Genomic DNA, 72,089 nt, shown 5'->3' with positions numbered 1-72,089 from the left:
AAGAAGTACAGAGAACATTAAACAAAACCTAAAAGAAAGGAAGAAAGAAAAGAAGGAAGGAAGGAAAGAAGGAAGGCAGGGGGAGGAAAACAGACAAACAAGAACATACAACCCTGGACACGTTATATTCAAACTAATGAAAACCAAAATAAAGAGAAAATATTGAAATCTTGAAGGCAGTCAAAGGAAAAAAATAAGGCACATCACATTCAGAGGAATAAAGATAAGAATTACAGCAGACTTCTTATCAGAAACTATGCAGAGCAGATATCTTTAAAGTGCTGAAGAAACTTTCATCTTTTAAGTTTGGAGTGGAGTGACATCTTTAAAGAGCTGAAAGAAAAACAAAAACAAAAACTTGTGAACCCAACACTCTATGCCCAGGAAAAACATCTTTCAAAAGTGAGAAAGAGGGCTTCCCTGGTGGCACAGTGGTTAAGAATCTGCCTGCCAGTGCAAGAGACACACGTTCAAGCCCTGGCCCGGGAAGATCCTACATGCCATGGAGCAACTAAGCCCGTGCGCCACAACTACTGAGCCTGAGCCCTAGAGCCCGCAAGCCACAACAACTGAGCCCACGTGCCACAACTACTGAAGCTTGTGCACCTAGAGGCTGTGCTCCGCAACAACAGAAGCCACGACAATGAGAAGCCCGCACACTGCAACGAAGAGTAACCCCCACTCACCACAACTAGAAAAAGCCCGCATGCAGCGACAAAGACCCAATACAGCCAAAAATAAATAAATAAATACTTTTTTTAAAAAAGTGAGAAAGAAATATAAGCCCTCTTCAGTCAAACAAAATCAGAGAATTAATTACCAACAGCCCTGCACTATAAGATGTATTAAAGGAAGTTCTTCAGGCAGGAGTTTGATACCAGAAAGAAGCTTGTATCTACACAAAGAAAGGAGAAGTGCTAGAAATGGCATAAATGAAGGCAAATATAAAATGTATTGTTTCAGAATCTTAATTATTCTAAAATATATTTGACCATCTAAAGCAAAACAATAAAAATATATTATGCATTTGTAGTATTTGTAAAAATAAAGTGCGTAACAAGAGTAACACAAAGGGGCTTCCCTGGTGGCGCAGTGGTTGAGAGTCCACCTGCCGAAGCAGGGGACAAGGGTTCGTGCCCCGGTCCGGGAGGATCCCATGGGCCGCGGAGCGGCTGGGCCCGTGAGCCACGGCCGCTGAGCCTGCGTGTCCGGAGCCTGTGCTCCGCAACGGGAGAGGCCACAACAGTGAGAGGCCCGCGTATCGCAAAAAAAAAAAAAAAAAATAGAGTACAGAGGATGAGGAACGAGAGCTGAGGTCGGCAGCGCTGAGTTTACTGCTTATTATGCAGGCAGTAGGGAGCCATAGAAGGATGTAAAAGAGGGGAGGAGATGACTGTGATCTGACCAGACTTGTAAGGGGCCAGTGCAGAGGGTGGTTTATGGGGGAAGACCAGCACTGGGAGAGCAGCACTGAGGAAGCAGGTGTGATTATCCAAGCAAAGCGCGTGGCTACTGATCCAGGGCAGGTGTGGGGAGCTCGAGGAGGGGAGGGACAATCATAGAGGTTTGGGTTGGGTGGGGAGGGACAGGTGGTATAAAAACCAGAAGGTGGAGATAAGGAGGCCTCCACTGAGGGGCAGGGAGGTGTCAGCCAGCTCCTTTCCTCTCGGAAGAGATGTGAATGTCCAACCCTGAGCTCCACCCAGCCGTGCTGGCCCCTGATAACCCCCCACTCCCTCTCCCTCTCCAGTGGCCAGCATTATTCTTCCCATGTGCAGCCCCCTAATTGCTGAGAGATGAAGTGACTGAGGCTGCCCTCTTGCCATGTGACAAATGCCTGTCTGAGCAAGAGCTGGGGGAGGGAGGGAGCAGGACAGATGGAGTCCTGTTCAGCTTCTCTGCTCCCAGATCCCCAGGCCCTGCTGCTCCTGTGGGCTTTGGGAACCAAAAAAACCCTGTGTTTAATGAGGCTCCCTCCCCATCCATCATGCACGGCCAGTGCACTGTGACCAGGGAAAACCCAGCGGCCAAGATCCAGGCCAGGATCCCTGAGTCAGAGCAGGGTGAGAGTGGGGAGGGCTCAGCAGAAAGAACACAGGCTCAGAACAGTTAAATCTGAGCTGTGTAAATCACCGCACCGCTCTGAGCTTCCTCACCTAAAGGAGGATAATGTTCAGCGTGTCAGACGTTACAAGTTGGCAGCTCCACACACACCTGCTCTACTACCTTCCTAAGAGAACCGCGATTGTTTCATGGTGGGAAGGAAACACTCACTCCTCCAGCTCCCCTGGCAAGTAGGGGCCAACATGTGACCCGGTTCTGGACAGTGAGGTGAGACAGAAGCCATAGTGGGCATTTCAAAGATGGGATGCCTGGAAGTGGAACAAGAGGGTAAACAGCATCCTCTGAGGGGATGGAGTGGGAAAATCAAAGGTGAATGAGTTCCTGCCAGTTTCATGGAGCTACCACATCAGCCCAGGGCTGCCACATCTGGACTTCCAGTTGAAAAGAGCTGGGGTTTTAACGTCTCTGTGAGGGTGGAAGATGAAGCTCTAGACTCTGTGAGAGGCCAGGAGTTGGAACTAGGCTCCCTATATTAAGTAGAAGTTGGAAATGAGCTATTTCTTCCTTGAATGGTGACTAGATAAAAACTGCCAAATAACCCTGCACTACAGCCTAGAAGTAAATTTCCGACCCTGGGCTATGGAAGGAAAAAAGTTATCTAAGATAAACTGAAATTAAAATAAACTCCATAGATGGGTTTGACAGTAGTCTGGGCACAGCTGTTACCTAGAAGATCTAGGTATTCTGAGACCATCGCCCAGAATATAACACAGAGAGAAATAAAGAGATGTGAAATATAAAAGATAAGTTAGGGAATCCTCTGGTCATCCAATGGTTAGATCTCGGTGTTTTCACTGCCATGGGACCGGGTTCGAACCCTGGTCAGGGAACTAAGATATCGCAAGCCACGTGGGGCAGCCAAAAACAAAAAGATAGGTTAAAATGGAGGATGAGGGCTTCCCTGGTGGTGCAGTGGTTGAGAATCTGCCTGCCAATGCAGGGGACACGGGTTCAAGCCCTGGTCTGGGAAGATCCCACATGCCATGGAGCAACTAAGCCCGTGAGCCACAACTACTGAGCCTGCACGTCTGGAGCCTGTGCTCCGCAACAAGAGAGGACGCGACAGTGAGAGGCCCGCGCACTGCGATGAAGAGTGGCCCCCGCTTGCCACAACTAGAGAAAGCCCTTGCACAGAAACGAAGACCCAACACAGCCAAAAATAAATAAATAAATAAAAAAATAAAAAATGGAGGATGAGACTTCCCTGGTGCAACACTGGTTAAGAATCCGACTGCCAATGCAGTGGACACAGGTTCGATCCCTGGTCTGGGAAGATCCCACATGTCACAGAGCAACTAAGCCTGTGCGTCACAACTACTGAGCCTACGCACCACAACTACTGAAGCCCATGCGCCCTAGAGCCCACGCACTGCAATTACTGAGCCTGCGTGCTGCAACTACTGAAGCCCGCGTGCCTAGAGCCTGTGCTCCGCAACAAGAGAAGCCACCATAATGAGAAGCCCATGCACTGCAGTGAAGAGTAGCCACAACTCACCACAACTAGAGAGAAAGCCCACATGCAGCAACAAAGACCCAACACAGCTAAAAATAAATAAATAAAATAAAATGGAAGATGAAATGAGACAATACATCATGCACCTATTAGGAATTCCTATAAGAGACAATAAAGAGAATGTGGGAAAGGCAATATATGAAAATATAATATATATGAATTTTTCAGAATTGAAGAAAGATCTGAGTCTTCATAGACTCAGTTCAAAGAGGGATAATTAAAAACAAATCCACTCTTTACTGCAGTGAACAATATTAAGAATAAAAAGGAAAACTTTAAAGCTGCCAGAGAAGGGAAAAAGACAGATCTCCTTCAAAGAAGCAACAATTAAACAAGCAGACTTCTAATCAGCAACCATTGGAACCTGAAAAGAGCGGAATAATATCTTTAAACACAGTGAAAAAATACTTACCCTAGAATTCTATACCTAGCTAAACTGCCATTAGAGAGTGAGACCAAAGTAAACATATTTTCAGACATACAAGATTAATAGTTTACTACTCACAAGTTCTCACGGAAAGAATTATTAAAAGGTGCACTTCGACAAGAAGGAAGATGAACCCGTGAGGGAGAGGTGGAATGCAAGGTGAAATGGTCAGCAAAGCTTTTGGTAAAACATGATGGTAAATCTAAGTAAGTTTTTATTGTAAAAAAATTATACTTAAAGTCTCAGGTTTTATAAATAAGATGGAACCAGAATACTAAACAACAACAACAAAGGAGCTGGGAAGAGGACATTTGGAAGGAATGCAATGCATTCTGAGTTTTTTTTTTTTTTTTTTTTTACCGATTTTGGATTTTGTTAGAAATCTGTAATGTTAAGTACAAGTATGAAATTCAAGTGTAACCTCTAAAATAATGTTTAGATTGACCAAAATTAAAGATGGGACACAAATTCTTTTGAAATCCTACCATTGCAAAATGCAGTCTGTTTTCCCACCCCTTGAATCTGGGCTGGCTTTATGATGTTTTGTTCAAAAGAATACAGAAGTAATACTGGTAACTTCCAAGGCTGAACCTTAAGCTATCTACAGCTATTGGAACACTCCTTCTTGAAATCCAGCCGCCATACCGTGAGGAATTTCAAGCAATAATGTGGAAAGGACCAGTAGAGAAGTACCAAGGCACCCGACCAACAGCCTCAATCAAGTTCCCGGCCAGCAGCGAACACGAATTGCCGGTTACGTGAGTGAGGCTGTTTTGGACCCTTTAGCTGTCTCAACACCCCAGTCACGTGAAGCAAAAGAATTGATAATAAATTGTTGTTTTAAGCCATTCATGTGGGATGACTTATGCTGCAAAAGATACATGAAACAGAATAAAAGTAACATACATAACTTCCAAACAAATAGATGAAAATAGCTAAATAAAGAAAACTTGATCGATCCAAAGGGAAGCTTTAAAGAAGAAAATTTAAGAAGTAGAGAATAGAAACTTTTTGCAAGTTTCTCTCACAAACACCCTTTCTGGAAAAACGGTGAAGATGTGAGGTCTAATAAGATTTGGGTTTTCAGAGAGGCCAGGCCTGGCTGTGGGGATGGCGTTTGAGGAGTGTTTGTGTCCTTTCTCTGTTACTTCCTAGGCTCCCAGCTGCTGACCAATAGCTCTGACAGCAGAACCGCCAAAACTCTCTGGCCTAATTAAAAAATAAAATCAAAGAGAGAAAGAAAAATTTTTATTACCCTTTCTTAATGGTGGGAAATAGTTTCAGGCATAAAAAAGCATTCAGCTGGCTACTTCCCAGGCATCAAAAATTAACAGCCACTTCGTTTTATTCTGAGGAATTAATGGCAAATTTTACATGGTGGCATAAAATGCAGGGGACAAGATGAAGGGCACAATTCTTCATTGAAGAGCTCACTCCCCCATCTGCAACAAAGACACTGGTTTGGCTACCGGCTCCCAGCAGAAGCTGTAGTCTCACAGAGGACCAAGTGGGTGATGTAGGACCTGGTGGGGGGAGGGGGGGGGATCATGTGCAACACCATGGGGAAGGTTCTGAAACCCTCACGGCACAACATTCAAACACTGGTCCTGTCAAACTGGCATCTTTCCTTCCCTCCAGCCACTTCCTCTGCGCCACTCGATCCTCCCTTCCCCCTGAGGGATGGCTGATGAGAACGTCAGACTCAGGGGCAGCAGGCCTGAGTTCTACTCCCTGTTCTGCTGTGGACTTGCTGAATGGCTGCTCCCAGGGCTCAGTCTCTCCATCTGTGAAATGGCCACAGAGCTCTGGGATCTCTCTGGATCCTGATGTATAAAACAAACTTGGTCTTTGTTTTCACCTATAAATATGGGTAAGAACCTGGGCTCTGGAGCCAGGTAGCGCTGGCTTTGAATCCCAGTTCAGACACTTCTTAGCTTCATGGCCTTAGGCAAGTCACCTCTCTGAGCCTCAGTCTCCATCTCCATACAATGGGAACAACAGTACACGGCTCTCAGGGCGACTGTGAATCTAGATGTCAGGCTGCCTCATCTTCTCTGGCTCTGGGCCCCGCTGCCCCAAGTGAACGCCCAGGTGACACAGGCCCAGGCGCCTCTTCTTGTTTCCACAAAAGTGTTTACTCTAAAACATCACCGTGAACACTAAAATCTCTGCATGGTGGGGAAGGGAGGGTTTACATCACCCACTCCACAGCAAACAACTGAAAATCCCTTTCGGAGCAAACACCAGTTACTCTCTGAGGAGTGGGATGGAGGTGGCAGGGGGAGCACAGAGAAGGTTTTTTGTTTGTTTTAATTTAAATATATTTGGAGAAAAGCAGCGTATAATTGGCTGCTATATCATGGCTGTTCTTGTTTGAAATGTTTCTGAATCCAAATTTAAAAATTTTAAAAGTATTTATCTTGTATTTAAATATAAATATTTTCCATAATGTTGATGATTAATTTATGAGAGGAGCAGTAAGCCTGGGGTAAAGCCACACTCCTCCTGGGGGTCCTGTTTGCCTTAGTGGCCCCCAGACCTTCCTCCTGACCACGGGTTCTGGGGCCTCCTGAGCATCCCGCAGATGTCCCGCCTCCTGTGCAGGCGGCCGCAGCTGCTTCCATCCCTCAACCCCAACCCCAGCTAAGCAAGCCAGGGTCCTGGGGGCTGCCCTGTCCTCGCCTCCTACTCCAATGTCCAACCCCATCGATTCTACCTCTGGAATCTCGCTTGAGTCTGTCCCCTGCTCTCCAGGTCTGCTGGCCCACCCCCCAGTTCAGCCCCCTGTCATGGCGCATCCCCTCCCTGGTCACTGCACCCGGAGTGAGGTTTCTAAACACAACATCTGATCCCGTTCCTCCCTCCTGCTGCTGCAACACTTCACTGGCTCCGGGGACCTCAGGACAACATCCACACCCCTCACTTGGCATCAACACCCTTGACCCAGAGGTCCTGGGTGCCTCCAGCCTCCTCACTCACGACTCCGAACCCGGAGCTTCAGGCTGTGGCAGCAAGCGAACTGCGCAAGCGCCCTGCTTGCCTCAGCTATTTCCTGCCGCCATGCTTCTGCCCATGCTGTGCCCTCCCTCTGGTCACCCTTTCCTCTCTCCATTTCTCTACCTGTGTCCTCATCCTCAAGACCCATACCTACCACGTCGCTAGACCCTCTGCACTTCTGTCACCTCTGTCACACCTTCCAACCTGGTTTGACCACTCAGCAGTTCCGTACAAAACATGGAGTGAGCACCTAATGTGTGCTGGGGACCCAGCACTGAGTCAGACTGTCCCTGCCCTCAGTCTAGTGAGAGAGACATAGATACAGATGATTAAAATCCTGTTTTCATGATGCTGGTGTTAGGGGAACCACTGACCGAAACCGCCTGCCCCGGCCAGGCAAGATAGTAACCGTTTGCCTGAGTTATCTTACAACGGGAGGTCCTGGTAAGGAACACGAACTAACAAGCTACCGCCGACCAGAAGAATTCAGGAAAGGTCAAAAGGGGAGAGGAGACTCCAGTCCATATGACCTACCAACCTCCCAGAATCCTCCTCGCTGGAATCCATCTTGGCTGAGCGATGCGTGTGCCACCAGGAAGGACCCTGAATCAGAATGATTGGCCAGAGACAAGCCGGAAACTAATCCCATAAAACCCGAGACTGTGAGCCCCGTGGCAGAGCAGTCCTCCTGGGTTCCCTTACCCTCCTGCTCTCCTCCCGGGCGCCCTACCCTATAAAGTCTCTTGCTTGGTCAGCACGTGGGTCTCCTCGGACAGTTCATTTCTGAGTGTTAGACAAGAGCCCACTCTTGAGCCCTGGAAGGGGCCCCCTTCCTGCAACTCCATGGCTCCTTTTGCTGTAAACTTGGGCTGGGAGTGTTTCCAATTCTTTGGATCACCGTCCAGAGGAAAGCTCTCTCTGAGGACGAACATTTATTTATTCGGTTGTAAAGGGAAAGCCAGGCTAGGGTTAGGCATAAAGAGGAGAGAAGGGATAATAAAAACACAGGCAGAGGATGGGCGTCCTCCAGCCCCACGGACCTGAGCCAGCAGCTTCCCTCGTCTCGATGCTCCTCCAACAAGGTACCTCCCTCAAGCACACAGTGAGTGCTTGCTGTTTACCAGCCCTGTGCCAGGTGCTGGGATGCAGCGGCGAAGGTGACAAAGCCCTCGCTGTCAGCCAGAGAGGGACACACCCCAGGCAGGGACAGGCCAGAGCAGCTGGTGCTGAGGTGGTGGGACCCTGGGGGGTCCCAGCCTGGAGGGTTTGGGGGGAGCGAGAGAGCAAGCAGAGACAGCTTCCAGGGGAAGAGGGCCAGGGGGAGGGAGAGTGTTTGTGAAAATGCTCCCCAGCCATGCCCTGGGTCTCTGGGTGGGTGCAGGTCTGCAATCCTCAGGGATACTGACGTGGGACGTGGCTCTGGCCCTTCCACCCCTCAGCTCCCACCCCTGGCAGCCCATCCCAGACCTCCCGCTTCCCCTTGAGTCCTTGTCCCGCACACAGCTCCAGCCACCCCCTCTGGGTCCACAACCTGACCACAGCCTCCTCTGTGCAGCCCTTCCTTAGCCGCCCATATCTTGCCCAGGGCAGAGAAGCCAGCTGACTGTCTAAGCAGAAACCCCCCATACACCTCAACGTGGCACGAGATGCCTGTTTGCCCCCATCTCTGCAAGGGCTCTCTTTGGAGATCCCCTCACCCCTCCACAGAGTGAAGCCACTCACCCCCCATCCCACCCCCAGGGCCGACAACTTACAATCCAATAATTCTCTTCTCTGTCTCTCACTGATTTTCTGCTTATAGAGACAGGACAAGGGGTTAGGGGCTGGTGGGGTGGGCGGGGCAGTTGGGATAACAGAACTTGCCGGACTGTCTTTCATAAGCCCTGAAGGGTATGTCTGGTCTCAATTTTAACTGCACTCTTTAGAATGTGAGATACTTGATACCTTTGCCTATAGCTTTGCTCTCAGCCACCATTGTTGGGGCAACAGGAAGGAAACTCTGTTCCAAGCCTCACACTGGTACGTGTGCAAAATTATTCACTGCCCTGTTATCTGCAATTATAAAAAACTGGAAACAACCCCAGTGCCTAACAGTAGGGGAGGGTTGTAAATACCACAAGAGCAGGGACATCTGCCCGATCTGTTGTTATTCCCTCAGTGCATAATGTGGTGCCTGGCACGTAGTAGGTGCTCAGGAAACATTTGTGAAAAGAAGGAAGGAGAAAAAGGAGGAAGGGAAGGAGGGAGTAAGGGGAAAAAAAGAAGAAGCTTGAAAGGGTTTTTCAGGATCCCAGAAAGGAAACCCTTCTCCCCTTCAGCTGGGTGGGAAAGACGTATTTTGGGAGCTGTTATTGTTCATTTTAAAAACTTCCATCAAATGACTTCAAAATTCAATTCTCTCTGGAATGTTTCCTTTTTCTCATTTTCATCATCTCCCGCCTTTTTAATCCTCGTTGTTCAATTCCGTTTGCAGCAGTTGATTGAATTGTGGCTCTGGGAACTTGAGACAGTCACTTCAGACACTTAGAGTTCCAATCACGCTGCTGCCATGCTGGTCCCCCCTTAGGACTAAAGAAACTGTCTCTGATGAGAGCTGATTATATCTTTACAGCCCAGAAAGCCACACTCTAAAACACGGGTGGTAAAAATCAGAATTCTCTGTGACTGATGTATGTCCAATGAAAATATTAAAATGCCCATTTAATGGGAGAAGGCTGATTGGAAAAATCCACGTGCTGGTGAAGTTCTGTGACTGATGTTATATAGGGTCCAAGCCTGGAAAAGACTGGGAGCTCACCTGTCCAGGAGCCAAACTGTCCCCTCCCGCAGGGAGCAGCAGCCCATGGAGGCACTCACATCAACTAGGCACCTCCTGTGTGCCAGGTTGTGTGCTAGGCACTATTTCATGGAATCCTGAGAACAGCTCCGTGAGGTGAGATTTATTTATTTATTTATTTTTGCGGTACGCAGGCCTCTCACTGTTGTGGCCTCTCCCATTGCGGAGCACAGGCTCCGGACACGCAGGCTCAGCGGCCATGGCTCACGGGCCCAGCCGCTCCGCGGCATGTGGGATCTTCCTGGACCGGGGCACGAACCTGTGTCCCCTGCATCGGCAGGCGGACTCTCAACCACTGCGCCACCAGGGAAGCACTATTATCACACTTTTGCAAAGGGCACTTCCTGTGGGGTCTCAAAGGATGAAGAGGAGTTAGCTAGGGAAAGAGGAGGGCCCTGGGAAGGAATTACACAAAGAGAAAACAGTATGTACAAAGGCAAGAGGCAATCAATAAAATAAAAGCAGTTTGGTATTGCTGAAGCTTAAAGTGCCAACAGTGAGAGGAAAAGGACAAGGCTAGAATTGTGGGCAGGGATCAGATGACACAGTTTCACAGACCTTGCTGGGTGGGGAAGGGACTGGGAGGCAGGAGCCAGAAGCCGGGAGATGCCTGAGTGGCTGTCACAGTCATCAGGGCGAGAGATGATGGAGTTGGAGAGACTGTCATGAAGGCACAATTAGCAGGACCGGGAGACTGATTGGATTGGATGCCCAAGGAGGCTGAGGGGAGGAGAGGACCCAAGGGTGATGTCCAGATTCCAGTCTGCAGGGCCGATGGTGGGGCTGTCCCAAGGGAGACATGGGCCAGGGGAAACGATGCTGCACTGCACTGTGGACATGCTGGGCTCTTGGCACTCACAAGACAGGAGCCCGGGAGGAGAGGGTCTGGCCTAGGTGTGGGTCTGGGTCCAACTTAGAGGCACAGCTGCTGGTTGTCAGCTTGGCAATGATCCCTAAAGCCACAGGGTAGCAGGGCTCACCTAGGAGAGTGTGGGTGAGAGGCTACAAATGAGCGGCGTGGGCTTCATCCATCCCACACACAAGTTCAGTTTGACCTGCACAGTGTTTAAAATATCTTGGAGCCAATGTTTAAAAAGCAAGCCATGCTCAGTTAAAAATACAAATCTTTGTCTTCTCTTGGGAAATCAGAAGATCTGTCAACGTGGGCTAGAGCTCTCTAAGAGCAACCATTGCTGAGAAGTAGCTGAGAAGTTAAGTAGCTAAGAATTCACCACAGACCCCACCTTTCCCTATCGTCTCATAGAGTCTGAGGCTAAGTAGTTCTGTTGTCAGTTATTATTGCCCTTGCAATGATTTCTACACCCCACACCTTTATCATAAAGGGTAGTCTCAGAGAGTCAGAGTTCAGTGTTCCAAGTAAAAGAGGAGAGCATATATCTTTGTAGATGCCAAGACAATTCCTTTGCCTTTAATATGCAGAATGAGTCTACGTCAAAAGCCTAATCCAGGCCAGACCCTCTTCTCTCATTCACAGAACCTGCTGGCAATCCCTGGCCTAGAGGGGGAAGAGAAGAGGGACACAGGGAGAGAGTGATCAGACAGGAAGAGAGACAGGGGGCGTTGCCAGGGAAGAGACTTCTAAGGAGAGCGTGATCAACAACGTCTAATGGTGACAGAAGTTGAGTTAGACAGGTATGACAGGTCTATGACAAGGGTTTGTGTACACAAGGTCACACACACATCCACGTGCAAAGAAGAGTGCACACGCCCAGGAGCACACAGGCACATTCATGCACACATGTACACCAGAGCATGCGTGCAGGCCATTTACACTCGTGGTGTACCTGCCTCTGCACACCCAGAGACATGTGCGTGCACACTTAAAGAAGAATGTGATCAAGGGGTGTGCACACACGAGCATGCATGAGAACACACACATGCAGGACCGTGGACACATGCACTCAGGCACAAAGACATATGTGTCTGCTCAGACACAGGCCCACGTGTGTTCCCAGAGCCTCCCGAATCTGTGCACCCTCCCAGGGATCCACGCTCACACCTAATGAAGCCCTGCCAGTTCCAAACCAGCAACTCGTAACTAAATAAATATGATAAACATCTCGTCTCCCCTCCAGATGGCTCCTCACGCACACCCACTCCTGCCGCTCGGAGAGATGGCACGTTCTATGCCAATAAATCCTCCTGTTTGAAAACATTTGCCTTCTTAACTAGCCCATTTATGGGTAAAATATGTTTCTGGGTAGTGCTCTGCCAGAACGGGATGCAGAGATGCCCACCTGCCCAGGGCTCGGCCTGGAGACAGGCCTTGGAGCTGAGGGTGCACCTCCGCCCCGGCCTGCAGAGGGCCAGCTTGACCCTCTCCGAGATAAGGCCCAAAAGGGGCAGGCTCTCCCAGTGGCTTTCTCCTCCCTGTGCTCGAGTTCTTTCGTTGGGTTCACATTTTTTGGGGGTGGGCCACGCCGCATTTGTGGGATCTTGGTTCCCCAACGTGAGATCTCAGTTCCCCAACCAGGGATCGAACCCGGGCCCTCGGCAGCGAAAGTACGGAGTCCTAACTACTGGAGCCCCAGGGAATTCCCTGGGTTCACATTTATTGAGCTTACCGCACACGGCACTGTCCTTAGAGGAATACTCTGCTTCTCACTTTCTTGTCTCTGGCAGGGCATCTGTGAAGGTGTAAGGACGGTGACTACACCCCATAGTAGGGTGAAGGGTGGTTCCCCAAAAGATATGTCCACACACACCCAAACCCCCAGAACCTATGAATGTGACCCTCTTTGGGAAAAGGGTCTTTGCAGACGTAATTAAACGAAGGATCTTAAGATGATATCCCCCTTCGATTACCCAAGTGGGCCCTAAATCCAATGACAAGTGTCTCATAAGAGACAGGAGAAGACACATACGGAGGGGAAGGTGGTAAAGGGCCAGTCTGTAGCTCAGTGACCCGGTCAGAGTGGGTAGACAGTTTGACTCGCCCACTGTGTGACCTTGGCCACGTCAATCCCCCTCTCTGAGCCTCCATTTTCTCATCTGTAAAATGGGGGACATAATAACAGCCACTCCTAGGGTTATTGTGAGGACTGATGGAAATAAAATGCACAAGGCCCTTAGCGGCACACTGAGCACCCAGTAAGTGCTTAATAAACGCTGGCTGGTGTTAAATTGAGCTTAGGGACCAGTGAGAGGGAGCACATAGCCTCTGGCCATGGAAGGTCACTTTATGACCAACATGAGGCCAGGATGACAGCAGAGTGGCCCGAGGCAGGCTGGTCCCCTGATAGATGGGGCTGTGGCCCTGCCCCTGTGCTCACCATAAGCATCCTCCCCAAAGTACACCCAATCCTCTGCTCATGACACCCCAGCCGCTGTGCTGAGAGCTGAGAGGTGGCCAAGAGGGATCCGCGTGGCCTGGGACAGGGAGAAGGCAGGCTCCCCCCACTGACACGCAGCCCACCTTTCCTGGCGGTGTGCAGTAGGTGCTCAGAAGAGGCAGCCTCAGTGACTTCCTCTGCCCTCTTCATGGGAACGTCACCTTGATTTATGACCAATGTGACAGCTAAGAGTTCACAGAGTCTGGCTGATATGAACAGATCTTATCATTAACCACGAGGGGTTGGCTAAGGTTAAATGTAGGAAGAAAAGGAAAGTGGCAATATTGTCACCAAACCAGATCCATTGAGCTCTCATTGTTCTGCAGAGACATGACCATGTGGGACCCAAGGTCAGGGCTCTGGTCCCACCCACCACCCCACAGCAGGCAAAGCAGCCAGCTACACTTTTATCATATAATGGGCTACCCTCATTGGACTAAATGATTCTGTTACCAAAAAAATTGGAAAACCCCTGTCCTGGTCCAAATAATTATTTGGACCATGAAATAATTATTTCATCAATTAATTCATTTATTCAGCTAGCAAGTATGGAGACCTACTAAGCGCGCACACACAGTGGTGCCGAGCACAAGAATACAATGGCCTCTGCCCTCATGGAACTTAGGGTATGGAGAGAGAGACAGACATCAGACAAGTAAATGTAATGCCTCTAAGGTGATGAGAGTGAGGCGGGACTTGTGTGGAGTTATGAGAATATGGAGCTGGGGAGCCAGGGGTGGGAGAAGCAGGCCAGGCAGAAGGGCCTCCCCACTCTTAAGGATAAGAGGCAGGCAGGGGAGCTACAACACCTGGCCTAGATATTAAGAGGTAACCCTGGCAGCTAAGTGGAGAATGGTTCGTAGGGGATCAGGGAGACGGGGAAACCAGTGAGGAGGCAGAGACAAGCAAGCGATGCTGGTGGCCTGGACCAGAGCCAGGGCATCTTTGTCGGTGTGCAACCTGTGCAACTGCACAGGGCCCTCACCCAGAAGGGCCCCACACTTGGTTTAATACTCTGCTGTCACTGTCTTGAAATTGTTAATAATTTTTGAACAAGGGGCCCCGTGTTTTCATGTTGCATGGCCTCTGCAAATTACATAGAGGGTCCTGACCAAAGCAGAGAAAGGATCTTTCTTAAACACTCAGAGTCATAAACCTTTTTGCACTGGTATGCTGGAGCAGGCTTGTACCATCTCGGAGAGCCAATTTTTCAATTTTGAGGAATTTTGCTGTCCTGTTGGTAGCTTGAAATTGGCCTTGGTGGGAGTATTTACACCATGGAAATCAGCAAACATTACAAATCAGAGTCTTATTTTTTCGAAGACATTTCTTCATCAGCATTTCCCAGAGTGTGTCCAAGGCCCACGTTGGCAGTGTGCTAAAAATATAGTTTCTGGGCGCTCCTTATTCCAGAGTTTCCTGAAGCTGGAGGGCCAGGGCAGGAAGGCTGGGGCCCTCCACAGAGGGTCCACAAGCTTCACAGGAAGGAGGGGCAGAGGAAACTGGGTTTGTGGGGTTGAAAAAGTTAATTTGCCTGAGGTGGGAGTGTGCGGGTCCAGCTTCAGTTCAAGAACTGAAGTCCTGGGCCTTGGACCCATCCCTGCCTTCCCACGTGGAGGCCAAGCCCAAGGAGGAGGTGTCACTCATAGGGCTGACCTCCTTTACAGGACTCCTGGGCGAGGGCAGGGACCAAGCGACCTCCTAGAGGACGAGGAAGCAGCGCACACCTGCCGCACCTCCTCGCCCGCCCGGTCCCTGGGGCTCAGTAGATAATGACTATTATTATTACGATTGTTGTGATTATAATGCCCCCACCCACCCACCAACCCCATTATCCCCGCGTCCGCCTCTCTCATCAGACCCCAGAAAGCAGGCAGGTGGGGATGGCTGGGGTGGGGGGATTCTAAGCCCATGCCCATCCCACCTCCCCCACCCCAGCTCCTTTCTCCCTTCCCTCCAAGGGCGCAGACCACCCGGGAAGAGCCCATCCCCTCCCAGAGGTTCCAGCGGAGCGCGGTGCCTCACTTCCTGGGAGATGGCGCCACCTGCAGGCACCTGGGAGCGCGGCAGCGTCGGTCCCTCAAACCGGGGAGGAGGGGGAGGGAAGGACCCCACTCTCTTTGGGGGCCGGGGCTCCTGCGCTGGACCACAGCATCACACCGCTTACTGGATGGAGTGGTAGCAACGTTTCCCAAAAAGTGTTCGGTGAAAACTACACCCTAATCGAGAAGTTTGGAAAACGCCCCCTGGAGATTCTCAGTGCACATTCGCCCTGAAGTCTGACGAGTTAACCCTTCAGTTCCCTAACATGAACGCTGAGGCCATGGGAAAGTCATTCTTTCTAGGCCTCAGTCTCCTCATCTGCAGAATGGGAGTGAGGGTGTTACATTAGAAGAGATGATCTCACAAGCTAAGTGGGATTCCCAGACTTTAATGAAAAAAATAATCACTTGGAAGCATGTTTAAAATGCAATTTCCAGAGCCCCACTCCTCAAGACATTCTGACCCACGCAGGAGCCGGCATATGGAATCGGTCCTGGGAGATTCTGATGAATCGCTGATGAGATGTTCTGCCAACGCCAGCGTAAGAAACGCTGCCGAAAGAGCGAGCCTCAAGGAAGCTGGAAAAGCAGGCAGGGGCCGGCCAGAGCACTCCTAGAATGTGCAGGCTGTGACTCTGTCCAGAGGGTAGCAGAAGCCACAGGAGTGACGGCTTTTTAGAAAGATCACATTGGCTCTGGCTACAATAAAGAAAGGATCAGTGGGGGTCAGGCAAGGTGGGTGACAGAGACATCAGAGAGCTAACTGTTAAAGTTGCCCAGATGAGATTCAGTGGTGTCCTGGACCAAATGGAGGGGAAGAAAGGGGACAGATTTCAGAGGTAAATCTTTTTTTTTTTTTTTTTTTTTGCGGTACGCGGGCCTCTCACTGGTTGTGGCCTCTCTCGCTGCGGAGCAACAGGCCCCGGACGCGCAGGCCCAGCGGCCATGGACCACTGGCCCAGCCGCTCCGCGGCACGTGGGATCCTCCCCGACCGGGTCACGAACCCGTGTCCTCTGCATTGGCAGGCGGACCCTCAACCACTGCACCACCAGGGAAGCCCAGAGGTAAATCTTTTGACTTCTTTGGAAGACAGGAAGAATACACTAGAAGTGCTGATTGTCTACTTCTTATCCCAGTGTTTTAAAACCTCAGGGGGGTGTACTTCCCTGGTGGTTCAGTGGTAAAGAATCTACCTTCCGATGCAGGGGATGCAGGTTCAATCCCTGGTCAGGGAACTAAGATCCCACATGCCGCGGGAGCAACTAAGCCGACGCACCACAACTAGAGAGCGGGCGCGCCGCAACAAAGATCCCGCGTGCCGCAGCTAAGATCGGACACAGCCAAATAAATAATAAATCAATAAATAAAACCTCAGGGGGTTGTGTGTTTATTATGCACACAATATATTATGAACTCAATATACCACTCAGTGTGTGCATGTGTATATATAGATATAGATGATACAGACATAGATAGATATAGATATATAAATATAGATATGGCATGTACTCAAAAAAAATTTCTTCGGATGCGGATTCAGAGACTGGACGAGTTAATTCAATACCTGACACATACTAAGCGCTCTGTGTCAGCTCTCATGACAGATTGTGCCTCCCAAAGAGGGCCCAAATGATATCTCCTGTCCCCTGTGCTCTATTTTTCTCTTTTTCTTTTTTTAAAATTTTTATTGGAGTATAGCTTATTTACAATGTTGTGTTAGTTTTAGGTGTACAGCAAAGTGAATCAGTTATACATATACAATACCCGCTCTTTTTTAGGTTCTTTTCCCATATAGGTCATAACAGAGTATTGAGTAGAGTTCCCTGTGCTATACAGTAGGTCCTTATTAGTTATCTATTTTATATATCATAGTGTGTATATGTCAATCCCAAGCTCCCAGTTTATCCCTCCCTCCCTCATGCTCTTTTAGAACTAAGCCTGCCCTCACTGGATGGTGGAGTTCCCCTCCCCTTGAACCTGGGTGGGTCTGCAATTCATTTGTAACCAGTAAAACACAGTGACGTGACTCCGCATGACTTCCAAGACTAGGTCATAAAGGTGAGGCACCTCCACAGGACAACTACTCTTAGAGCCCTGAGCTCGGACTACATTTAGGCCTGCATGCTGTGAGGAGGCTCGAGCCGCATGGAGAAGCCACACACACCATGCCACTGAAGAGGCCTCCGGACGGTCCAGCTGTTGACGTCACCAGCCTCCGGGGCTTTGCAGGTGAAGCCCCAGTTACCATGGAACAGAGACAAGTCACCCCCACTGGGCCCTTCCCGAATTTCTGACCACAGAATCCGTGAACATAACGAAACAGTTGCTTTTCACAACTAACTTTCAGGGTGGTTTATTGTGAAGCAGTAGATAAGCGGAAGTGTCATCATCGAATACACCATGGGATCCCTGTCCACACTTTCTGCAAGGGACCCAAGTGTCCCCCCCATAGCTGCCCAAGTGGAGGAGGAAGAGAAGGAAACAGAGGTAGTACTGGTGAGGTGGTTTGGGGGAAAAGAGGTGGGGCCTCGGGGTGGGAAGGGCAAACCAGCCCCAAAGGAGTCCCATCTTCAAAGCCCCTTGTGGAAGGGGCTAGCAGCCCAATTCCACTTGTATGATTCCGACCCCACAGCTCCATTCCAGGTCACCTGGATGAGTCTAGATCCTGTTGCCTATGGCCTTTCTACTCTCAGTAGGAAGACTTCCGAGAGAGTTGGCCTCCTCTTTGGACCTCAGCACTTGGTCACATTCAGAGTGGCACCTTCTAAAGGAGACAGGGGAGTCCCTGCGAACCTACCTCTCCCCCACCAACATGGCAGGGAAGGGCTTGGGGTCTGGACTCTTGTGGCTCCGCGGCTCGCCAGCTCTGTGACCCTGGGCCAGTCACTTTATCCCTCTGAGCCTATTTTCTCAGCTGTAAAATAGGACAATGAGTGGTTCAGCCCTGAAACAGTTCTTGTGTGGATTAAATGAGATGAAGCAGATTAAGCACCTGGTCTTAGTAAATGCTCCCTTAATGTTTGCCATTCTTTCGAGACTGTTGTTCTTGTTGAAAACCAAAAAGTCCAGGCACGTAACATCACTGTGAGCAGGAGAACACACGTCTGCTTTCCCCTACTGCAGCCCAAGTTGCCCGGTGGGAATTTGGGTCCAGTTTAGCCTGAGCCTCATGGAAATCTAGCCTGGAATGGGTGCAGAGTCTGGGCTGCGGGACCCAAAGATTTATGCTTCTATCCCAGCTGCACCTGCTTCCTCTGTTTATTGGGTAAGGCCAGGATGCAGCTTAGCAGGAAGGAAGGAAGCTGTTTCTGCAAGGTGGGTACCCAGGGCAGACAGGAAGAGACCTGGATGGGGAGACAGGGACTCAAGTCAAGTTCATGTCTTTTAGCTCTGCCTGTACTTGCTATAGGACTTGAAGTGCCTTGGCACCTCAGTTTCCTCATCTGTATTAATTTCATAAATACTTACCAAAGGTCTATTGATTCTGTGCCATTGTCCCGCTCAGACCCACAAGCAAGCCCAAGGTGGCCTCCAGGCCTTCTCACATGCTCTTGAAAACTATCCTCCTGGCTCTCTGTCTTTCACATCTTTTCCCTTGCTGAGTCCTTAGCACCCCTCAATCTTGGCTGAGAGACTGCTTCCTCCCACAAGCCCTCCTGGGTCAGGTGCCCTCTTCTCAATTGGTTTCACTGCATCGATTATCCAGCCTGTGCTGGCGATGATGATGAAGAGGAGGATGGCGATGTCTAACTTTCCCACCAAGAGCTTTATGAGAGCTGGCACAAAGGTGCCCAAAATACAGTTGTTGAATGAATGGCCTTTATAGCACAAGAAATTCATTAGCTTCTCTCTGTCACTTATTAGCGGTGGAACCCAAAGCTTCTTTAAGCCTTGGTTTTCACATTTAGCAATTGGGGCTTGTAATACCTCACAGAGCTTCCAAAACCCTGCTGGGTGCTTTACAGGCCATGATCTCACAGCTGTATGAGGCAGCACAGTGGGTTGAATAGTGTCCCCTAAATTAACGTCCACGTGGAACGTCACAATGTGACTTCACTTGGAAATAAGGTCTTTGCAGATGTGGTTAAGGGTCAAGATGAGATCACATTGAATTAGGGTGGACCCTAACGTGATGACAAGTGTCCTTGTGAGTGACAGAAAAGGACACACAGAGACAGGGAAGAAGGCCATGTGAAGATAGAGGCAGAGGGTAGAGTGATGCAGCTATAAGCCAAGGAATGCTAGGAGCTACCTGAAGGTGGAAGAGATGAGGAAGGATCCTCCCTAGGCCTCTGGAGGAAGCGTGGCCCTGCTGATACCTCGATTTTGTACTTCTGACCTCTTGAACTGTTAGAGAATAAAGTTCTATTGTTTTAAGGCACCTAGCTTGTGGTCATCTGTTACACCAGCCCTAGAAACTAATACAGGTAGGTGTGTTATGACCTGCATTTTACAGATGAGAAAAACTGAGGCTGAGGCGTGAGGTCACCTCCCCAGGCTCACACAGTCCCTGGGCACTGCAAGGGCAGGATCTGAAGCTTGTGTGCCGGACTCCAGAGCCCTGTGCTCTTGGCATCTATATACCTTGGCCTGCTGCTGCGGTGGTCTGTCCACACACCCACCCAGTGTCCAGAATTTTACTCCACGGTACCGCTGCTTCTAAAAACGCCACACTCACTTCACTAAGGGAAATGGGAGGCAGCCTAGAAAGCTTCTTCTCTACCCCTCCTCTGGCCCCCAAATCATTGCCTGAGCAACTGATTTTCTTTCCTCCTTTTCCCCTGCCCTCCCTCCCCTCCTTCCTTTCTCCCTTCCCTGCCTGATTCTTAAGGACTGCGTAGACTCCTTACTCTCAGACGCTCAAGATCCCAGTCCAGCCCCAACCTCTCCACTTCTACCTCCCACCTCTTCCCAAGCAAGCCCTTCCCGGAGTCAAATCCTCCTGAGGCAGCCCCTCAGCTCGCTGCCCCCTCAGCTCCCTTCACAAGCTCCCCTGGGTCTAGAACTCCCCACCCCTCTCGGGCACACAAGCCCAAGTACAAATTCCACCCCGTCCTGGCTAAGCAGTCCTCTCTGACCACACACATCATTCACACAAACGCCTTTGAGTACCTGACCTGTGCCAAGGAGATGCAGGAGGCAGGAGGTGCAGTGACCTCACTGTCTGGGGAGTGAGTGGGGAATCACAAGAGCCGGGGTGGGGGTGGGGGGGCGGGGGCAGCAGAGGAAGCAGCAAGCCCGTGCAGGATGAGGCGGGCTGTGTGCAGAGGAAGGCCCAGGGCCTGGAGCCTGCATAAAGGGGAGATACGGGGGCAGGTGAAACGGGGGCAGGTCACGGAGGGCCCACGTAAGCCATTCTGCCGTATCTCGTCCACTCGAGTGCTCCAAAGTGTAGCCCCAGCCCACCTACATCAGAATCACCCAAGGCGTTTGTTAAAACGCAAATTCTTGGGTCCCCACCCACCTCTGGGGATGGGGCCCAGGAGACTAAATTTTTAACAAGTTCCCTGGGTAATTCCAATATACCTTTAGTTTTCCAACCACAGAAGAGGAGAGGGTGGAGGCAGATTGAGGGGTTTGAAAGGAACCCGTCAGGAGCCAATCTGCTTTTTATTTTTATTTTTTTTGCGGTAGGCGGGCCTCTCACTGTTGTGGCCTCTCCCGTTGCGGAGCACAGGCTCCGGACGCGCAGGCTCCGGACGCGCAGGCTCAGCGGCCACGGCTCACGGGCCCAGCGACTCCGTGGCATGTGGGCTCTTCCTGGACCGGGGCACGAACCCGTGTCCCCTGCATCGGCAGACGGACTCTCAACCACTGCGCCACCAGGGAAGCCCGCAATCTGCTTTTTAGAAGAAACTGAAGCACGTAATCTCCCGTCTGTCTGGTTTTTGGTGTCTGCCTCCAAGGCGGATACTTGATGCCACTTACTCAGCAACCATCCCCTCTTCTTCCTTCCTGGGTTTCTGGAGAACCCACTTTAGTCCAGATATCAAGCGGGCAGTAATGGGCTCCGGGAAGGGAGGCCCCCAACTGCACCCCGAGTGGAGGATCCTGATTGGACCCCTTTGTCTGGTCCCCACTTTCCCAGATACCTTTGCAGCAAGAAGTGGCCATGTGACAATTATGGCCCATGAGACACAGGGGTAGTTTGTGTAGAGTCTTCTGGGAAAGGTTTGCCTCCTGCTAACCTGGGCGGAGGTGAAAGAAGATCTGGCTACTGCTGCTCCTCCTGCCTCTAGACCCCGGGTGTGTGATAAAGGACCGTCTCATGACCAAGAGGCAGCAAGCCAGATAAAGGAAAAGCTAATGTCCATGGGGAGCAGAGCAGAAGGATACAAAGAACCTGGTTCTTGAGGACACAGCTGAGCCACTGCTACAAATCCAGACTCCCCCCACGCCCCCACCGCCCCCATCCAAACCCCCGGCCAACATAAGACTTTTTGTGTGTGTGTGGCCACACTGCATGGCCCGTGGGATGTTGGTTCCCCAACCAGGGATCGAACCCATGCCCCCTGCAGTGGAAGCACAAAATCAACCACTGGACCTCCAGGGAAGTCCCCAACCTAAGACTTCTTGTCCTGAGATTATTAGAATATAAACATCTTGAGGGCAGGGCCTCAGTCTGTTGCATACACTCCCAGTGCCTTGAACAGTGCCTGGCAACAGGAGGTGCTCAATAAATAAGTTTTGAATGGATAAGTAAATGTCTTTACTGCTTACATCAGTTGAATCTTCTGTAGCTTGTAGCAAAGGAATCCTGATACGGTCGCTTCTCTCTCCAGCCTGAGAACCTCCAGAGAGCAGGAAAGGGACTGGGCATTACTGAACAACGCATCCCACAGGCCCGGCACGAAGCCCACATCTAGTAGGATTAAGCAGCTATTTCTCAGAGGAGCCCCAGACACTGCCCAAGAATTAGCTTCGGGCCTGCCAGAGCTGGAGGCTTGGATGTGCCAGCTCCCCTCACCTATTCCTGGGGTGAGAAGCCCCTGAGGCAGTTGACGAGAAGAGCATAATGTCCACTCTACATTTCCCACACTAAATGATGCCTTCGGACCACCAACTGTAGGCTGAGAAGATGGAGTATGGCAGCAAACATTGCCACTAGATTCTTGTTGAGGTGGAAAGAACTTCTGAGAACGTCCAGACCCAACATCCAGACAAGTCATGAATTTTCTGTGGTCAAGTCCTGATTCTAAGTGTGGCAGCCCTGGGAGGTCTGTGGTCAAGTCCTGATTCTAAGTGTGGCAGCCCTGGGAGGAGGACCAGTGAGGGGTGAGGGGCAGGGCAGGAGCAGCTTCTCAGACAGGACATCTGAAATGATCTGGTCCCGCCCCACTGTTTCACAGATGGGAAAACGTGATCCAGGGCAGGTGGACAGCTTGACACCCAGTGAGCGATGGCGTGTTTAATTGTGAACTCAGGCTGCCTTTTTTTTTTTTTTTGACTTGTTTCTTTTTTTTTCTTATTTATTTTTTTATTGAAGTAGAGTTGATTTACAGTGTTGTGTTAATTTCTGCTGTACAGCAAAGTGACTCAGTTATACACATATATACATTCTTTTTTATTTTCTTTTCCATTATGGTTTATCCCAGGATATCGAATATAGTTCCCTGTGCTCTACAGTAGGACCTTGTTGTTTATCAGGTTGGTTTTAATCTCAAGAGGTTTGGGGATGGGTACTGGAGGGCGATCCTCTCAATTCTGCCAATTTGCATGCAGAAGGAGGGATGAATAGGCATAGATCCACTTTTCTGAAGGAGCGGGTCCACAGTGTTCATCAGATTCTTAAGGTAGTATAAGACTAAGGAAAACTAGAGACAGTGGAAGAGGCCGGGTAACAGTCACAGGGCAAGTCACCGCAGACCTGAGACTAGGACTTGTGAGCTAGATTCTCAGTCACTGCCCTACGCTTCCACCCCACAGGAAAGGCACCAGATGGGCCTAGTCAGTGGGCACACCAATGTTTCCAACAGGTGGAGGGTCTGTTGTCCTGCTGGCATTGCCCACGGATGCTGACGGAGAACTAGGGAAGACCCTGGAGCCACACAAGAACAAACTCACTCCTGAACTGTGCCCAGAGGGTCCCCAAGCAAGGTGAAGGTCACAGATCCATGGCTTCTGGAACCTAAACACATTTCTCGTAAGACACGCTCTGCTCTTGGTTCAAATTGTTGACACACATCATGCTCAAGTCTTCCATGTTTCTACAGACGCCACTGGATACGACGCTGGCCTGGAAAGGGCCAACTCCCAAAGCAAACGACAGAATGATTAAACACAATGGCAAAGTATGAAAATTAATCGAGATATTTAATAGATGGTGCAAACCATAACTTCATCTGAATATAAATGTATGCACATGTTTCCAATGAGTTATCTCTCAGTTATCACAAACAGCAACAAGGACCTTAGAGCTATGTTAGAAAAATGTATAGCTGGAATTTAACTCTAACAATCTCACACGCTCTCAAAAGAACACCATCCATTTCAAATCAGTGTCACAAACTCCAAAAAGACCAGGCGAGTGGGAGAGAGGAGTGGGCCAGGGTGGGAAACACAGGGGCCAGTACACACATGATGGACAGAAATACAGCTCTTGAGGAAACGAAAATCAGATACATTATTACAACCAAGGACGAGGAAAAGCCTATGGCTTTAAAAAAATGATTCTTCTGCCAGTACCATACGAGTCTTACAAAGAGATGTGCGACAAGTCAGCTGACATAAAAGGACAGAGGCTACATTTTCAGATCATTTCAACTGCAAACGGTCGACCCTTTCCATTGAGGTTCATCAGTGGAGTTAGCGTAGTCCAGAAGCTCAATGTTGGATTTGCAAATACAGTTTATTTTACAGAAATTCAACATTATAAACAGCAGGCACCTCCCAGCCCCCCACCCCCCTCCCCCCAACCCGTACCGCTGGGTGCAGACCATGCTATGCAGAGTGAGCAGTGATGCAGCCCTACTGCTTTGGAGGGAGATTCGAGAGCGATGGAACCTGCCTGCACCACGGCCTGCCTGCCCCACACACGCACACGCCTGCCCGCCTCGCAGGCCACCAGAGTCTGTCTGGGCCCAGCCCGCGCTGGACCAGTTACATGGATCCAGCCCAGTTCTCCAATTCCTTCATGTCATCGTCTTCCTCTTCCTTCTTCTTGGCTGTGTGAAGAGAGGAAAAGCTGTTTAGTTTAGGAAGGCTGGCTGCAGTGTTCGCCACACACTCTGGCTGGATGCCAGGGCTGCGCTACATGGTGTCTACAAAACAGCCCCGCCCCTGCAGCCAGCCTCATCTCCAGGCTATCAACAGACTGCTTCTCTGTGCCTAAAAGCTGCAACATACAACTCCAGATAACCAGGCACACTTTCCCCAGCACCTCCCCTCCCCCCACACCAGAGCCAGACAAAGCGGGGAGGACTCTACACTGAGAGTCCATCAGGCTCCATGCATGGCCTCAGTCCCAGAGCATGCAAGGTGGGGGTGAGAGGGAAGAACCCCGGAAGAGCTCTAATCCCCGCCCGCCACCCCCTTCCACCTCAAGGGCTTAAGCCACCTCTATACGCTGCCGGCAGCTTGCTGGACGGCCTCCGGACCCCCTCTGCCCACACCCCACCCCGGGCAGCTGACTCGACTAGAGGGGCCACTTCCCCTTGATCTGTGGGAGAGTGAGGTGACACAGCCTGGTCACACCCTGCTCCCTGGCCTCTCTCTCCATGCCAAATCAAGCAGCTTCACCTTTTCTAGAAGTTCTGTGTGGAAAACTTCTACCCAAGGGTGAAACAGTGTGGGGCGGCAGGAGGCGCGGGCAAGGAAGAAGGAAGCGAAGGTTTTATAGAACCAGGTTTCTAAAAAAGCCAAAGCTGTTTCCTTCCTACCGTGGCAACCTCTGAGGCCCCGGCTTTTACAGGTGTGCACAGCACAGGATACTAGACGGGGAGCAAGAGCTGTCAAACTCTCCCCTTGTTTGGTGGCACAGGGAAAGTAACTCTACAATAATGGTTCTCAACTGGCTGTGACCCGCCCCACTCCCCAACATCTGGCAAACTCCGGTGACATTTTTGGTTGTCAAAACTTGGGGAGGGGGCTTCCCTGGTGGCGCAGTGGTTGAGAGTCCGCCTGCCAATGCAGGGGACACGGGTTCAAGCCCTGGTCTGGGAGGATCCCACATACCGTGGAGCAACTAGGCCCGTGAGCCACAATTACTGAGCCTGCGCATCTGGAGCCTGTGCTCCGCAACAAGAGACGCCGCGATAGTGAGAGGCCCGCGCACTGCGATGAAGAGTGGCCCCCCCCGCTTGCCACAACTAGAGAAAGCCCTCGCACAGAAACGAAGACCCAACACAGCCATAAAAATAAATAAATAAATAAAGCGAACTGTCAACAAGTAAAAATAAATAAACGCTATTTAAAAAAATATATTAACTCTTTAAAAAAAAAAAAAAAAACTTGGGGAGGGGGATGCTACTGGCATCTAGTGGGTGGAGGCCATGGGTGCTGCTAGAGATCCACAGAGCACAGGACAGGGCCCCCTCCCAGTCCCCAGCCGAAGAATGGTCTGGCTATGTCAACAGTGCCAAGGTGAAGAAACCCTGCTCTACAGAGAAACTAGGAAAGAGCAGGTGACACTGTCTTTAGGGCTGTCACAACAGATCCTATCTGGTTCTCAACTCTGGGCAACTCAGGACCCAAACCGAAGCCAACCAACCACAAGACTACCCACCACGTGGGTCATGGGTATGTCATGACTGTGGCTAAAAGTACTCACTGGGTTTTGATGGTAGGGATATAGAAGGAACATTTGGTAGAGGGACTGTTTCCGGTCCACTGATTTCCAGCAAATTCTTGTCTAGTTCCTCCTGTTCTAGTTCTTCTAATTCTGCCATGAGCTCATCCTGGTAAAAGCAAACACAAAAATGAGAGACAACCTTGGAATCCCAGCCCCTCCAGTGGTACCTCTTAGCTGATGGCTCAGGGGATGGCTCATTTTTTAAAAGCCCCACAGCCCCTCTGAGAAGGTCAGAGGGGAGATGAACTCCAGGTCCACACTCTGTGACTCAAACATCCTAAACATACTTCCACTGGTGAACGTAACACACTATGAGCTATTATTGCTGTCTACGTCTGGGGCCCCTGCACCAGGCTGTGAGCATCCTGAGGAAAGGGACTGTATTTTATCATTCCCATTTCCTTATCTCAGAACTGGGCGCACTGAGTGAATGTTCAGGAATGTCTGCTGAATTGAAACGAACTTGACTAGTCCATCAAACTCCAATCTGAAAACATGAAAAGCCTGGTGCTGGGAGCCAAGGGTAAGAGCCACAGGCTGTTTCCTCAGCTATACAGTGGGAATCAGCACAAAGAATTAGGTTTGATGAAGAGAGCCTGACCTTCAGTGCACTCAAATCTAAGGCAGAATGAGGTACAGGGCCTGTAACTGTATTTTAAAAACCTAAGAGACCCAACGTTCTAATTGCCACAGCAGAAGTTGGTAGGTGGCCAAGTTCCAGACGGATCCTTCAGGGGGGATCAGGTGTAAATGTTCCTTCCTTGGCTTCACCTTTATCTCACATCACAGTTGTCTGAGGGCAAATCCTGTAAACTTCTCCAGGGCATGGTGACCTCAGCTGCCCCAGCTCTGAGCCCAGGACTCACCACGGAAAGGTGCAGGTAACTACCTGTTGAAACCAATATTGACCTGAAGTCTGCTGAGGGGTCCCAACAAAGGCTCCTTTACTCCACCTAAGCTCCCCAAACAGTGAAAGCAGCCCTCAAAACCCAGAATTAGGGAGGGTTAATACCATGCCCTGTCTATGTTCAAGTCTCTGGAGGGACGAGAACTGGTGACTTCCAAACCACATATTCCCTGCCAGAGAGGCTTCAAGAGCACATCAGAGGCAGCCCAGGAATCATTTGTGAAACCTGTGTGATCTGCATGAAACCACTCACCTCGTCAAACTCTTCTCCAAACCCTACAGGCTTTGAAATAGCTGTTGAAATCTCTTCTGCAAGTTCCTGCTGGTCAGCAATGTCCTGCATTAACTCATCAACTTTATCGATGTCCCTTTAAATGAAACAGACAGATGTCATGTTGGACAGTCTGTGTAAAGAGGGCCTGTGAGGCAGAAGCAGAAGCCCCGCTCCCCGCAGTCTGCTGCCCAGCCCCAGCCCCACAATTACTCCCTCTGAGGAATTCCTTTTTTGTCTTTGTCTTCCTCCTCCTCTTTAAAATAGAGGATCACAGAACCAAGAAGATGGAAGCATCCTTAGACATCGCCTAGTCCAACACCCTAAGGAAATAAGGCTTGGCAAAGTTAGGTGCCATTGTCAGGGTCTCTCATGCAAGCTGGTAAACATGTTGGATGAGACCATGGGACTTGAACTCCTGGGCCAGTAGCTCTTCAAGCTCAAGGGCAACTCTGCACCGGGGGAGGTAAAATCACAATCATAAAACAGAGCCACGCCATTTGACAGGCCCTTCCCGTCTACACAGATCCACTCATGGCTCCTCTACTAGGCCCCAAAGGAAAAGCAAACAATGCAGAATTATTTTCTATAACACTGTCAATCATATAAACTTACAATTAATCAATATAATATACACATGTATACTTCAAGGCATGCACAGTATTCACTGAGACGTGCTGTGCGCCAGGCATCTTGGAGAACATGGACACGAAGCAGACATGGACCTCACTCAGGAGGCTCAGTCCAGTGAACATCCCCTCAGACGATAGCTCAGTTATTTCAAGGCTACTTTTCCTGCAATCCCACACTTCTAGAACAGGGATCAGCAAACTTTTTCTGTAAAGGGCCAAACAGTAAATATTTTAGAATTTGTGGGCCATACGATCTGTCACAAAAATTCAACCCTGCCATGTGCCACAAAAGCAGCCACAGACAATATGTATTAATGGACACAACTGTGTTTCAATAAAATTTTATTTACAAAAACTGGCAGCAGGCCCACAGGCTGCATTTGGCCAGTCCCTGTTCTACAGCGCGGCTGAGTACCCAAAGGAAGCAAAAAAGTGCTCCAAGCACCCCCAAATATACAATGCCAAGTTCAAGCACTAAAACAAATGCAGAATTTTGTTCTGTTTGGGAGAGGCCCTCATCTGGAGCCTAGTGTTACCCTGGCCTTTAATTACAAATATAACAAGCTCGGTTATCTAGTTTCTTCGGCCACTGTATATGAGAAGTAGCCACATAAAGGAAGGAACGCTGAGGTCAAGAACACTGTCAACATGATAATAGCCAAAGCCCAAGAGCAAGGGGGGAGGCAGAAAATTCCATCAAAAACAGACCTAAGAAGAGAGGGAGTTAAAGCCCTCAAATGTACCACATTTTTCAGGACCCCTGACAGCATGAGGCGAAAGTCACGGGCATTGATTCTAATCCCAGTTCTATCCAAGTATACACAAACCCAAGGCAAGTCATCTCCCCTCCCTGGGACAAACTTCCCCACCTTGATGATCAGAGGCTTGGGTGAGAGAAACTTCTAAGGACCCTTCCAGCTTGAAACTCTATATTCATCCCAATAACCCTGAATTACTCAGAAAACACTGTTTCATTCCATGAGATCTGCTTCCGAGGGCAGCAGGGCACATAAACCATTTTAAAAGGAGTTCCAAAAAAGAATGCAAATTAAAACAAACTCAGGTGCTTGAATGGATAAGTCATGGGGTCTGCCCAAGGCCATGGCCCGGGATTGAGGCACTCCAGGGCCAGCACTGCCCTTCCACATGCGTGCCCCCCTCCACCAGTGGGTGGCCACGTACATGTTGTCGTGGGCAGCCTTCATGGCTTTGGCGGCATAGCCCATGTTCTTGAGCACCTCGGTGTTGGTGTTAGCATTCTCCAGGGCCTCTCGCTGGAACTCGATGGTTGACAGTGTGCCGTCGATCTGTGCCAGCTGCTTTTCATACCTCTTCTTGCGCTTCAGTGCCTGGAGGGCAGCTGCACAGGGGGAAGAAAACAGGGTTTCAGAGAGCCCAGATACAGGGCAGTGTCCTAGAGTTCACTGAGTCTTCCCCCTAACTGTGATGGGTGCACTTCAGCTTCTGCTTCCACTGTAACAGAGGGCTAATAATCTCTCCTACACGAAAAGCACATTCAATTTTCTAAGGAAACTATACTAGGGACTTCCTTGGTGGCACAGTGGTTAAGAATCCGCCTGCCAATGCAGGGGACATGGGTTCGATCCCTGGTCCGGGAAGATCCCACATGCCACAGAGCAACTAAGCCCACGCACCACAACTACTGAAGCCCATGTACTCTAGGGCCCACGTGCCGCAACTACTGAGCCCGCATACTGTAACTACTGAAGCCCACGTGCCTAGAGCCCATGCTCTGCAACAAGAGAAGCCACCACAATGAGAAGCCCGCGCACCGCAACAAAGAGTAGCCCCTGCTCGCCCCAACTGGAGAAGGCCCATGCGCAGCAACGAAGACCCAATGCAGCGAAAAGTAAATTGTAAAAAGCAGAAAATTATACAAAATTCACAGACTTCAAAATGGAGCCAGGCACATAAGCAAAAGTTCACACACTTTGGTAACCGCACACACACAAATCAAAGCATGGAGGACACCCAGAAAAAGAATGTGCTTTGAAGTCAAATTGCCTTAGGTTCAAACCCCAGCTCTCAGACTTAGTGAGCTACTTAGCCTCCCTGATAGGTTCACTGTGAATGAGATAACATAACAGAAACACTTAGCACAACATTAAACATAGTGCACACCCAAAAAACCAGCAGCTCTAACTATTATAAAGCAGCTTTTTTTTTAAGTCCTCAGAAGTCATTGCTAAGGTAAAGTATCTTTTTTTTTAATTAATTAATTTTTATTTTTGGCTGTGTTGGGTCTTCGTTTCTGTGCGAGGGCTTTCTCTAGTTGCGGCAAGCGGGGGCCACTTTTCATTGCGGTGCGCGGGCCTCTCACTATCGTGGCCTCTCTTGTTGCGGAGCACAGGCTCTAGAGCGCAGGCTCAGTAGTTGTGGCTCAAGGGCCTAGTTGCTCCGTGGCATGTGGGATCTTCCCAGACCAGGGCTCAAACCCGTGTCCCCTGCATTGGCAGGCAGATTCTCAACAACTGCGCCACCAGGGAAGCCCAAAGCAGCTTTAAAGTATCATTTTATGTCAACTAAATTCCAAAATAATAAATAACGACTATAGCAAATACTGGGTCATTTGGGGTTAAAATGCTATCTCACACACAGCCGGCCACTGTAAATTGTTATAATGTTTCTGAAAAGTAACATGGCAACACACAGCAACAGCCATAATATTGTTTCTGCCCTCTGCCCCAGTAATTTCTTTCTGGAAATGTATTCAACAAAAGCAAAAAGCCCCATGCCTGAAGATGATAACTATAGCGTTCCCTATCACAGAAAACAGCACAAGTGAAATAAAGACAGAACTCCCTGTCAGGGACTAATCTAGAGTCTGACCATTTGGTCAAATCAATGCCATCATCACTCTCAGCCTCCTGGTGTGTTAAGGCTATAGGAGACAATCTTGTTTCAAGGTTCAGTCAGGGCAAGCAATTTGATCAAGATGACTTGGTAGCAGAGCAAGGGCCAAACCACACCTCCCGACTCAAAACCCAGGCTTCCCTCCCCTTACTATTTTAGTTCCCCTCTTTACACTGAAAAGCATCTTTAGCACACATCTAGCTGGGCAGCGAAGCCAGGAAGGAGGCTCTGCACAGAATCAAGCAGAGGAATGGGCTGCCGGCACCTGCCTTGGCCTGGACAGCACTAGCCTCACATACATATGTAGACACATATGCACCCATGCACTCGTGCCCCCCCAGCTCCATACCAAAGCCACCTCCTGCAGGCTGTAGGCAACAGTCAATCACCTCCCCAAGAGGGCTGTGGTTTCTCCATATGTCACCTGAATAGGTCCCGTACTCCTTCCACTAAAGCTCCCTGTTAGCCTAGGATAGCACCCTGAGAACCATTTGCCAAGGAAACAGGGCCTCGGCTTGCATGTAAGCAGTCCATAGTTCCTTTAAAAGCAGCAGACAAGGGCTTCCCTGGTGGTGCAGTGGTTAAGAATCCGCCTGCCCTGAATGCAGGGTACACGGGTTCGAGCCCTGGGCTGGGAAGATCCCACATGCCACAGAGCAACGAAGTCCGTGTGCCACAACTACTGAGCCTGCACTCTAGAGCCCACAAGCCACAACTACTGAAGCCCGCATGCCACAACTACTGAAGCCCGTGCGCCTAGAGCCCGTGCCCCGCAACAAGAGAAGCCACCGCAATGAGAAGCCCATGAAGCCCGTGCACCACAACGAAGAGTAGCCCCTGCTCGCCACAACTTGAGAAAGCTCGCATGCAGCAATGAAGACCTGATGCAGCCATAAATAAATAAATAAATAAAAATTTAAAAATAAAAGCAGCAGACAAAAACCACCAGGAAAATTCCTCCAGCCAAAGGATAAAGCAGGCTAAAGAAACACTGCTAAAAATCTGAAGAACAATGAAATGTGCCTCTAAAAGCTGAAAAGCCATTCAACCTGTTATCTCCCTCATTCTGGTATGAATGGCCAGATGGCCTATGACTTCAAAAAATCCAACCTGCAGTCACACCCAGGGGTCCCCAAGACCCTTTACTGAACATCTTCACCTTCTGCTAGTACTAAGCCATGCTTGCCTCACAACAGCAACCCTTTAAGGTAGAAATGACCACCCTTTTTAGCAGATGAGGAAACAGGTTCAGAGAGGTTCTGGAACTCAGGTTACCAGGTGGTAGGCAGCAGAGAGGGGATTAAGCCAGGTATGGAACTCCAAAGTCCATGGGCTGCCATACTAACTGTTATGCCTCCCAATGAATGAAAAAGACAGGACCCTGCCCTGGAGGCACCATCCAGTGCAGCAGGGAGCGTCCAGGGAACTGTGGGATCACAGAAGAGGGAGTACATATCCAATCATGCCATTCCTTTGCTTAAGAACCCGCAACAGCTCCTCTGCCCACAGGACAAAGCCTCCACGTGGTTTAATGTAGCCTGCAAGGCCCTGCGGGAGGCAAGGGACTGGGATTCTCGCCACAAGCCTGGTTCCGGGAGCCCCAGCACCAGTTCCGAATCCCTTTGCCATTTGACCATCATAGCAGATGGAAGGCATCTGGGGAGAGTCCTGGTATACAAATGCTCAGGGCCTGGGGCTGCTTCCTCCTGGCTTCGCGGATACTGTGTTGCTTTTCCACAGAAACCAACTTAGACACACCCTAATCAACAAGTGATTCTCAAGCCTTCTGAGGCCCATGTCCCACATGTACCCCTTTCCCAGGTCCTCCTCAGCCTCCCCCATCACTCACAGCATAGCCCAGCCTCTAACAACTTGTTCACCAGTCAAGATTCAATAGGTGTTATGAGCGCCGGCTGCAACGATAAGCAAGCAGGGCGGCTGCTGCAGTCCTGCCCGCCTCCTCATTCAATCCTCCCGCATGGTCCAAGGGCACAGATCCCAGATCCACACCAACAAGACTGGGGATCAGAAAGGTGGAGTGGGGACTTCCCTGGTGGCACAGTGGTTAAGAATCCGCCTGCCAATGCAGAGGACACAGGTTCGAGCCCTGGTCTGGGAAGATCCCACATGCCGCAGAGCAACTAAGCCCATGCGCCACAACTACTGAGCCTGCACTCTAGAGCCCGAGAGCCACAACTAACTGAGCCCACGCACCGCAACTCCTGAAGTCCATGCGTCTAGAGCCCATGCTCCGCAACAAGAGGAGCCACTGCAATGAGAAACCTGCATACTGCAACGAAGAGTAGCCCCCGCTAGCCACAACTAGAGAAAGCCCTCGAGCAGCAACCAAGACCCAACTCAGTCAAAAGTAAATACATAAAATAAATAAATTTAAAAAAAAAAAGAAAAGAAAGGTGGAGTGGCTCATTCTGCTGTTATGAGAAGAGGGGAAGCCTCAACCACTAGTCTGTATAAACCCCCAGGCCTCTGCTCTTCCCACACGGGCTCAGGATGATGGCAAGTGACACTGGGACAGTTCTCAAGAACAAACAACAAGATGACATTTGCCTTGCTTCTCAGTGTCCTGAGTGTAGTGGGAGCCTTGATTTTATACAGTTAGCTATGTTCTGATTTTTAAAACCATTCCTTGCCTGTTAACATCATAGGTTTAGAACAGCTTTAACTTTTGCTCGAATACATTTTCAACTGGCAGTGACTCCTTGCATGGCAATCTGGCATTTCTCTGCTCTACACCCCACTGCTAAAATCCCCCAAGCAATAAATTATCTGGAAACAAACACCCAAACATACCAGGGAGGTAAGCAAGAGTCCCTCATGAATGAAATAATGTTTATATTATTCATCTTTACAAACCATCATCCAACACAATGACTGGTACACAGCAAGTGCTTAATATATATTAAACTGAATCTCCAATTTCACCTGTTTTTTTAAGTTTTTCATATACTCTGCAGGGTCCCTCATGTGGGGTACACCCATATTTTACCTCCTGTGTACCTCTTACTCAATGGAGAAAAGATAACATGTCATTGAAACACTGGCTAAAACAGTCATTGGGCAGCATTCTTTCCCTGCATTCGTCCTGGTCCATAAAACAGGAACTTTTGCAAGGGCCCACCCTTCCCCCTGTATCCTCGCCACGAGGTGTGCCCTGTCTGAGGGGAGGAAAAGTTCTGAGTGAACAGCCTGGCCCTCTAGGTCTCCCCTTCCTGCCTGCAGGGTTCACACGGTCTCTTCCCCTCCTCGCAGTGAACTCTCCAGGAGGGCTTCTGGCAGAGACAGTCCATTTGTTTACCCCAATCTAAATCCTGTGTGTATTTTTCAGCTAGTTGAGAACCCCAAAGTGAAAGGGTAAGTGATTCGTTTCCCCCTTTCCATACATGGTTCATGAGTAGAGTAATCTTGAAATTTGACATGGGGTCAGCCTTTGGGCTGCGAAAATATGTGTAAACGTAAATATTCAGAGCACTTGAACCACCCCGTATCTTACAAACATGTGGCACGCTGGTGAAGTATAACTTAGGGCAAGCCAGATGAGTAAAAATGCCTCTCTTCCTGCAGACCGTTCCACTTCAAGTAAAACAGCCTCCATCCCAATCGTATTGCTGACCACAAAAATCTGCTTCTACATATAGCCAAAGCCAAAAGGGCCAGACCCAATGTTTTTCATAAATATGTGCTAGCTCTTAGTATCTTGCCTTATACTTCTCTAAATTCCTCATGGTTGGTTTAAAAAAACAAGTACTTAGTTCTCAATACAAGGTTTTAAAAAAATGTAATCATGTGAGGTGATGCATGTTAACTGAATGTATTTTGATAATCATTTCACAATATATACATACATTAAATCATTAAACTATGTACCTAAAAATAATATAATGTTATATGTCAATTATATCTCAATAATAAGATTATTATTATCTTATATAATAAGATATATATTGGTGGGGGGGGAATGGAAAAAAATAAAAACAAGTACTGGGTTAACAAGGAGTTCATCTAAACCAAATATTCAAAGAAGGTGCTCAAATAAATCCCTTTTCTGCCAAAGAACCCTGCCCCCCCACACCGCCCCCCCACCCCGCCCCCGCCACCCCCACCCCACCCTCGCTGTATCATTAATAAACACAATGCTTTAACAACTGAAATCTACCCCAGGCCAAAAGAAGTTTAAAAGGTTGCTTTTAGATGGAAAAAAATAGTCCTTGGAATCTCCATATTTAATTATGCCTTTGCTGGTTCCAAGAGAGTAATTACAGCAGCAATTACAGAATCTAATAACCAGCTTTATTGGCTCTGAAAGCTGAAGCAAAAACAACTCCAACCATGTTGAAATAAACATTGGTCTCCAGACAGTTGCTTCATTAGAAACTCTAAACAGCTATTTGAAGAAAAAATACAGAAGAGATACCCTAAGAAGCAGAGAGACCAGTGGAAAAGACATTCACCCAGGATCAGAAACTCCTTCTGCAAGGCATCTGTTAGTGACTGGTACAGAAACCATTTTCAAAGAATGCATCAGTTCGGTACAACTAGGTAGGACATTCCTTTTTCCTCGGCAAAGGCAGACTTAAGACTTATCTTTTTAGAGTTGCTGAGGAGGGCAAGTTTGCCTGCCCTGATCTGGGGGCATTCAGAATAGAGGCCATTAGCCCAGGGCATCTCAACAGATGCTAAGATCTCATAACTGTACACTAATGACTAATACACTGAGATTCAGGCATTGGGGAGAAGGAGGGTCCAGTAATATCCTCTCACTGAATGAATGATGATGTCTAGAGTCCTTTCAAAGACTCAAGATTCTACATCTGAATTCATGCAGCAGAAGGTCCAAGGGCTGGGAGACGAGGAGAGCGCTGGTTCTTTCCCACTCTCAGCATGAACTACATAGAAAACACAAACACACTCCAGGGGATACTTACCCACAAATGCAACGCTAAGTGAGAATTCGGAAGAACCTTCAGTGGCTTGGTCACAGCAGAGCTACTGGCAGGCAGGGAGCCGGTGAAGCTGAGGGAGCCCTGCTTTGCCCACCTCCAGCAATCAGTCAGATGCTCCTTGCTCACTGTGACCATGAATAAACCTCAGATGTTCAGTGTACCCTCAGCCAGGAGAACCACACCTGGCCCTCAAGCCACTAGTCACTTTGCTGGGGTCACCTGTCATCTGCCCTGTGTATGGGCAAGAAAAGACCTAAAGTCAAAACTACAAAGTTCACCACCAATGTCAAAGAAACCCATCCTCCTGCAGGGACGGTTATCAGTAAGCATCCCTGCACCACATGGCACTGGATGTCCTGCCAAACCCTGACCAAATGAGAGTTACAATCTTGGCATCAAAGGCAGAGGGGGCTTGAAGGATTCTCGGAGATCCCAAAGTCCAACCCATCTCATTAGAAACAGAGAAAAAATGATGCCCAGAAAAGGTGACACGGCCTGCAAGGATCCCACAGTGAGTTAGAGGAAGAATCAGGACTAGAACCCAGGTCTGCAGCCCAGGGCTCTTTCTACCACCTCAACTCTGTTACCTCCAAATTAAGTCGCTATAAATAAATCAGCAGCTCCCCTGGCATAAGGAAAACAGTGTCCTAATGCTCTTTCATCCAATCATAAACTCTGCCTTTTGCAAACCCCATTTAAAAGCTCATGCTGGGACTTCCCTGGTGGCGCAGTGGTTGAGAGTCTGCCTGCCGATGCAGGGGACACGGGTTCGCGCCCCGGTCTGGGAGGATCCCACATGCCGTGGAGCGGCTAGGCCCGTGAGCCATGGCCGCTGAGCCTGCGCGTCCGGAGCCAGTGCTCCACAACGGGAGAGGCCACAACAGTGAGAGGCCCGCGTACTGCAAAAAAAAAAAAAGAATCCGCCTGCCAATGCAGGGAACACGGGTTCAATCCCTGGTCCGGGAAGATCCCACATGCCGCGGAGCAACTAAGCCTGTGCACCACAACTACTGAGCCTTCGCTCTAGAGCCCGCAAGCCACAACTACTGAAGCCCACGTGCCTAGAGTCCCTGCTCTGCAAAAAGAGAAGCCACCACGATTAGAAGCCGCAACAAAGAGTAGCCCCCGCTCACCGCAACTAGAGAAAGCCCGCGCGCAGCAATGAAGACCAAACACAGCCAAAAGTAAATTAAAATAAAATAAAATAAAAGCTCATGCTAACACATCGAAGAACCGGAAAGCTACCTGATATGCTCTCCTAAGTCCCCATTTAGAAGAAAAACGAATGGAAAAGAGGTGCTGGTCTGTCTGGTTCCAGAGGACTCTCCCCAGAATGGGTGCTGCTGACCCTGCCTGTAGTTTCAGAAGGCGGGGGCAGGACTGGGCTCTCATTTCTCTACCTTGTATAAAGGTGCTAGGAACCTACAGAAAGGTCTCCAAAACCAAAATGCCCAAAGTCAATTTTGTGTTCATCGTCACTCAGTGTCCCAGGCTCACCTGTGGAAAAGAGGGTCTCATCCTGCCAAAGCCTTAGAATGCTGTCCCTGACACTGCTGTGTTTATTCCCCCACAGCTGGAGAGTTCAGGCTAGAGGTGCAGACAGCATTTTTCAGAGCAGCCTCCTTCTCTGTGTTGTATCTCCCAGTTCCCCTGATTTGCTCTCCATGGCCTGGAGCTAATACACTCCATTTAGCAATGATAAAATAAGTACTTGTGTATGACCAGGAAAGCAGAGCCTGAAACCCTGGCTGACTTCATCAGCAAACACACAGGGAGTATAGTACTCCCTGCGAGGGAAAATTCGAGAGAGAAAGAAAAAAGCCGCTTAACTGTTTAACATGGACAGAGATGAAAGAAATAAGCCCCACTCAATTAACAATCTAACAAACTGCTTCAAAATCATTTAAACAGCAAACAGAAAGTATGTTCTGTAAAGAAAGGTAAAGGCAAGATAAGACACAGTCAAATAAGCTTAGGAAATGCGGGTCACATCAAATTACAATGGTCATTTACGGAGTCCAGTTGTCCAGCTGTGAGTTTCAGCTGCACTATCAAGTAAAGCCTAAGCAAATTACTTAACCTCACTAATCCTCATGTAATAATAAAACCCACCTCATAGTTATTGTGAGGATTAAAACGAGACATGTATGTGAAGCTCCTGGCCCTGGGCCAGACATGCACACGTGTTCAGTTCATGTTGGTCACTGGTATTACTACCTACAGGACTTCTCAGAGCCTATTTCAGTAGAAGAAGAACCAATACCACTACGAGTCCCTGTGCCACCACCCCCCAAAAAAACAGCTTGGGAAAAAACCATTTAATACCACCTTGATTATGTACCCAACACAAGCTCCATCAACCTCTGTCCTGGTTGACTTGTACCAGCACTGGGGCACAGAGAAAAGAGCACAGGGCTTGGTGTCAGAATCCTGGCCCTGGGTCACACTGGCCTGGGGTGAATTATTTCACCTCTTCATCAAATGGAAAATGGGAATGATATAGCTGCCCCAAGGACAGGTGAGAAAGATAATCGCTGAAAATACTCAATAAACATGAGCATTTTCCTTTTCTGCCTCTCTCTTTCCTTGCCCGTGTCTGACATTCTCTCTGAGGAGCTCTGTATCTTCCTGTCCCTCCCTCAGCCCAGCGTGTCCCTCCAAGAAACAGTATACAGCTGAGGCACAGTGGAGAGAAATATCTAACAGCAGCTAACACCTATGGGGGGCTTCTTGGATGCCAGGCACCATGGCTTGTGCTTTATGTGCTCACTGGTCCCCCCCAAAAAATCCTACCCTATGTGGTAGGTACTGTAGTGTCCCATCTCAAGATGGGGAAATTGAGGTTCAAAGAGTTTATCGCCTGCCCAGGTCATACAGTTAAGCAGTGGCAAGCATGGGATCAGTGCCAGGCTGCCTCTCTGTAAAGGGCATGTTCTTACTCCACGAAGGAACGTCTACCCTGTACCAGCTGGCCTGCTTCTGCCTGAGTCTGGGGATCTGAGAGCCTCTGTGCTTCCCCGCCCAACAGATTCTACAAGCCAGCAGTCTAGCACCAAAGGCATCCAAGGGGCAGCTCAGTCTGCCCAGAAACTCTCAACTAATCGATAATCCATGAGAGTAGGCAGTAAAAGCCTCTAACAACAACAACAAAATTCTAGTGGATTTTAAATTGGTTAGATGTACACGTGACAAAATCCAACCATTTAATCAAGCCCTCTGCATTTGGGATGACAATTCTACATAGTTACGGAGTTTGTAGGGAGGCTTTTGTCTTTGTTTTAAAGAATAAATGTCTTCTTTCCTTGTGCTCGCCCTATCTCTTCCCTAGAACACAAGCTTCTTAAGGTTCTCAGGAGCCGAACAGCACTGAGATAGGGAAGGGGGGGGGCATTCCAGAAAGTCCAACGTTGCCCTGTCATTTCTTCTGAGGCCAGTGGGCTGGGCCCTCTGTCCTCTCTCCCCGTAATGGCCTCCAGATCTTTTCCAAGACCTAAAATGACCTCCCCTCTGTATTCTAGAAGACCCAGAGACCACAGCTATAAGAACTTGGTAAGGTTTCTCAAACTCCTGTCACTTGTCCACTTTTTTTTTCTGTGTTAACCTTGACTGGAATGCCTAGAACTCTAAAACCAAAGGGTCCAGGGCTTGTTTAAGGGACAGCGAGTCTGGGACCTCCTCTGGGACTACATTTGGAGAGAGGTGGCAGTGACCCAGAGTAAACAGCAGATGATTCCAGAGTGGGCCAGTGGGAGTGGCCTGGGCCATGAGGAGGAAAAGAAAATGGCCAAGGGGAGCAGGCTCTCCCAGGGGAATAGTGCAAAGGCCTGTGTGGCTGCATCCTCTTGTCCCCGAAAGGACAGATGATGGCTTCCCACGGCTCTGCTGCAGCTGGGTTCAATTTGGGCAGGAAGAGGAGGTGTTCCACTTCCTAGAAACAGCAGGCATCCAGGAAGTACCTCCTTGTGATAAGGGTAACTCGAGGCCAGGCTGGGGAACTAGGATCCCAGGAAGGAAAGTGATCTGCCCTTGGTTTTTTTTTGTGTGTGTGTGTGCGGCACGCGGGCCTCTCCCGCTGCGCGCGCAGGCTCAGCAGCCAGGGCTCATGGGCCCAGCTGCTCCGCGGCACGCGGGATCCTCCCGGACCGGGGCACGAACCCGCGTCCCCTGCATGGGCAGGCGGACTCCCAACCACTGTGCCACCAGGGAAGCCCCTACCCTTGGTTTTTAAGGGCCACAGTCAGATAGCCTGTGTTCTGGGATCTAAGGCAAGGTTCTTTCCTGTATGGCAACCAAGTCACAGAATTTCGTTTAAACAGCTATCAGAGGCTAAAATTGCGCACCCATACAGTCCACAGATTTGTCTTAGTTGTCCCATGTCTTAATGCATAAATTTGATTTGAATGCACATTTCACACAAAAATCCAGATTTGGGGCTTCCTTTTGAAAATGCAGATTTTCCGGCAACACTGAGCCCACACTGCTGTCTGGCAACAATCGAGTGGAGCTAAGTCGCAGCAGTGCTTTTTGAAGGGGCACATACGCTCCAATTCACCTCCGCACCCACCACCTTACACCTGACCACCCCGCAACATCTTAGTTCTGGAGAACAACCTCTTGCCTTCAGGCAGTTACGGTCATGCCCAATTTAAAGACAGGCAATGGAAGCCCCAAACGTTCAAGAACTTGCTCAAGGTCACATGGTTAGAGGTAATGGCCAAGGAAGAATCCAAGCCAGGTGCCCTGCCCCTGGACAATGCTCCTTCCACTACTCCTAGGGAGACCTCTGACTAGACAGAACCTGCAACCCAGGTCCTGTGCTCCTGGATTCGGCTTCTAGATCTAACTCTGCCAAGACCAAATTACGTCACTTAGCAAGGCCCCTCATTTCTTAGGACCTCAGACTCCTCATCAAGGATATGAGAAGAGTGGATCAGTTCCCTCCTGAGGTCCTCCTCCAGCTCTAACAATATGTGAAACTATACAGCTCTAAGATTTCCTGTGATTGGTTGAAACAAACACAAAAGGTTGTTTCTGATTGACCCTGTGAGATCCCGAAAATGTAATTAACATCAATACATTTCCCGAGTCAAGTTTTTCCTGTCCAATGAAATTAGAAGTATCTCTTTTTCACAAATTGAGTTAGAAAAATCAGAGACCACTTCCAGCCTCTGAACTCTATTGCTCTAGCTGGGTGGAGGAAGTTAACACTCAGATCAAACATTAGCCACAAATATCAATCACAAATGTCATTCAAGGAGAAGAGGTAACTGCAGTTAGACTGCAGGCCCCGATGCCCTCATCCTCCATCTCTTTATAAGTTCTAGGACTGCTGACATCCTCTCTCCGAAATTCATCTCTTCTGCCAGCCTCTGGGGAGATACCCTTAGCCTGAGCTTCCCCAGCCCCTACAACGATTTCTTCTTGGCTTTTTTTCCCCCTAGATTCTTTCCCTCCTCTTCTCAATTCCTAATAGTTGCATGGAACTCAAATCTTGGCCCTGCGTTCTTTTTTCATATACTAACCTGAGCTAACACCTATTCAGAGCCTTGTATTTTATTCCTTCATTTAATCCTCACAGTAAGGAATTAGTCTTTTTAGCCCATTTATGGATGAGGAGATTGAAGGCTGGAGAGATTAAGTAACTTGCTAAACTCTCAAAGCTTGTGAATAACTGGCAGACTCAAATCCACACTCCTGCTTCTAGCCAAGAAGAATGGTAGGGAATGATCTACCTCCCCACCTAAAAGAAATGGAACAATGGTTTTCAAGACACTGGACATCAGGCAAAAAAGGACAGCAATTCTGGGAGCTGAGAAATAAACAAGGGGAGGCTTCCCTGTTGGCACAGTGGTAAAGAATCCGCCTGCCAATGCAGGGGACACGGGTTCGAGCCCTGGTCCGAGAAGATCCCACATGCTGCGGAGCAACTAAGCCCGTGCGCCACAACTACTAAGCCTGTGCTCTAGAGCCCGCAAGCCACAACTCCTGAAGCCCGGGCGCCTAGAACCCGTGCTCTACAACAAGAGAAGCCACTGCAATGAGAAGCCCGCACACTGCAACGAAGAGTAGCCCCCACTCACCACAACTAGAGAATGGCCGCGCAGCCAACTTCTTGGGGAAGACCCAACGCAGCCAAAAACAAACAAATAAATAAATTTATTTTTTTTTAAAAAGAGAGATAAACAAAGTGAGCCCTACAATTGCCCCAGTTTATTGCTTTGAGTTTCCAGACTTCAGTGCAAGGAGAGAAAACCCAGGCAGACCCTGGCAGACTTCCTGAGCTGATGAGATAAGAGTTGAAAGTCTGGGGAGACCAAAACTGCTAGAGTTCACAGGAGAGCATACCAGAGAGGAGAGAGCTGCAGAGAGAGAACAAACTCTAGAGATCTGCAGAGAGTCCCCCTCAAGTATTCAGTAGAATACTGAACAGTACGTGTGTATGAAGAAACTACCTGTGGCCAGGGAAAGAACCACTTGAAAGGATTAGAGAAAACAGTACCAGGTAGATGTTCACATGGGGCTAGATATAGTGCCTGTTCCTTAGCCATACTGGAAAAGTCATAATTCACAGGACTTTGGGTAGCGTATTCAGAAGGGTGTCTCAACAGCAGGAAATAACTAGTCTTATACAAGATAAACATTGCTGTGGGCCCACCTAACAAATCTTAAAAGCAAGACCCCAAAGGACAAACTGTTACCAAGGAAACTATGCCCGAAGTTTGAGAATATTTATAGGAATACAGAAATATCCAACACCCAACAAGGTAAAATTTACAATATTTGATATTGAATCAAAAGTTACCTACAAAGAAGCAGATGAACACTATCCATAATGCAGAGAAAAATCAATCAATTGCAAGTAGCCTACAACTAATACAGATGTCAGAGTTAGCAAAGACTAAAGTTAAGGAGACCTACAGAAGATATATTTTAAAAAAAGATTTAAATTGAGCTTCCAGACATTAAAATTATTGGATGGAATTAACAGCAGATTAGAACTGCAGAAGAAAAGATTTGTAAACTTGAAGACATAGCAATAGAAACTATCCAAAAATGAAACATAGAAAAAAAGTAATTTTATTTATTTATTTATTTATGGCTATGTTGGGTCTTCATTGCTGCTCATGGGCTTTCTCTAGTTGCGGAGAGCGGTGGTTACTCTTTATTGCAATGTGCGGGCTTCTCATTGCAGTGGCTTCTCTTGTTGCAGAGCATGGGCTCTAGGTGTGCAGGCTTCAGTAGTTGTGGCATGCAGGCTCAGTAGCTGTGGCTCGGGGGCTCTAGAGCTCAGGCTCAGTAGTTGTGGTGCACAGGCTAGTTGCTCTGCAGCACGTGGGATCTTCAGGGACCAGGGATCGAGCCCGTCCCCTGCATTGCCAGATGGATTCTTAACCACTGAGCCACCAGGGAAGTCCCGAAAAAAATAATTTTAAAAATGAAAAGAGCTCAGTGAGCTGTGGGATGGCTGCAAGCAGCCTCTGTAAGTATAACTGGAGTCCCCAAAGGAGAAGAGTAAATAAAAAAATATTTCAAGAAATAATGGCCAAAATTTTTCCAATTTGATAAAAACCAAAACCCCACAGATCCAAGAAGCTCAACAAACCCTGAGCATGAGAGAACTATACCAAAGCACATCATAATAAAACTGCTCAAGGGACTTCCTGGTCCTTCCTTCCTGAGCAACTAAGCCCGTGTGCCACAACTACTGAACCCGCATGCCCCAACTACTGAAGCCACGTGCCTGGAGCCTGTGCTCCACAACAAGAGAAGACACCACAATGAGAAGCCTGCACTCCGCAACGAAGAGGAGCTCCCGCTCGCCACAACTAGAGAAAGCCTGTGCACAGCAACGAAGACCCAACGCAGCCAAAAATACATAAATAAATTTATTTTTAAAAATAAAATAAAGTAAAAAGATCCAACTACATGGTGCCTACAAGGAATATACTTCAACTATAAAAACAAATAGGCTAAAACTAAAAGGATGGAAAAAGATATACCTTGGTTACACTACTCAAAAGAAATTCAAGTGGCTATATTAATTAATATATCAGACAAGCAAATAATATTTCCAGGGACAAAAAATGTCATTTTATAATGATAAAGGATCCATTTATCAGGAGGATATAACAACTGTAAATGTTTATATACCTAATAAGAGTTTTAGAATACATGAAGCAAAAATGGATAGAACTGCCAGGAGAAATAGACAAATCCACAATCACAGTCAGATTTCAATACCCCTCTTCAACAACTGATAGAATGAGTAGACAGGAAATCAGTAAGGATATTGAAGGCTTGAACAACATAAAATTAACAAACTTGACCTAATTGATATTTGTAAAACACTCCACTACAAACAGCAGAATACTCATTCTGTTCATGTGTATAACAAAACATTTACCAAGATGGATCAAATTTTGGGCCATAATACAAGTCTCAATAAACTTAAAAGGATTTAAGTCACACAAAATATGTTGTCTGACTACAGTAAGATTAAATGAGAAATCATAAACAGAAGATCTTTGGAAAATCCCCAAGTATCTGGAAACTAAATAACATATTGCCAAATAACCCATGGGTCCAAAAAGAAATAAAACGAGAAATTACAAAGTATTTTGAACTGAATGAAAATGAAAACACAACATATCAAGATTTGTGGGATGCCATTAAAGCACAAAGGGAAAATTTTATAGCACTAAATGCCTATATTAGAAAAGAAGAAAAACTTCAAATCAGTGACTTCAGCTTCTACCTTAAGAAACCAGAAAAAGAAGAACAAATGAAAACCCAAAGAAAATAGAAGAAAGGGAATGAGGATCAAAGTGAAAATCAATAAAATAGAAAATAGATGGTAACTACACTTATTATAGTGATCATTTATTGGGTCACCACTTATTGTGGTGATCATATATACACACCAATCAGTATGCTGTACACCTAAAACTAATACAATGTTATATGTCAATTATATCTCAATAAAAAATAAATAAAATAGAAAACAGAAACAATAGAGGTCAATGAAACAAAAATCTGGCTCTTTGAGAAGATGAATAAAATTGAACTTCTAGCCAGACTGATCAGAAAAAAAAAAAAATTACTAGTATTAGGAATGATAGGTGTAACATCACTACAGATTCCACAGATGTTAAGAGGAAAAGAAGGGAATATTACAAACAACTTCATGCCAGTATTCTGACAACTTAGAATGACAAATACCTTGTACAACCCAAATCCATACTCCTTCTACTACATGAGGAATTACACTTTGCTCGTGACACTTTGCTACAAAAGCAGGGACAAAAATGATACAGCCCCAAGGCTGAGGGCGCACACAAACCAGCAGACAGATGGACAATGCGATATGATGAGAGGTAAGCACAGGGAACTGTGGGCGCCCCAAAGAGGAAAACCTAACGTTTGGAGTTATCACACGTTTTAAAGAATGATAAGAGATAGCCAAGAGGGACCTATCCCAGGCAAGAAGAACGGAGGGCAGGAGTGAATGAGGGAGGGAGGAAACAGAAAAGCCCAAGAGAGAAACGCAAGAACAAGCTTTACGTCTTGTTAATATCCCAGAGTTAGAGGGAAGCCAGTGAAAAATTTGAAGCAGGCCAGGAGCGTGATCAGATTTGCCCTTCACAAAGCCCCTGGCTGCTGTGGAGAAAAAGGACTGGCAACCCACTACAATAACCCAGAGGGTTTGGATTTAAGGGGCTGAACTAAGGCCACAGCAGAGGGTCTGACCAGGGGAGGATGAACCTGAGAGATACCAGGAGGGAAGACTCCATGGGCCTATATCACTTGTTTGAATGTACAGGGGAAGGAAATGGAGAAGGAGTCAGGAATGACTTCCAGGCTCCCAGCAGGGGCAGTCAGGTGATTGAGATACCATTCCTCAGAGAAACTAGGGACCCAGGGGAGAGAAGATGAGGCAGGAAGGGAAAGACCATTCTCAGCAGGTCTTTCTGTGGAGATATGAACTTCAAAATTCAAAGTAGTGCCTGAAATTTTAATTAACCTTCTCTAAATCCATACGGCGAAGACGAAGAAGTTCAGGGACTTCTGGGTGGGTCAAATCTAAGTAATTTCTTACAAAACTGTAAAGAGCACAGGATTCAAAGGTAACCTGATTGCTACCATTTCTGCATGTGTGTCTGGAAAATATATAGGTATATGTCTGTAATTTGCAGAGACTATCTCTGGGCTTTTTAATTGGTTGCCTCATGAAGGGACACTGAATGGCTGGGGCAGAGGAGGCACTTTAAAAATTATGTACCCTTTACATGACTATCTAATCAAAACAAACAAACAAAAGTAACTTAAATAAAACAGCCAATTTCTTCCCCATCCGCAGATATGAAAAGGCAGTTCTATTTAAAACAGCAAACATTTACTAAGAACAACTTAACAATGCCCGGCACTGCCACTGTGGTCTGGTACTGCAGTGGAGTGAAGGCACCATGTCCAGGGCTTACTTGGGTTGACCAGGTTCTTGGCTGCAACAGACGGGAAGCAGAGCCTGCCCTTGGTTTCCTTTCCCAGGCTGGAATGAAATGTTTCTTTTCCAGCTGTCTTTTCTTCCTCTACTTCCAGCTGAATCCATGCCAACAAGAGCCCCCTTCTGCCTGAGCAACCATGACAGCACCCTGGCAACTTAGATGACAACAGAGGTCTGGAGGCTGGGGTCTTTAGTGGGGAGGTGGGGGGGGGAATGCCAGCAGAAAAACACTTTTCAGGGTTTCTCCAAAGTAAGAGAGAAAACCAAACCAGCCTCCTCTCCTTTTAGAATCAGAGACACATGAGAGGGTTGTAAAGACAAACCACCTTCCTTACCCAAGTGGCAGCAAGGGATGGAGGGCAAGAGGAGCCACAGGAAGCTGGCGCCTTTCTGGAAAAAGACAATCTTGCCTTAGTCCACAAAAAATGTGGGCACAGAACCTCAGAGTCCTGGAACCCTATCGCATATCTCCATCTTCACACTGCCTGTAATTTAACTAGAATGTGAGCTCCTGGGCGGATGGACTGTGTCTCTCTTTCTCAGCATCCTTGGTACACAGTAGGTGCTCAGTGAGGGACGGTTGGCTGGACAAACACACTCTTGGGGAATAAATCCAACCTTGTTTGTACAGAGAAGGAAACTAAGGCCCAGGGAGGTTCAGGCACACAGTAAGTGCTCAGTAAACCCCCACTGAACCAAAGCCTGGTGGAGGGGTGGGCCTAGGACCAAAAACCAGGTCTCCAGTCCTTTTCCACAGGCCCTACTGGGGCTGGGAAAGAATGGATGAGCAGGAGCAGTGAGCTCTACCAGGGACGAGGAGAAAAGTGCAGGGGCAATTGTTTTCCTAAGGACCAACCCCCTCAAACTCCAAGCCTTTGCAAACAGACCCTGCCTCCCTGGCCATAGGGGTGGAGCAGGCTTGTGATGCAAGCTGGGCTGCAGAACAGCCCCTCCTCCATAAGTGATTGGTCTAGTCATGAGCACATGACCCAAGCAGCCAATCAGATTCCTTCTCCAAAATCTGCCAGGAGATTCCAGAGGAGAGAAATGGGGGTAGAAGGAGGTAGTGATTCTTTTATCCCCAGGATCCAAAGCTATAAGCCAGAGCAGCCTGTGGCCATGGCCCAGACTCACGGGAAGTCAGTCAGTAAATCAATAAATCAGCAGAAAGAGATCAGCTCCACCCTACCCTTTCCCACAGTCATGGGTCAACAAGTCCCCCTTCACCTGCAACTAAAACCAAACTGGCCAATTCAGGAAATTAGGTAGAAGAGAAAAATAGCAGGGGAGAGAATCTGGAGCAGGGATTCTCAACCTGGGTTCCAGAATCCCTAACACGACATGCAACATTTCCTATGTACTGTATGTGTAGTTTTCTGAAGCACTTACTGGATTTTCAAAAGGATCCATGACCCCCAACGAGTTAAAAATGAGGGAGCTAGAGCAAAAGGAGACAGATATTCCCAAAGCCAGAACCTCCTGGATCTATCAGGAGTTCTTGATTGGTCCACCAAGTTCTGCAGGTCAACTTCCTTACTATTTCCATCTCTCAACCCGGCTGCCCCGAATTTCCTCCATGCCTTTACCACTGCAACAGCCTCTGCACAGATCTTACTGCCTCTAGAAAGATAACAACAGAATTGACATTTTCTTCTAGCTATCCTCTGCCCTCAGCAACTTTTTGTGTGTGTGTGTGAACTGGGTTACCCCAAGTTCTCAGTAGCGTAACCATACATCCTGGTTTTCCGGGACAGTCCCAGTTTATATCTGCTGTACCAGAGTAGATATGGGGAGATGCATACAAGGAAGGTTCTGAGGCTCTCAGAACAAAAGGAAAGTGAAGCTGAAGTGCATCTCAAGAGGACAGGGCCATTTCCTCCCCTACATGCACCCTGCCAGCCACCTATGTCAGGGGGATAAGGTGGGAGTTTGGCTAAGGTCCTGTTTCCTGCCTCTTATTTCTACACTCATTCTCCCTGAGAAGCTAGGTGGTCAGCAATCCCCACCTCCTCTCCCGTAACCATTTGTCACCCCTCTCAATTCTGGCAGACCCGGATCAAGGCTGGAACATGAAAGGCAACTTCAGACTCTCCCTCCTTAAGGGCTCAAAAAGCCTCTCTACCCACACACAGATCATTGGCCTAAGCTGCAGCTTCTAGCTCCTCAGCACACCGAGAGAAGGCCCCTCCCAGCAGCTGGAGCAATGAGGATCCAAGAGCAAGAGGACTGTGTCCAGGGTAGGGTCCTGTGGGGTCAGCTGGGTGTGTGTTCTTGGGGGCAAGGGGACTGTGTTGGGTGCTTGCTCACTAGGCTGCGGACTGGGGCGTGTGAGCTGGGGAAAGGAGGGGGAGGGGAGTGTATGATGGGGTTAGGGGTTGCCCCCTCTGATCCCTTCTCCACTTGTCACCAGTGGTCTTTCTTTTGTTTTCTTTTAAATTTATTTATTTATTTTTTCACTGCATTGGGTCTTCATTGCTGTACACAGGCTTTTCTCTAGTTGCAGCGAGTGGAGGCTACTCTTTGTTAAGGTGCGCGGGCTTCTCACTGCAGTGGCTTCTCTTGTTGCAGAGCACAGGCTCTAGGCGCATGGGCTTCAGCAGTTGTGGCTCGTGGGCTCTAGAGCGCAGGCTCAGTAATTGTGGCGCACGGGCTTAGTTGTTCTGCGGCATGTGGAATCTTCCCGGACCAGGACTCGAGCCCGTATCCCCTGCACTGGCAGGCAGATTCTTAACCACTGCGCCACCAGGGAAGTCCACAAGTGGTCTTTCTAAACACAGACTTTAACATTTCACTACCCTGCCAAGAAAACACTATACCGACTTTCATTCTCTGCAGCCTCATCAGGCTTCTAGTTCTCCCCAAATGCTCTTCTCATGCTTCATCTGGCTACCTTCCACTGGTCTCGCAGGGCTGCCCAGGCAGTAGCTTCTTGATCACCCCACTCCCCCAGGCCAGGCTAGGACCCTTCCCCTGCACGCTCCTGCACAGGCCCCCACTGAAGTGCCCGAAAACACTAACACTGTGCTGTAGCTGACATCCCCCTAGACAGCCCAGTGAACTTCCTGGGCACAGTCCCTGACATAGATGAGATATTCAAGCCCAAGTGTCATTTGAATGAATGAGGGGGAAGCGATGTCTACAGTCTGGTCAGTCACTCTGCCTCAGCCAGCGGTTTTCAAGGATCCCTGGGCTTAAGGAAAATGTTTTAGAGGTTCTTCAAACAACCAAACATTTTCTACCAAGCCAGAACGGTTTAAACTGCCCAAGGACCTGCCATCATTGCTTCTCCACAAGAGTTTATTTGAACCATGTCTAGCTGCTAAAAAAGTTCGAAAACTACCTCAATGGACCAAAAACCCCCAACAACAGCCTGAGATCCTGAAAACTTTGGGAGAGAGCTCTAATGAGATTTCTATCCTTGCCAGATCTCCACAGGTCTACCTCCAGGGTCAATGCGAGAGGAAAGAAGGAATTTGTTCCTGGCTCCAACCTCCTGAGAATATAATACAAAGAATGATAGCCTCTCTATTTCTGTTCTTTGCAAAGCTTCTGAACAGATGTGCTAATAATGGCCGAGAAGGCCCCTTCCTTATACCCCGCCCCCCGCACTCCAATACCTTTTATTATTTTGTGATTCAAGTCAAATATCACTGCAATTACCTTCTTGGGACTAGCCAAATTCTAATGCTGGAATGAAATTCATTTCTATCAACAACTGCTTCAAACAACTGGGCCACAATCAGGTAATCCTGAGGTACCATAATGTAGGAGTCAGGCAGACCTGGGTCCATATGCTGGCTCTATTGTTTACAATCTGGGTGAGCCTTAAGTTCCTCATTTATAAAATGGTTGGGACTTCCCGGGCAGTCCAGTGGTTAAGACTCTGAGGGTCCACTGCAGGGGGCGTGGGTGTGATCCCTGGCTGGGGAAGTAAGACCCTGCATGCCACCTGGTGCAGCCAAAAATTTTTTTAAAATAATTAAATAAAATGGTAGTAAGACAATATCCTGGCATGAACTACCATGCCTATCACCTGAGAGAGGCTCAGCAAACATTAACTGAATCAGAATTTATATGAGGGGAAAAAAAAAAATCCCATTTCAGAAAGTACCATAACAGTCACTCCTAAAAGGCTTTTCCCAAGACTTATTAAGTGGCTGACCTTGGGCAAATCACTTAACCTCTCTGAGGCTCACAATCCGTATGTGTAAAATAACATCTGCATCTCACGGGGCAATAAGGCAGCACATGCAAGATATTTGTGTAGCACAATACATAATAGTGGATGCTCAATAAATCTTCATTCCTTTCCTCTTCAAACTGGACAGAGTAGAAACTGAGACTCAGAAAGCTAAGTAACTTCCCCAAGATTGCAATTAGGAAGTAATGGAGCCTGAATTCAAACCCAGTTTGTCTGACTCCAGAGCCCTTATTATTACTCCTCCCATTTTACAGATGAGGACACACGCTCAGAGAGGACAAATAGCTTCTCTTAACGGCAAACAACAAAGTTAAGCACCTTTCTGCTCAATGGTTAATCCTGTCCCCCCAAAATTCAAAGAGTAAAAACAAATCAGGCACAACAATGTGAATGTACTTAACGCCACAAAATAGTACACTTACAAATGGTTTAAATGGGGACATCCGTGGTGGCACAGTGGTTAAGAATCTGCCTGCCAATGCAGGAGACATGGGTTCGATCCCTGGTCCGGGAAGATCCCACATGCCGCGGAGCAACTAAGCCCGTGAGCCACAACTACTGAGCCTGCGTTCTAGAGCCCGCGAACCACAACTACTGAGCCCGCGTGCCACAACTACTGAAGCCCGCGTGCCTAGAGCCCGCGCTCCGCAATGAGAGAAGCCACCGCAATGAGAAGCCCATGCACTGCAACGAAGAGTAGCCCCCGCTCGCCGCAACCGGAGAAAGCCCGTGCACAGCAACGAAGACCCAACACAGCCATAAATAAATAAATTTTTTTAAAATGGTTTAAATGGTAAATTTTATGTTATATATAATTTACCAGCAAAAAACCCCCAGATGGGTTCATAAGCTTGCTATCTGGTCTTCCCTCTTGAACACTGTAGCTTATAACCATATACGCAAGTGAGAATAATAAAACTGGAGGACTAACTCCAAAGTGCACAGAATTAGCAGAAACTGAAAATCACCTCTATTCCCTTAAACAATACACAACAGTGCTAGACTATATTCTGATTATTTAGAAAAGAATGTAAAGAAAGGAATGTCAAAAAGCAGGCTTCCTATCAAGGAAAGTAATATGTACCTCAAGTGTCCCCAAGTAGTCAATTAGAAAACAAAAGGGAGGATAAACACTAAAGATTCTCCAGCCAATTAATATCCTTAATCATGGCCACAGCAGCCCCCAAGCCCCCTTGCTGTGGGGCTCCCAGGCCCTCCCCTCAGATGACTGGCCGCCTTCCCTGCCTCTCCACTCTTCCGCATCTGCCTTGGCACTTTGGTTCTCCTGCTCCCAATGTGGGGAACCATGCAATGCACGGGCCACTCGGTTCACTGCCTCACCACCACTCTCTCCCAGCCAAGCTTCCTTCCAAATCCTGCTGAGCACTCAATCCTCCAGAACATCTTTGTAGTGCATCAGATATGAGATCTGGTTCTGGTTCCAGCTCTGGTCAAATCAAAGTTTTAGTTTCTCCATCTGTAAAATGAGGGTGGGGAACAGACCCAGATGATCTAAGTCTCTTATGTTTCCAAGGTAGAGTAACTCATCAGATTCTGAACAAAGTTCAGCCAGACTAAGGCATCTGCCCCTCTTTCTTTCCTAGCTACTATTTACACATGGACCAAGATATAGCTCTGTCATGTTCAGATATCCTGGCGTGTTATCTCTTCATTATGACCTTGTCTCAGGTATTGGTCTTCACTACTTCAGGAGACTCTTTAAAGAAAGAAATCACCTTGTGTCTACTTTGGAATGGCCTTCTCCCCTCCTACCAACCAGAGCCATATGCCTTTATTAATAATTAAAACAAAACAAAAACTTGTTTCTCACACATGAAAAAAGATCAAAAAAGTCCGTCTTGGGTCTGTTTTCACTTGAGACAGAAAATTTCTATGTTTTAACTATTCAACCAAGGGGGGCAGAGAAATTCAGGCCAAAATTAACTCACAGAAGACTTTGTAGCCTTATGAGTCTTAAAACCCAAGAGAGGGGCTTCCCTGGTGGCACAATGGTTAAGAATCTGCCTGCCAATGCAGGGGACACGGGTTCGAGCCCTGGTCTGGGAAGATCCCACATGCCGCGGAGCAACTAAGCCCGTGAGGCACAACTACTGAGCCTGCGCGTCTGGAGCCTGTGGTCCGCAACAAGAGAAGCCACGACAATGAGAAGCCCGCGCACCGCGATGAAGAGTAATCCCAGCTCGCCGCAACTAGAGAAAGCCTGTGCACAGAAACGAAAACCCAACACAGCCAAAAATAAATTAATTAATTAATTTTTTTAAAAAAACAAAAAAACCCAAGAGAGAAGGGAGGTCAGCTCCTAAGAGCCTGGGGGCCAAAGAAGTGGAGCGGGGAGTGCCTCTTGGTTTTGCTTTCCTCCACACTGCTGAGCTCTCCCCTGCTTCCCAGCAGAGAAGGCAATGCTGAGCAAACCCCATAGATGTGGATTTTCAGCTGGGCCTGCACCTCTCCAAGTTCCCAGCATGGCCTGAGAATGCAAACAACTGGCTGAGAAGAGACTGAAAGTCGATAATCTGGCCCCTTTCCTGTATTTCTAGATAGTGAGGGAAGTGGGGAAAACTGTGTGTCTACATAGATACACACATCCTCTCCTCTCCCAGCAAGAGGCAGCCTCTCTCCTCCAAGCTGCCTCTCACAGCCCTTCTCTTTCTCCCTTGGATTCTAGTCATAATCCCTGACGGGTTGTGAGCCAAGACAGGCCAACACTTACCCGTTTCTGTACTCCCAGCACAGAAACCTGCACTACTAGGTGTTTAGGAAACATACGTTGAATGAGTAACAGAAGGAAAATATAATGGCCTCTGAGATTCTTAAAGAGGCCAGAGTAGACAAATACCACGCTCTTCCCAAGTCCTGAGATACTATAAAAATCAAGACTGCTAGAGAGCTGGAAGTGTCCAATATCTTGATCTGGGCGGTGGTTACGTTTGTAAAAATTCACGAAGCTGTCTAGTTAAGATGTGTCTGCTTTACCATAAACAAGTTATACCTCAGTAACTTGAAAAGAAAAAATCAGGAAGCACCAAAACTTGCTATTTATATGCCAATTCTTTCCTAGATCTCTTTTTTTTTTTTTTTTTTAAATTTATTTATTTATTTATTTATGGCTGTGTTGGCTCCTCGTTTCTGTGCGAGGGCTTTCTCCAGTTACGGCAAGCGGGGGCCACTCTTCATCGCGGTGCGCGGGCCTCTCACTATCGCGGCCTCTCCTGTTGCGGAGCACAGGCTCCAGACGCGCAGGCTCAGTAGTTGTGGCTCACGGGCCCAGTTGCTCCGTGGCATGTGGGATCTTCCCAGACCAGGGCTCGAACCTGTGTCCCCCGCACTGGCAGGCAAATTCTCAACCCCTGCGCCACCAGGGAAGCCCTTTCCTAGATCTCTTTATAGACTTCCTAGCCCTCCAGAGTCCTGTAAAATGGGCCAGAAGTAGGAATCATTCAGACCCCTTGTACAGGAGGATCCTGCGAGGCAGAGAAACACAGCCTGGTTATACAGTGTCAGGAATGCAGCAACAAAAAGGCCCTGACGTTTGGATCCTCCAGGCAGCCCACAAAACCACCAACAGCCAGTTATAACTCAAAAGAAAACAACCCTCTAAAATAGTAGTTGTCTACTCCATCTCTCCTGTCAGCCGTCTTTCTTTCATGGCAACTTTAATTTTATTTTCAAAACCATCCTGGCAGGGCTGGGAACATGCCACCACAGCATTTGTTGAGAAGCAGTGAGGCACAACTCACTGGAATGAGGCGATAGGAGCTATGGGTTCCAGTCCCAGGTTGGCTTTCATGAGCTGTGTCACTTTTAATAGGTCACCAACCTATCTGGGCCTGGGATTTCCCTCTGTATACAGGACAGACGAGCTCTAAAGTTGTGTGATTTTCCAGAACTGTTTAGGAGACAGGAATGTAGTGTGAAAGTTAATAAAAGGGACAGAACTGTTTTAATGGGCACTAGTAGACACTTGAAGTTTTAAAGGCCTTAATTTAGAACCAGGTGGGTAAATGTCTTACATATCCCTAAGAGACTTAGCCACTCATGGTGGTGCCAGATTTACACTAAGCACAGGAGGCCTTTGCAGAGAAGGCCATGGCTCTCCCTAAGACTACAACTACATCTACAACTGCCATCCTAAAGAGTAGATTTTTTTTTTTTTTTTTTTTTTTGCGGTACGCGGGCCTCTCACCGTTGTGGCCTCTCCCGTTGCAGAGCACAGGCTCCGGACGCGCAGGCTCAGCGGCCACGGCTCACGGTCCCAGCCGCTCTGCGGCATGTGGGATCTTCCCGAACCGGGGCACGAACCCGTGTCCCATGCATCGGCAGACGGACTCTCAACCACTGCGCCACCAGGGAAGCCCCTAAAGAGTAGATTTAATTAAAATGACTCAAGTCAGGCCAGCCCTTAGTAGCTGGCTCCTTTCTCCACTCCCCTCACACAGGAGACAAATCCCGTGTGTCCCCAAAGGTGGGTCGGTGAGGAAGTCAAGTCCTACCACAAGGAAGCACCCCCAGTATGCTTAACTGGTCAGTGCTGAGTTTTTGTCCAGCGGGGCTTGAACCTGCTCAACCCCAGCAGAAATCTGTGTCTCTGATTTGCCAAAAGGCTGGCAGTCTAGTCAGAGGCAGGCTACTGATCCAAATGAGGAGATGCCCTCCGGCATCTGTGCTGTTCGCCTGGATGGAGGTTCAGGGGAGCAGCTAAAAACCATTATTCAGCTCCAGCCTCTGAGCCAGGGAATCAAAATGGAAGATGTCCAGCACCTTCTACAAAATAGTCTGTGGCTTCCCTGACTTTTACAATGAGCAGCGATGTACCCAAAGTGTTAACAGACAAAATGAACGCTGAGCTACTCCATCTTTTTACACAGCAAAACTGCTTGGAGCAACACCTGGTTCTCTGGCGGATCACTGTAATATGGTACTTGTTGACTCAGAGAATGTTAGAGCAGGAAGGAATCTTAGCATTCTTTTAATCTGTCCTTCTTGTTTTATTGTTGAGAAAACAAATGCCCAGAGCTGGGCAGGCACTTGCCCAAAGATACCAGTGGACAGAGTCAGAACTAGGACCAGGCTGCTGCTGTAAGTCCTAGGGCTCTGTTCAACCAACCTGCATGCAGGGAGCACCCAGGGAACAGGCAACATTAACAGGAGGCCAGGAGCTCAGGAAACAGGGAGGAAAAAGGAGTTAGTTCTCAGATTCTTGTGACGAGGATAGGGGAGTCCAGGCTAAACCTGAAACGTATGGCCTCAGAAACAAGAGGTCCTTGTCATAAGCAAAGAGAGTAACTAGTTCTCTCTTGGCTCAAAGATAAACAAAGGAAAGATTAAATAACCACAAAAATCACAACTAATTGAGTGAGCCAGCCAGGCAGCTGAGGGTGAAATGCCCAGTATGAGGTAGCAAAGGACCTTATGAGGCTGGGTCAAGCTGGTTTAGGTAGGAAATATTTATTTGCCTGCTTACCTTTGGCATGTAATCTGAGATACTCTCAGAGTGGAAAAAAGTTGCTATTCTGCCTCTACCCAGCTGTCTAGGATGTGCTGGCCTTAGGAAAAAGCAGAAGGGGAACCAGGAAGAAGTAATGAGAAAAAGGGTGGTGAGCCATGTGTCTTGCCTTATAAGGGAACAGCCCCTAAACCTACCTCATCCCTTCAAGTAATAATGGGTAGAAAGCCTACCAATGGGAAACCTCACCGGGTGCTGCAGAAAGATGGCTGCTGGTCCCCAGCACACTGCTCTCTAGACAGAATGTGTCTATCTGGTATGTGCCTCACTAAATTCAGCCTAACACAGATTCCTCAGCTTGGCATCCAATGCCTCCTCAGGGAGGCCACAGCTTACCTTTCCAACTCTTCTCTGCCTGAGCCACCACTGCCCCGCTCCCACATCCCATAATGCTCCCACCCCTCCCATATATACACAGTGTATGCTAATCTCAGTACCTTGGCTCCCACAATCGCCTCTGCCTGGAATGACCTTGACCCCCTCCTCTGTCCCAAATCCCATTCATCTGTGCCCCATTCAGCTGTGTCCTATAAAGTCCCTTCACATGGAGTCTTTCACAGCAGGCACTCAAAATGTTGGCTACACTGGGTGGGACTTAATCTAACAACCCTTTTCCTTTTCCACCACCATCGGACAGAAACAAAGAGCTCCATCCTGGGATGCCAACTAGAGTCCCAGCTCCTAAACCTGAGAGTAGCTGGCTCTCCTTCAGGGACTATTTGTGTGGCCTGGCCTCTCTGCCTCTTATCTCTGAAATAAGAGTAATAGTTCTTGTCAGAAGAGAAGCTGAGTGCCTTGAGATGAGAGGCTTTGGAAACACAGATTCTCAGGTTCAAGGCCATTATTTTAAACTCCCCTTAGACCCATGCACCATTTACCAACTAATGCTAGGAACTTAAAGCTTGTTTCCAGCCAAATGCCTCTTCCTGTATCACAAATGCCCCAGTGTACAGCTGTTCAGAGAGCTACAGCGAGGACTCTGAGTAGCCTGTTGGCTTTTTATTGCCACAGAGTGTGGAGACTTCCATCTCAAGTGTGGCGACAGTTCATTGGTTTCAAGAAAAGCCTGGAGTTTTAGGTCTGTTGTTCTCTCAAATCTCATGGTATAATTCATCAACTGGTTCCCAGTCTATGATTGTGAGTCCATGGGGTTCACAGTTATCACTCGACTGCTCTGTGAATATGCCAACCCAGCACCGCCTGCACTAAATGATGAATATATTGCATAATAACAAAAACAACTGCCACTTGACCACGTACTACTGTTCATGTCAGACATGGTCCTAGGACGAAGACACGAAATAGTGGGTATTCAGTAAATACTGGTTGAACGGAATAATGTACCTCTCAATGAACGGGTATTAAAAGCGCAACTATTACCACATGACTGTACCAAATATTTTTTGGATCTAGATAAGGGTCCTCCAACCTGAGAAGACTGAGGGCCTCTGGGATGATGAAAGAAGTCTTGGGTGGGAAGGATTCAGGTCTGGACACTATTACTAGTTACACTCCCAGAAAGCAGAGCCAGGATGCCCTGAGCTATCTCTAGACCTTGGTTTCCTCAGCAGAACAACAAAAAGGTAGGATTAAAAGCACTCTAACAGGAAATGCAAATGAAACTACAATGAGGCACTACCTCACACTCCTCAGAATGACCATCATTAAAAAAACCTACAAATAACAAATGCTGGAGAGGGTGTGGAGAAAAGGGAACGCTCCAACACGGTTGATGGGAATGTAAATCAGTGCATACACGATGGAGAACAGTATGGAGGCTCCTCAAAAAACTAAAAATAGAGTTACCATATAATTCAGCAATCCCACTCCTGGGCATATATTAAAACTATAATTCAAAAAGATACAATATACAGACTACTATATATAAAATAGATAACTAATAAGGACCTACTGTATAGCACAGGGAACTCTACTCAATACTCTGTAATGGCCTATATGGGAAAAGAATCTAAAAAAGAGTGGATAAAAAAATAAAAATAAAAGAGTGGATATATGTATATGTATAACTGATTCACTTTGCTATAGACCTGAAACTAACACAACATTGTAAATCAACTATATTTCAATAAAAATTAAGAAAAAAAAAAGAGACACACACACCCCTATGTTCACAGAGGCATTATTTACAATAGGCAAGACATGGAAACAACCTAAATGTCCATTGACAGATAAATGGATAAAGAACATGTGAGATACACACACACACACACACACATACACACACACACACACACACACACATACACACACACACACACACACACAATGGACTACTACTCAGCCATAAAAAAAGAATGAAATAATGCCATTTGCAGCAACATGGATAGACTGAGAGATTATCAGGTCAGGGATTAGCAGATGCAAACTATTATACAGAGAATGGAAAAACAACAAGGTCCTACTGTATAGCACAGGGAACTACAGTCAATATCCTGTGATAAATCATAATGGAAAAGAATATGAAAAAGAATGTGTATATATATATATATATATATATATATGAGTCACTTTGCTGTACAGCAGAAATTAACGCAACATTGTAAATCAACTATACTACAATAAAATAAATTAAAAAACAAAAATAAAAAAAGCACTCTAACAGGTCCTCCCAGCTCTGCTCTTTAAGATCCCTTACCCTTAGGCCAGCCTCTGAAGCTCTACAGCTGTACCTGTGTGGCTTCACCAACCCTAGAATAGTGGTCCTCAACCCTAGGAGCTTTTGGCCCCCAGGGGACATTTAGCAGTATTTGGAGACATTTTTGGTTATCACAACTGGGAGATCAGGGGGTGCGATGGACATCTAGCGAGTAGAGGCCAAGGGTGCTGCTAACCATCCTGCAATGCACAGGACAGCTCCCCACCACAAAGAATTATCCAACCCAAAATGTCAACAGTACCGAGGTTGAGAAACACTGCTCTAGAGACCACTGAGAAAAGGAACTTACTGCTGTAAAAGAAAGGCTGGGGAATGCACAATGCCGACGTTGTAGCAGACTGTGAATGAATGAATACAGTGAATAAGGGCTCTCAAACCATTCCAGACACGTATGAACAGTCTCCTCTCCATCTTCTCTCTGGCACTAGTCCCACTGTGTATAAGATGATTCAGTCACTCTAAGAACCTAAAACCTTATCCTCCTCCACTGACCCATAGCCATTACTGACACACGGCCTTTTGAGATTGAGCAGAAATAAGAGGGAGCCAGAATGGTGCACGATGTGGCAGGAAAGCACTAGACTTGGAGCCTAATGAAGGCTAGCCTTGGCTCAGGCCCTAGGGAAACCACTTAATTGCTTTGAGCCTTAGGTTCCTCCTCGGCAAAGTGGGTTAAAATCACTTTGCCCCATCTGCCTTTTAAAGCTTCTCTGAGTTTCAAAATAAGATCACGGATGTGAAAGTGTTTTGGAAGCCACAGAACCCAGCACAAATGTGAAGTACTCTCCTGCAGAATAACAGGTGCTCATACTCTGGAGGGAATATTGTAGAAATTAATTTCCAATAACAAGATTTTGTCCACTGGTTAGTTATAAGCATTCCAGGTTATGGAGTCCTGGCCCTATGGAACACCAAAGACACTAGAGCCCACCATGATGCAGCCCACCTCAGGTTGCCCAAGGTTCCTGGGTCAGCCCAGTGACTCAAGTAATCTGAACCTCAGCTTTCTCATCTCTAAAATGGGGGATGGGGGGGAATAACACCACTTAATACATGAGGTTGTTGAAAAGATCAAACGTGATCAAGTTTGTAAAGTGCATGGCATTTCCCAAAGATGAGGTGGAATATTTTCATTTTCTGAAGATTTTTGTCCTGAAAAAAATTTTTTTGCTTCAAAATACTTTTTTAGAATGATGAAAATAACTTAAGAAAAGGTGTTTTCTACAATGCTATTTGTCCTTTACACCTCCAAAATTACCTCTAAAATCTAAGCATAAGAAGGGTTGTCAGGAGCTTTCCTGGTGGTCCAGTGGTTAGGACTCCGCGCTTCCACTGCAGGGGCACGTGTTCGATCTCTGGTTGGGAACTAAGATCCCGAATGCCTCGTGATGAGTCCAGAAAAAAAAAAAAGAAGGGTGGTCAGCAGTCGCCAGCCCTTCGGTCCTGCCTCCTAAGAGCAACAAGCTGAATGCCAGGCTGATACCAGCTCCCTCCTTGGCTATGGTCACAGAGGGCTATCAGCACCCACTACAACTCAACACCCAAATCTAAGCAATCTGCAACCACTTACTGCCCTTGTGCAAGATTCTAAAAAGGAGAAAATGCTCTGGAGAGGTGAAAGCAACTGATCCAGCTGATGGAAAATTAAGAAACTAGTCTAATGAATTCTGGGGACACAGAGCTGATCAAACTCCTCACCCAAATGGGGAGCCTTTCAGGTGCCCTCATCTGAGTAGCAACTCCTCTTCAAACCTCTGCAGAGAACAGCAACTGGGCTACACATGTGCACAAGTCTTGTGTTTGCTTTTACAACTATCAGGTCTTATACATATTACAAGTCTTACACAGATTACAAACAAAGAACTTACAGTTCCTGCTTTAGCAGACAGTAAAGAACCCACTCCTCAGGTTTATTAGTTCCTACTTCCTTTTGTAGGAAGTAGGACAACTGTAAAGCAAATTTGTAATAATAATCAGAATAAGCTGCACTTTAAATTTAATATTCTAAAGCTAATTATTTTATGACTAAACTAAGTTAAACATTTATCCATTCTTATGTGCCCACCAAAGGGGCTTCTGATTCAAATAAAGTACTTTTTAAAAGTACTGCATATATCCCCATGTTCCTGGTTTTCCTTTCTCAAAACTCCTCCTATTAATTCAAAGTTTCAAGCACTCACACATTTTGAGTTCCCTACTGCTTTAACACTCTACTACTCTCCAAAATAACTATTTAACAAAACACAGATTCAAGTAACACACACAGAGCTGTTTTGACTCCCTCCACTGCATATCCTATTCTCTGAAGTCTGAATATGCTTCTAGAACAAATCATACTGTACCTTGATTGTATCTGTTTACTTGTCTGTCACTGTAGCTAGATTATGAGCACCTCAGAGGCAATGACCTGTCTCCACCTGCATGTCCCCAGTAAACTAGGACAGTATCTGGCACACAGCTCAAGTTAATATATATTTATCAAATGGGTGCATGAAGGAAGTCGAAGTTCCTAGCAACCCTCTTTTAAAATGGACCATCTGAAATGAAAAATGAAATGCAAATGTCTATTGGGATCTCAATGTCAGAGTCCCGAAACAGTGTACAATATCCAAATTCGTTTCAAAACCCCTTCCCTCAAATACACTCTACTCTTTACTCAACACAGCTAGAAGAGAGTAAAAGTTCTTCTGCAACTTCCAGTTATAACTCTAGAGCTGCGGTGGTGGCTGTACCAAACATGAAGTGCTCGCACCCAAACCCCACCTCCCCCCACCCTGTCGCTGCTGACCCCTTTAAGGTCACATTGTCATCCCCGTCCCTAAACTGGGGCAAATCTCCCCAACTCAAATCTCCACCAAGCTACATTTAGGGTGTTCTTGCGGTTGGCACTAATGGCCAATTTTGGACTTTAATTACTGCTGTCCGAGGTTTATCCCCCCACCAGGAGTTGGGCCTCCAGGAAGCAGGACTACAAGGCAGGGCCTCACACTTCAGCAGAAAACCCTGACTGGGTGGATGTCTGAACTCCTGCTTTGGGACTCACAGAGCCTCATGGCTCTGAGCAAACTCAACTGCCCTGATTGTTCAACAGGAGAAAACTTTCCTCAGCAGGTTGTGCTGTGCCTCAAGCTGCAGGCCAAGCGTCCTAAGCAACCTGGTGCTTGATGCTGGGGTGTTTTGTTTTGTTTTGTTTTTTGATTTGTTTGGCTGGTTTTGAGGGTGAAAAGGAGACGACAGAGCTCTTTGCTGGGTTTTAACCCAATTAGAAATCCTGCTCAAAAATTCACCATCACCTTAAAATCCAGAAAAATGTCATTTTACAGAATCAAATACGGCAAGTTTGATGATGAAATTTCCTGTTTCACCATCCCACCTCACTCCCTCTCCCCTAGCTGAGAAACTCCTTGCATTTTCTAGCTTTACTTTATCCATAAAGAAACACTCCTGAAAGAAACACTTTACCCAGGATGGTTCTAAGACTCCAGTCAGAAAATGTAGGGGCTGTTTAGTCATGATAACTTTTTTCTGTGAGGGAGCCACAGATCTGTCCAACAGTAGGATCCATTGCGCCAGGCTGTGTCCTTTTCACTGCCTGGAAATCCACATGGCATCTCAGATGGCTCCTAACACAGAACAGGCACTCAGAGAACATCTGTTCCTCCTGATGCAGAAAACTAGTGGATCAGAACAGTATCAATGCCGTATAAACAGAACAGGAAACAGTCACAAAGCCACTGAACCAAGAAATCAGAACTCACTGAAAAATAATTTCTGGTGGAAAAAGATATGACTTTAAAAAATTCACTTCCTAGCCCACTCCAGGTGGAGTTATCTCTTCACCTGGGGTCCTTATGGCACTCTACACAAGCTCACTGGGTGAAAATTCTTTCTTCACCACCCCACCAGGCAGTGGTGCTCCCTGAGGATGGGAACTACCCCTAACTTATCACCAGAGTTGTTGGTACCTGACAACCAGTGGGTCCTTATGACCGACAGCTTTACTGAATGCATGTCAATTATCTAGATGGCTGGCTCCTTTCATGAAGAAGGCTGCTACCCCATCAGCAGGACACGTGTTCACGTTCTTTTCCTTTTCCTTTTTTTTAAATATTTATTTATTTATTTGGTTGCATCAGGTCTTAGTTGTGGCAGGCGGACTCCTTAGTTGCGGCTCGCTGGCTCCTTAGTTGCAGCATGTGGGCTCCTTAGTAGCGGCATGCGAACTCTTAGTTGCAGCATGCACACTCTTAGTTGCAGCATGCACGTGGAATCTAGTTCCCTGACCAGGGATCGAACCCGGGCCCCCTGCATTGGGAGCATGGAGTCTTAACCACTGCACCACCAGGGAAGTCCCTCAAGTTCTTTTTCAAGGGAAGGAAGGCAGACTTCCACTGAATTCTCCAACCATTCTGTGGCCTCATCAGATTACTGAAGGTATTTGGGAATAGGCTGAGCTGGATAAGAGTTCAATCTTTGAGCCGCAAAATGAGTGAGCAAATTAGCCAGGCAGACAGCATCCCTGAGTGTCCAGGAAAGAAAGAATACTGGCATGGACATATGTAAAATGCCCAACATTCTCATGTAGCCCCTACAATAACTATAGAGAGGTGTCTCTTTAATGTGCATACAAACCACCTAGAGATCTCATAAAAATGCAGGTTCTGCTTCAGTAAGTCTGGGTGGGGCTTGAGAGTCTGCACTTCTAACAGTTTCACAATGTTCCCACAGACCACACTTTGAGTAGCAAAGTTTTGTTGTTATTGCTGTTGGTTTTAACTTTTTAAAATTGAAGTATAGTTAATTTATAATGCTGTGCTGCTTTTTGTTCTTTTAATTGAAGTATAATTGACCTACAACACTATATTAGCTCCAGGTGCATATACAGTGATTCAATATTTCTATATGTTACAAAATGATCACCATGATAAGCCTAGTTATCATCTGTCACTACACAAAGTTATTACAATATTACTGACTATATTCCCCATGCGGTACATTTCCACTGACTCATTTATTTTTATAACTAAAAGTTTGTACCTCTTAATCTCCCTCACCTATTTCACTCATGCCTCCCACACCCCTGCCCTCTGGCAACCACCTGTTTGTTCTCTGTATGAGTAGCAAAGTTGTATAGTAAATAGTGTATCCTGTTTTTGCAGCTGAAGAAGCCGATGCTCAGAGACAGGAGGAGACTTCCACTAGCAAGCAGAGGCAGAATGTGAACTCAGGTCTTCTGATCCCAAACCCAGAGACTTTTCTACCATACCATTCCACTAATCTTTTCAGCTAAACATCCAGGACCATGAAGATGTGTAGCTTTCCCGCATCCCTCAAATAAGCCCTCCCGCCAGCTTTGCCATGTAAGGAAGAGGGAGGAGGGAAAACTAGAAATAGAAGCTATGGGAGAATCAAGCCAGCCAGATGTTCTTGTTAAGAACTTAAATCATTCAATCCTTCAGCTAAGACTCCTTAAGAAGGACCAAAGAAACTTTAGGCACTCCTAGATGCTCATTCCTTCACTAATGAAAGGCCACAGGGAAGTGTAACTGTTTAAAAAAACAAAAACAAAAAAAAACAACTGTGTCAGTGATACGGGAATTATCAGGGCCATACAGCACACAGAACCAAATTAATTCCTAACAAACGGCTAGTCCTGTGTGTGCTGGGCTGTGCTGCTCAGACCTCAGCCGGCATATTCAGAGCGGTCAGCTTTGCCCCACTCCACACCTTAAGAGCAAAACTGATGAACAGGAGGCCACCCAGAGGAGGGTAACAAGGAAAGAACAGAAACACCAGGCAAGGAACCATCAATGGAACACAGAAGACCTGTTGAGACGTAAGCCCCATTTTCCTTGATCTGTCTTCCCAAAGGGGGATTAGACCTGTTCTCTGTGGCCCCAAGAGGCAGAATTAGCAACCTGTTTTCCCAGTGAAGAAAACAGTTCACCACTGTCTAGTGTCAGAGCTGGGATCTGCCCGTAAACCTTCTAACTCCAGATCCCACATTCTTTCCTCCAGCCCAAACTGCTTCCCTACAGAGGTACCACCCCAACCTGTACCAGAGGTAGGCACTACAGGAAGACAGATCTCAGTTCCAAATAAGAAAGGTGATTTCAAAGTCAGAGCTGTCCAAGGACAGACTATGCTGTAGCGTGGGAGGATAGAGCACCTAATACAAATCCTATCAGCAGAGAGGTTCAATCAGAGGTTAATAACTTGGCAGGAATACTGCAAAGGGACTTTGGGCACTGGATGGGTGACTGGGTGAGATGAACCTGCCACCCCTCAGAGATGAATTAATCTCTTCCTGCTGTATTTTCCTCTAACCCTTCATTTGTACATAGTTTGCCTTTCATCAGTTACTTGTACACGTGTGTGTCATCTTCACTGAACTGTAAACCCTTGTAGTGTCTTATCCATCTTTATATCCCTTATTGTGCCTGAGACTATACCTGGGAAACCAAGGAAACATTTGCGTGCCTTCTCTGTGCCGGGCACTCTGGTACGCATTCTGTACATATCACCTTATTCCGTATCCTCACAAGAACCCTAAGAAGTATTGTTATTACTCCCTTTTTATAGATGGGGAAACAGACTCAGAGGATAACTGCCAAGGTATTGCTGGTGAGTGGTGAAGCTGGCACTCAAACTGGGAATCTTCTGCTTACACCATCATGCTGCCTTCCTCCTAGAAGGAACTAAACAAACGTCTAGCTGACTTAAGCCAAACACCTTAAAAACAGGCCAGTACTATATCCAGCTAGGTCTGTTGTTGTTTTCTGTTGCTATGCTCAAATTTTCCTTCTAATTATAACCATCCATTCTCAAAGTGACCAATATAAAGTTGTTGTTTTTGGATATCCTCTCTCTCACTTTTTCAAAGACAGTGGCAGAGCAAGAGGACCAAGTTTTCACAAACCTTGCCTACCCAAAGGAATCCCTCAAGGCCCCAAGAACTCCACCCCCTCCTCCCAGTAGGCCCTAGCTCCATCTCAGGGCTCTGGACCACCGTAAACAAATCAGGTCCTGGATTTCTGCCCCAGAGGTATATGGCTCACACACATCTTCACAGGCTCTTCTCCAGAACCTCGCTCTCCACACTCAAACCCAACTCAGGGCAACTCAGAACTTCCCTCAGCAAAACAGTCTAGCTCAAAGGTCCTCAGAATTAGCTAAACTTCCAAACAAAATCTATCCTGAATTTCAAATCACATTAGAAACCTGCTGGCAGGCACTTAAAAATATTTAATCTTTCTGCCAAATGGGGCAAAAAAAGATTTTGTGATTTGAATCAGAGGCGCCAGCATGTTTGGACAGCCAACGCATAGGCTTCTCTGACACTCCATCTGTCTTCAGAAGTAAATCAAAGCCAATCTGGCCAACCACCTCTTTAAACAAGAAACTTAAGCATCACCAAGGGAAATCCTCATTGCTCAGTTCCCTGGGTGGGTTTCGGGTTTTCCATCCCTGGGCCTCTGGGATAGGAGATCCTGCTGGCACATGTACCATTAAGATGCTGTGCTTTGCAACCTGACACCTTGATTGCAGAGAACCAAAAAGCCACATTCACTATAAATTTAACTTATTAAGATGTCTTCCCATGTGTTAACATTTTAGAGCAACTTTATTAAACATCAGAGAGCCACCCCAGCTCCAGCAATAAGCAGGACTTAATGAAGATATATTTCCCATCAGCGTCTGGCCTCTCTGCATCCATCAGACATTTTCAACTGAACCTAAATTAACCTGTAAATGAACTGATTTGCATCCATAAACCCAACAGAAATATACCAGTGTAGGGTGAGATATCCAATCTCCATTTCCCAATCTCACATAATTCTCTTGTTAAACTAAAATATGATCCTTTCTACAACCTGGTTTCATCTTTATTAAAATGGGAAAACAGGGAAATCTGAACCACCTAGGGTAGAAATTTCATAACTAGTTACAATGCCTTAAGAAGAAAATAATCTTTGATATATGATCATCTTAAGGAGAACACCAACGGGGCACTGTTTGGAAAGGTACCAAAAAAGACCTAAGCTGGGGAGATTTTCGTCAGTTCACCTATACTGCAATCCTGGTTCCCATCTAGTTCTCAGTGAAAGAACTTTTCCACTTGACCAAAGAGGTTTGATCTACAATAACTTTATCAGAAAAGGAAAAAAGTATACTTAATATCCACAATGTGCCACACTCTTTCATATATTGAATATTATCTTAGTTAATCCTCACCACAGTCATGTGAGATGAATATTATTTCCACTTGATAGTAAAGGAAAAATGACAATATTTAAGTGCCTTGGATGGCAGGGCCTGTGTCTGGTTTCTCTATATTCCCAACAGTAAGTTCCCGGCACTGAGCATGGGACCTAGGACACAGTTTAAGAGCCTGCCACATGCTTAAGAATGAATACATCACTAAAGGAAACAAAAAGAAATTTGGGAAAAATATGCAATCCAAATTTTGCTCTAGGCCCCTAACTGAAACCACTGCCTGGGACACACCTGCCTGATGCAAACAATCTACTTGAGAAGCAGAGGTTTGTTTCAAAGGACAATTTGTCATCTTTCCAACATCTACGTCACAAAAATAGCATCCACATTTGGCTACACACTTCACAGGGCAGGACCTAGTCCTGTCTCACTTCTTTTTCCCCCCGACTCAGCACCACACCTTGCACAGGTGGGTGTTTAATGATCTGAGTGATGACAACGGTCATGATGATGCCTTCAGCCATCATGGGAGTAAACAAAACACAAGATGCCCACAGCCACCAGAAGAACTGGTCTCTGAGTCAAGTTACATCCTCTCTCCAGCCTCATTTTCCTCTCCGGACAATGTGAATAACAGAACATACCCCCCAGACTGTCTGCAATCATTTAATAAATAGTTACTGAGCATTAGCTACATGGCAGTACTGTGCTAGGTAAAGGGGACACAGCAATGAACATGACTATCACATCCTGCCCCATGGAGCTCAAAGTCTCGGTGGATATCATGAGACTCATAAGAAAAAAGGAGTTTTACAAACTTCAAAGGACTCACAATTATGAAGAATTGCTCCTCCTCTGTGTTTCTGAATTGGTTAATGGCATCACCATCCACCCATTGTCCAAGCTGTAAACTTGGGAATTGTCTTCCACTCCTCTCTCTCCTTCACCTTGCCCACAGTTCTGACCAATCACCAACCTTCTTCTGATTCTCCTTCCGAAAAGTCTCTGATACGTATTACTTCTCATCTAGTTTTCCATGCTTCTACTCTAGGCCCTTTGTTCCCACCTGAAGAGTCTCCTTGTAATAATGATAATGGCAACCATTTATTGAACACTTACCATATGGCAGGCATTCTACTAAGAGCTTTGCATGCATAACATAATTTAATCTAATAAGGTAGATACTAGTACCCCTATTTACAGAGGAGGAATCTGAGGTACAGAGTAACCTGCCCAAGACACACAGCTAGTGACAAAGCTACAGCTCAAGTGCATTGTCCATGAGATTCTACCCATATCCCTTACTGGATTCCTGCCTCCATCCCTTCTTGGTCAGTGGACACTCCTTCCTTTATTGCTACTGCTGCAGTGCTCTTTCAGAAATCCAAGCTGGTCTGTCTCTTCTGCTTTAAGACAGGCAGTGCTCCTCACCATCTCCAGGTCTAAGTCTAAAGGCTACAGGTCACTCCCCAGAGTTAACCATCTGCTGTCCTGCCCCACCAACTCCCACCAGGAGATGCTCTCATTCAGGGCTCCCCAAACTCCTTGCTGACCCACTTCACATCTTCCTCCTCAGCCAAGCCGCCTTTGCCCTTTCCCCTCCAGACAAGAATATTCTGCTCTGCAGCCTGAGCCCCATGTACACACTCATGTTTCAGCACTGACTGGGATGTTTCCTTCCCTCTCTTCCTCCTCCCTCCTCCTCCTTCCCCTCCTCGTCTTCCCTCTCTCTCTCACACAAACTCAAAAAAACAAACAAAACAAAACAAACATAAAAACCCACCATACACACACTTCCAATCCTGAGTCCCTGGAGGGCAGACACAGTGTATTTTCATCTCTGATCCTCCAAGTCCCAGCACAGTTCAAGTCAGTAAGTAACTAAATGAATGGTATGTTGTGGTGTTAACACCTCTGAGCACTATCCCTACAAGCAAATAAGTGTCCCCAGAGGACACTAAAAAGAAGGGCAGTAGCTCCTGTCCTCTCAAGCAAACTCAAGAAGACAGACTGCCTTCCAAAAAGTTATTACAACTAGCTGAGATTGGTCCTCCACAGTCTGCTGGCAGCCTCTCTCCAAGCCTCTTGAAAGCCAATTCAACCACCTCTAAAACGGTAGAAACAAAACTGCTCCAGACCAAAAGACCACAGGAGAACTGCTCTCTCAGTTTGGAGATGATGTAAACTGATGCCCTCCTCCACCCGGCAATGGGCAAAGCATTCCCCAAATGCAGCCTGGTCAAAACACTGACTAAATTACCTCTGTGAACAACAGAGGATCCTGACTGAGGGAGAGTCATCAAAGAAAAATGCCAGAGACAGCAAAATCTAACCCTGCTCTCCATCTCCAGAGCTACAACTGGACTCCAGGCCACAAATGCACGGCTGCCTCTGTCCTCACTGGTCTCCCAGCTCCCATTCTCACCCCCCACAGGTCTACTTTCCAAAGAGAGGCCAGATGGTGTTTTTTAAAACTACGTGAATGATAAAGACACGCATCACGCCCTCCAAGAGCTTTCCATCCACTTGGAATAAAATCTAAACTCTTTACCAGGAAGTTCAAACTCCACCCCACACCTACTTATTTTATACCACTCTCCTCTTCAATCACTACATTCTAGAAACACAGGTCTTCTGTTTCTTAAAAGAGGCCAACCTCCGGGCATTTTTCTATGCTGCCTGCTTGCCTGGAAGGCTTCTCCCCTAGATTTCTACAGAGCTGGTAAGTTCTCAAGGTTCACTTCAAACTTGACCTTTTCAAAGAGGACTTCCCAGACCACCCTATCTAAAGTGACACCCCCTCCCACCCCATCACTCCCCATCCAATTTTTTTAGCACTTTTCAACACTAGACACTATTTTCATTTAGTGTCTAGACATTTCAACATTAGACAAAATTTTCATTTATTTCCTTGTCTTCTCCCTCATTAGGGTGGAAGCTGTATTTTGTTCACCCTGTGAATACAGTGCATGCAGTAAGCCCCCAAAAAGAATGTCCAGAGTATCCACTGACTATCAGCAAAGGAGAATCCTCAGGATGGGTTATTTTGTTCTTCTGTTAAAATGAAGAAAACATCTATTTAACCCCTACTGTATACTGGGCACTGTAAATCCTTATCTTCCTTTCAGAGGTAAATTCACTAGCTCAAGGTCACACAGCTAGTGACTTGCAGACTTCTGAGTTAAATACTTGTTTGTAGAGCTCCTAAACCCCTCTCACCTTTCCTCCTTCTCGGGTTGGGGGGGGGGGTTGTTACGCTATGGCTCACTCTCATATTGCCATAACAACGAGAAAAATCAAATATTCCTAAACTGCTTTACAGTTACTAAAGTGTTTTCACATTCACCTCACTTAAGAATACAAAGCACTTGCCCAGAAAGCCATACAACAGTAAGTAAAGTGCCTCAGAGTTCAATATCCCTGCCCTGAACCACAGCGGGGACTCGGGGAGGAGTCGGGGCCAAAGGAGGAATGGAATCCTTATTTCTGGTACATACAGACTGGGAAGCTGTGAGTCACCAGGTGAAGGTTTGGCTACGTGAAACTCTGATAAGGCAACAAGAAGTGAATCACAGGGCTGGAAGGCACTTTAGGCCTCATGGAGGCCAAAGTCCGGCTGACGGATGGGGAAAATGAGGCTCAAGAAGAAAAGGAATTTGCTCAAGTTCACTCAGCAAGTGAATAGAGTCCGAACCAGGGGGTCTCCTCTCTCCCAGTCCCCTTTCCTCTCCATCCAGGCGGCTTCTTAAGAAGAATTCTGAGTCAGGGGGATGGGGAGAGACCAAGGACTGCTCATGGACTCCACAGAGGGGTCGGGAGAGGGTAGGGGTGGGACCAGGAAGTACACAAGTGTTAGGATGGAGGGTAGAAATGAGCCAAGGAGGCGGCGGCAGTATCTGGGAAGGTGGGTGAGGGCAAGCCAGAGGAAGGAGGAAAAGGCGGAAGAGAAACGAATAGAGTGAGGGCGGAGGAAGAACTGCTGTGAAATTAGAGACGAAAGGGCCTGGCCGAATGGGGAGAGCCTGAGACGAGACGGCTGGAATAGCAGTCTGACGATGGAGGAGTCTAGGGCTCCAGGAGACACTGAAGGGAGTCGGACGGGGAGGGGTCCCGGACCGGGAAAGGCAAGGAAGGGAGTCTGACGGGATAAGAGTTCCAGAATCTGAGGAAACACTGGGGCAAGTCTCACGAAGGTGGAGTCCGGGTCAGAGGAGTCTGAGGGGGCCGGGCCGACTCACCGCGCTTGTTTTTGGTGCCGTGCTTCTTGGCGGCTGTCAGCTCCTGCTCGATCTTCTTCTCCAGGAATTCCTGCTTCTTACTTAGCATCTCCTCCGTGTCCCGAAGCCTCTGGATGGCCTCCTGGGGGGTCGGGCCGCCCTTGCCGGCCTTACCCCCTCCAGCCCCGAACAGCTTCCCGAACACCGACATGGTTGCTGCTCGTCGCGCCGGCCTGCGCCGCCCGCTCCGGCTCGGCTCGGCTTCGGCGCCCTCTCCCCGCTCCGCCGCTCCCTGCCGCCGCAGGCCTCTCCACCACCTCCGCCCAGCAGCTGGGCCCGGTCGCGCCACCTACCACAGGCCCCCACGCCCGGCCCGGCCGGCGTCAAGGAAACACGCCACTGACTACAACTCCCGGTGGGCAACGCGCCGGCCGTCCCTCAAATCTAACGGAGGGTGGCGCGCTGCATGCCGGGAGGCTATAGTCTTCCTGCTTAAAGCTCTCGGCCGCGCGCTTTTAGGTCTAGCTAGGGTCAAAGGGCGAGATCGCATGCTGGGAAATGTAGTCTCCTTGGAACCAGTTCTGTAGCGGTAGAAGAACAGGAAGAGAAGTAAGAATATTTTATAAAACAGTAATTAACGTTATGCACATTCTATGATCCAGGCATTGTGGAAAATGCTTTACATGCATTATCACATTTAATTCTCACAAGACTGTGAGAGATAATACTGTTACTATTTTTGTAGGTGAGTAAGCAAGACTCAGAGAAATTGAGTGACTGACTACCTTAACTTAATAGCCTTCGCATATGCTGTTTCTCTACCTGCAATGCCTGTCTACTCCGTATTCACCTAACACGTTCTTCGAAACCTAGTACAGGCTAACAGCAAAGCTAGAGTGCAAAGGTTCAAAACCCACTTTGAATACTTACTTGGGCAGTTACTTCCTCTATTCTGAGCTTCCCTTTCCAAAACTGTAAACTGGAGATAGCGACAGGACCACCTCCAACCTTGTGTGAGATAGGGA

At 47.5% G+C, this 72,089-nt stretch overlaps 1 protein-coding gene across 1 annotated transcript; it reads right to left on the bottom strand.

The window, feature by feature from the left end:
* Window positions 1-23,587: 23,587 nt before the first annotated feature.
* Window positions 23,588-71,446, bottom strand: CHMP4B (charged multivesicular body protein 4B). Its single transcript, XM_082671568.1, has 5 exons — window positions 71,086-71,446; window positions 29,075-29,252; window positions 27,243-27,357; window positions 26,062-26,188; window positions 23,588-24,457 (listed from the first exon to the last, which is right to left on the bottom strand). The coding sequence occupies exons 1-5, from the start codon at window positions 71,273-71,275 to the stop codon at window positions 24,393-24,395; spliced, it is 675 nt and encodes a 224-aa protein (XP_082527694.1). The 5' UTR covers window positions 71,276-71,446; the 3' UTR covers window positions 23,588-24,392.
* Between the last annotated feature and the right edge of the window lie 643 nt (window positions 71,447-72,089).

Source organism: Grampus griseus (assembly GCF_964374135.1).
Source record: "Grampus griseus genome assembly, chromosome: 14".
NCBI lineage: Eukaryota > Metazoa > Chordata > Mammalia > Artiodactyla > Delphinidae > Grampus > Grampus griseus.
This window is presented reverse-complemented; position numbering and strand designations above follow the sequence as displayed.

What these genes read in the sequence shown, in the direction of transcription:
- CHMP4B (XM_082671568.1), bottom strand. Translation starts at nt 71,275, where the DNA reads ATGTCGGTGTTCGGGAAGCTGTTCGGGGCTGGAGGGGGTAAGGCCGGC. An exon ending in TTGGAGAAGAGTTTGACGAG is followed by an intron (nt 26,189 to 27,242) that starts GTGAGTGGTTTC and finishes TGCTTTTACCAG; the next exon opens with GATGAGCTCATGGCAGAATT. An exon ending in ATCCCTACCATCAAAACCCA is followed by an intron (nt 24,458 to 26,061) that starts GTGAGTACTTTT and finishes CTCTTCACACAG; the next exon opens with CCAAGAAGAAGGAAGAGGAA.